A 72,089-nucleotide genomic window follows, 5' to 3' on the forward strand; every position below is an offset into this window, starting at 1 on the left:
CTCAGTGGTACATGGCACCTACACAAAAATTGGCAATGTATTAAGACATAAAAACCTCACAATTAAGTTTTCTTCTGATGTCTATTATATCTAAATTTTCTAAAATTTTACTCACCTTCTTAACTTCTTTCTTACTTATTTTTATTAGAATTTTCTTATTCAAAGAGGGAAAGGTTAACATCCCCCAATAAAATAGTTTTACTGTCTATTCCATGCGCATGGCCTGGCAGCTAGCTTGCTCTGCAATGGCCATAGGGCCCAACTGCTGCCCTGCATTAGGGCTCAGGGCCTCACTGCTGGCTTGCTGTGGTTTAGCCTGCTGCTGGCTTCTCCAGATGCCACCTACACTGGACTGTATTCCCCATTTTAACTTAGATAGAAGTTGACTTTCTAACTTGTCTTAGACTGGAAAATTATTTCATTCTATCCTTCTGTTTATTTTGCTTTTTCAGAATTTATCTTGAAGGCATATTTTATAGTATTGAGGAAGTTGATTTGGGAGAATTCAGGCCAATTTCCTGCCTTAGTCTGCGATTTTAGTCCACCATGAGATATTTACCTCTAGTACTACTTATTTAATAAGAATTCTTAAAAATGAAAAATAATTCATCTAGTAATCATTTTGCATAAGAATAATTTGTAGATATGAATAATAACGAATTAATGTAGATGCATATATTATATATGTTGAGTATATATAATCAACATATGTTACATATATTCTATGTGTGTGTATATTTCTATATCTGTCAACCTATCTACCTATCTTTCTTTCTATCTTTCTATTGGTACTAGAGCTTTTCCTAACATAGAAATTATGGTACATATTCCAGGGAACACTAAGATAGAATTTTACTTCTCTGAGTTCCTGGTAATGATTTTCTCTTTTTTATTTCCTCTAATAGGGCATTGTGATTTGCAATGTGGGCTTGTGCCCAGAGTAATTTTCGTAATAATAAAGAACATTCTCATGGCTGGTTAACCTTGGAGACATCTGATTTCTGGTCTAGGCTTTTTCCATTATGTCTTTTTAAGTAGTTCATTTCAATTTATGTAATAAATTAGTAACAAAGCAGATATAGAGTATTTGTCTATCATATTTAGAATTATAAGGAATTATAGAAGTTACCTTATCAAGAGCCCTGTTTTTACAGATAAGTAAAATTAAGCCAAAATAAATTAAATGATTTACCCAAGCTCATGAAGATACTATAATATCTAAACTAAGACTTAAAATCACATATTCTACCTACAAATTCAGTGTTATCATCACATTATAAATCACAACTATTTTTATGAAAACACAAAGACTTTATTGGACCTTATCAAGAAAATAAACATTTTTTCTCTTTGAAGAAACATACAGATTTCATGGACCACTGTGCCAAAAAAACACTTATATGCTGGCTAAATAGCTGACAACAATGTCTCTGTTCTTAGGTTTCCTTAATTCTTCAAAAAGGGGGAAAACTATGATTTCTAATTGTTATTTCCTTTTTTCAACTTTTTTGAACCTACCAAAATTTGTGTTTGATGCTTATACTCCACTGTCTTACTCTTTGCAAGCCCATGGACACCTCCTTGCAATGCCTCAACACCAAAGAAGGACTTTGTGGAGTAGGGGTATGTAGTTCACATATGCTGATAACTCCCATATCTATAGTACTTAATGTTAACATGGGCACAAACATATTTATTGGCAAATGACCATTTCCAAGTTTATATTAACAGACGCAGGTTTACTGTAGCTATTTCAGATAATTTACTTCAGAATTCTAAAACCAATGGCTTTATCGCAATTTGTGTAATTTAAAATTCTAAATGTGGGATCCAATCTGTCTCCCCAGTTTTGGGGGGAAACTAACTAAAATAACTGATAAACGAGTTTAGGTTTTTTAAGGGTTTATTGAAAGTAAAAGAAAGAGAAAGACTGAGAACAGATTTCTTATAGCCTGAAATCCTCACCTTCCAAAACTCCCCTTTGAAGTTCTCTGCCACCATGCCGATGTCTCATAGCCAAAGAGGTCGAACTCTCTTGCCAGCATCTGCTTCCTCCTTCCTGTTCCCCTCCCATAAATGGGAGGTTCTTCAAGCTGATTGGCTAGTGCCATTCAAATTCATTGGTTCACTGGACCCGAAGGTGCTCAAAGTTCAAAGTTGTTAGCTTCTGAGAACAATTAATTTCTTAAGTACCCTTAAGTACCAGCCAGGGAAGTAAGCCAGTAATCCAGTCAGCAGTCATTCACCTTATCCAATTCAATCAGTTTAAACCAGTCTACAGGTGGACCCCTGAGTATCTGCTAAATCTCATCTATCACATTCCATTATCTTGACACAAATTAAAGAATAATTTGAAAATAATTGAATTTATATTACATTAATAACTGTAGGAATACATCAAAACTTATTTATTTCGATGTAAGTTTAAGGTAAATTTGATTCTTATCCTATTCCTGTTTACTTAATATCTCTTTAATATTATCTTAACAAATTAATCTTCAAATTCTTCCAAATATACAAAGAAACCTATTCTATGTGTGTCCCTAGGCAAGTCATTTAACCACTTCACAATATGACTCATTTTCATCAAGAATAAAATAGTGGTAATAATAGCATTCCCCCGAGGGTTATTGTAGGGATGAAATGAGACTATATTTGTAAAGAGCTTACCACAGTGACTGGAGCATGGTAGTTGCTTAATTATGCTTGACCCCTTCACCTTCCTTGTCCCCATAAGAATATTTTGTTACTTTTGTTATTACTATCACTATATAGGATTATGAACAAATGGGCCAAAATGACTTACATGTTCAATCTTTAATTGAATTTTGTTTCAAATAATAAGATGTTAGTTTCTTAGTCTCTTCCAATTACCTTTCTGCCTCTAAACCCCCTAAAAGACAAGAAGAAAAACAAAATCCTTTAAAAATATTTATCATCAAGCAAAATATATTTCTAACATTGACCATGTGTGGAGATGCATGTCTCAATATTATAAAGAATCCATAAAATTTCTATTCAGGACATGTGCAACATACTTCATCATTTCTTTGGTAATTGCATTGAACAGAGTTTCTAAATCTTTCAAAGTTGTTTGTCTTTGCATTGTTGTTGTTATTGTATAAATTATTGTCCCAGTTCCATTTAGCTCACACTGCCTCAGTATTAAACAATGATAGAATTATAGTATCTTAGATTTGAAAGCTACCTCAGAGATCATCTACTCTATATTCCTAGAAAGCCACTTTGATTTCTTCTATGATATTCTGTAGATCATTGATTTAGAGCTGGAAAGGACCATTGAGATCACCTAGTCCAACACCCTTATTTTATATATAAGGAAACTAAGACCCAAAGATGTCAATTAACTTGCCCAAGGTCACAGATATAGGACATATAGAGAAAGGTGATTCAACCCTTGGATTCCAAATGCTTTGTTCCTTTGCACTATGCTACTTCCCTGCTAGTAGTTATTTGTACTGACTCCCTGATAATTAATATTCATCCAGTCTTTTCTTTAATAAGTTTACTCACAGTGTGAATGTATTTCAAACAAGAAATCTAATTCTACTATTAGTCACTTCTAACACTTATACAGGACTTCATTATATAGAGATGAAATGAGTTACTCTGTAAATTCTATCTTCTGATACTAGTTCTACCACCTGGAGCTACAAAGAATAAGTATATCCCCTCTTTTCCCATCACACATCATCCACTTTATTTTTTGAGGCAATAAGGGTTAAGTGACTTGCCCAGGGTCACACAGCTAGTAAGGGTCAAGTGTCTGAATCCGGGTTTGAACTCAGGTCCTCCTGAGTTCAAATCCAGGGCCAGTGCTTTATCCACTTGAACAACTGGGACTAGCTCAGAAGCTTTGGGAGTGGAAATAATGGTTCCTGGTTAAGTAGTGGAATTGGGGAAAATAAAAGACCTGAAGAATCAGAGATTCAGAAGAATGGAGTCAATTGTGCACCTTACAGAACTGCTTGAATGACTATACAGCCCCCCTTAACCATATCATTATTTGTTCTAAGCTAAATGCTTATTTACTGACTAACCATCAGGAATCAATTACTCAAAGCAAAACATTCATAACTGTATAAGCACAGTCCATTGATTCATTCAAGTAGCATTGTCCTGACAGAGGAGTGACTACAAAAAAAAAAAAAAGTAGGAACATTGAATTGAGCAGTTTTTGGAAACTCCCATTATTTGTTTAACATTGTAAATACATCAAATTTAAAAGAAACAAGCAAAAAGGAGCGCTCACATCATTTTGTATCAACTCTCCATTTATGGAAGAAAATTTACCAGTAGTAAAAAGGAATTATTTGAGATTTAAAATAAGCAAAGAACTATTATCTTGAAATAGAGTGAGCAAATTAGATAATGTATTTTTTCAGAAGAATCAGCAATCATTCATTCTGGATATAATAAACATTTATGGAATACCTACTGTGCCCGAGGCACTATGCCAGGTGTCCACCAGATGTTTACAATATGGAAGGAACTATCTATGAAAACCTGGGCCATTTAATATATTCACACACTGTTTAAAAATAGGTGCCTTATGTAATTTCAACAAAACTCTATGTCAATTTCTACTCAAGAATATATTTATACCAATAAATGACAGGTGCAGCATGCTTGCAAATCTAGCCTGATTAAACTTTATAGTGTGATGGATGAAAGGATCATTTACAACTTGTAGCCTTATAAATAAAGAGTGCCATTATAGAAGGTTCACAAAGTTACTGGCAGAGAAACATAACTACAATTTGGGAGTCAAATCTGTTTTTCTACTGTTCTGTAAGTTACCTTAGAGCTGAGCTGGCAAAAGGAAAATAAAAAAGAAATGCATAAGCTTTAGGTACTGGCATCCTAAGTAAAACAGCAACAACAACAACAGGTCTTCAATAAATACTTCTTTTCTAGAGGAATTTTTAGCAAGAATTATGGAATTTATAAGACCAGGAAACATCCTAACCCATGGTACTGCTTGTCTCATATATTAATTTCAATAGAATGGAAGCTCCCTAAGGACAGGGATTTTAAAATATTTTTGTCTTTTAATCCCCAGTTGCCAGCATAAATGCCTAGCCCATAGGAGGGAGTTACTAAATACTTATTGATTAAATATTTATAAAATTAATATATATTCTGTTTGATACTCTGTTCAACAGAGTGAGGAGTTTATAATGATAAACCCAAATTGATTAAACTCTGTTATATGTAAATAGCAAGTCAACACTCACAACATTCTTCTACCATTTTTGGTTGGCTACAAGAAGCATTTTTATCTCAAAGGAGATTACTATTCACCTACCAATTTTTTTTTTCTTGTAATCAGCCAGATCCAGAAGAATTATCAAACCTTCTCCTCCTAAAGTTTAGCATATGTTAACCTATAAGAGAAGAAAAAGAAGGTAATACAGAAATTCTTCCCATGTTAAAGAATACATATGTCTAGGTATATAAAATATAACCTTTTAAATTAAGATGCATTTTAAAACTTAATAATATATACACATATGCACACACACATATACATACATATGTATTACGCATATGTATGCTATTAACCTGCAACCTGGTCCTCCTCAAAACAGAAGCAGAGTAAATCAGTTATAAAGAAAAACATCCATATGTATTCTTTTCAGCAGTTTAGTTGCAAGAAATTGCATAGGAAGCCTCTCTAAAGAGATTCTAATAAAGTTTGAAAAAGAAGAGTACTTAACCAGTCCAGTTGCAGGGAGGGAGTTGGGAGGGGGGAGCTCTGTGCAGTCCCTGGAACCTCCAGGTCTAGATTGATTAACTGTTTGCTTCCTGGATTTACAGGTTGTTCTTAGTTCAATTAACACAGTACAAATCAGTTTGACTGTTCAAACTTGAAAGCAAAGAAGATGACAAGCAAATATGTATTAGGGGTTTCAGCAGATAATATTATTTTCATGGAGAGTCTATGACAACACATATGTTTGGGGGAGGTGAGACAGGATAGCTCTGGCAGACAAAACATGTTAGTGTCATAACCCACCAATAATCTCAAGGATGGAAGTTGTTGATAGATAAGTGTCTCTTTAGCTGCTCCATTATCCCCAAACATCTGAAGAGAGGGAAATGGCCCATATATCTCAAACCTGGCTTGACTTGCCACCTATTTGTGTATCGTCCAGTTATACTCTCTGCAATTGCAAAGGGTTTCTAATGTTAGGTTGGATTTTCATACAATTACAGGAATTCTGATAAATACCACACATGAATGCATATATACAAACATTCATAAATGTCTGTATAGGTGAGTGTGTGTACATGTATGTAAAAGAGCATATATAACATCATACATTCTTGGGAATTTAGTCATATGTTTTAGCTGTGTGGAATTGCATCCTAAATACATAGTAGGAAAGAACATTAAAGCCTACAAATGAGTTTAAGTTGCAAGTTTATTGGTAAAGGAAATCTTAGGATCTAATATTGAGAATACATTTATATTTTTATGATTTTTAAAAAATTTATAAACCAAATATGAACACACCACACTTACTTGTGGGTTCTGCTGCTCCAGAAATTGTCAATTGTCTTATGGCATTATTTGGAAGTTTTTTGGAGTGATTGTGTGGGAAGATCCGAAAGGTCCTTTCCTCCTCCATCTTGGCTTTGCCCCCATCTTGCATCATTTCTCCCAGAAATTCTGGGAGAAAGATTTTATTTTTTTTCCAACTTGAATCTTTCCTTGTTGATATTTGGAATCATTTTTTTCCTCTTTTTTACACTATGTCTTTGGTATTCCTGTCAAAATAATAGTCCTTTAGGGAGTCTGTTATCATTTACTCTTTCTTCCAGATTTACTTCTTCAGTTGGAATTATATGTTAGACCTAGGATTTTTTCAATCTTCTAGTATATATGCTTTAACTTTACTCTTTTGGGGGGCAACAGGAAGGAGGCATGATATTATCTAAGGTCTTACAGCTGCTGCCTTCTCTTGGGTACTGTATTCTTCAAATATCTCAGGAATGCCTCCAGCTGGGCACATGCAGTCTTTTGATATTCTCATACTGGTCTGATGTAAGGTGATGTTTGATTAGTTCCTCATTTTTGCTCCAGAGCTTTGCAAGCTCCTGACACTGTTTCAGGTCTGAGAAACACAACTACAGGTTTTTCAACTTATTGGAAGACTAGGATAATGCTTCTGGTTCCAACTCCTTGCAGCTGGTTGATATGTTCTAAATGGTTCTATGAAGGAACTACAGGCTTTCTACTAGTCTGAATTCACTATCCTTTCTCAGCTCCTGGTTTCAAACCAGGCTGATGATGGAACCCAAGGCCCTATTCTATGGTATTTTTGTTTTGTTTTTGTTTTGTGTTTTTGTGGGGCAATGAGGGTTAAGTGACTTGCCCAAGGTCACACAGATAGTAAGTGTCAAGTGTCTGAGGCCGTATTTGAACTCAGGTCCTCCTGAATCCAGGGCCAGTGCTTTATCCACTGCACCACCTAGTTGCCCCCCTATTCTCTGTTTAAAGCCACATAGTTCCTGCTCACTTCTGCCCTATACATGCATAGCCTTAAGAAGCCTTGTCCTTGTACCCCCCAAATTTGGGTTCAGAACACCTCTTCAGTCCACATGGATTTGCAAATATGCACTAGAATATGAATGATGGAGTTGCCAGTGGACCAGCATTCCTTCTGGGTCCTGGAATTCATCTTACTCTAGTGCTTAGACAATAGCTTAAAAGCAGTCCTTTGCTAGAAGGCTACATGGGAGGGGGTGTATGGAGCCAAGATGGTGGAGGAAAGGCAGTAACCTCTCAGATCTCCTAACATGATCAAGCCCCAAACCTCCAAATAATACTAGAAGTCTACATGTATGGGGAATGATGTGACCAGATCCCCGATATCTTGAAAACTTCTTTCTGTAGAATTTAGTGGAGAAAAAATGTAAAAGGCTCCACAACCATTAGAGTTATAGAAAAATGTAATGACCTAATTAAGAAGGTGGTAAGATACCTTTCACAAAAAGTCTTCCTGCAGAGTATGAATAAACATTGTCTGAATTTGTAGAAAATATTTCTATACCTGCTGAGGTACAGGCTGGATTCTCTGCTTTCTGAGGTATCTTCCATATCTGAGTTTTTGTAATTGGTTGAACATAATAAACAGACAGCCTTTCTTGACAAAAAAGAATTAGTAAATAAACACTCTCAAAGAAATTTCTGGCTCAGTAGAAAAACATATCAAATTTAAAAAAACCTAAAAAATGAACATTTCTCAAAATTGATTTTAAAATGTGAGGATATAATTTTAACAGTAAATGCAAAGGTATGGATTTGTGAGCCTTCCAGTAAATGTAATTAAGAAGATTATAACTTTTCTAGCACTGTTCAACTTTCCTAAATATTAGACATTAAATCTTTCTTTATATTCCAGCACTCAGCACAGTGCCTTATATGCAGTAGTCATCAAATGATTGCTTGTTGACAACTGATGAAAATAAAGAGAGAAACAGAGACAGAGACTAAGATAAAACAAGAACAGAGAAAGATAAATAGGAATGATTGCTGTATGTTATAACATGAAATGAATCAAAAGACTCCATTGAATAATGAGAGGATTTCTCCATTGTTGTTCAGAAACATATGCCTATCCTTGAAAATAAATGACCAGGAGGGCAGCAAGGTGGCACAGTGGATAGAGCACCAGGCCTGGATTCACGAGGACCTGAGTTCAAATCTGGCCTCGGGCACTTAATACTTACTAGCTCTGTGACCCTGGGCAAGTCACAACTCCAATTGCCTCACCCCCCCCCCAAAAAAAAAAGAAAATAAATGACCAGGGGTGACTGGATGGCGTGGAGTATAGGGCACTGGCCCTGGATTCAAGAGGACCTTATTTCATTTCCAGCCTCAGACATTGACACTTACTGGCTGTGTGGCCCTGGGCATGTCACTTAACCCTCATTGCCCCCACCCCCCCACCCCGCCCCAACCCCCCAGCCCAAAAGACCAAAGAGCCATAGAGGTTATACATCAATTGTCGTTAACTCTGAAAAAGACCAAAGAGATCACAGAGGTAATGTACAACTGTTAACTCTGAAAAATAAAATAAAACAAAAAAACTAAAAGCATTCTTTATTCCATTAGTAATTGCATAAGTGTCCTGGAGCTTCTTCTAGGAGGAGACCCACTGCAGTGAGGCTGAGCCTTGATACATATCTTAGTTACTACAAAGTAAGCTATAGAGGTGGCAAAGATACTATAGCAGCAACAATGAAGAACATTTGATTCATAGCAGGACTTCAAGACCTGAACGTGGTCCAGAAAAGCAGGTGTTTGTCTTAGCTCAGGGACCACCTGGAGCTAGTGTGGAAAAACTTCTGGTATTTTTCTGCAGCAGAGTTCATTGAGAGGGTGAGATCAAAGGATTGTTGCTGTGCCTAGCTCAGCACAAAACTTGCTTGGTGGGCTTTAGCACTAGAAAATAGGGTATCTACTAATTATAAAAGAAATGAAAAGAGAGCGGTGGTCTTGGTATGGGGATCCTGACACTTAGGAGTTGCTAAAGGTTGCTGATTACCTAGGATCAAAGCTGAGAATAAGTTTATGAATGTCTGAAGAATAAGGGGAAGCCAGTATAAATCATGAGGGTGTAGTATATTTGAATGGTAGCAGAGAAGTGAGAACAGAGCACAGACTGGGAGAACCATAGATAGATAAGTGAGAACAACATACTGAATGTCTAAAATTTATTTTGCTGTCTAAATTGTTCTGTTCTCAAATTTTGGTCTTTGTAATTTAATTCTACAGTTTATGTCTTTTTCTATCTTCCTGATTTGTGATTTAAAAAAAAATCATGTTTCTTTTTTCCTATAGTCCTGGGTGAAGAGAAAATTCAACTGAACTAAGATGATTGTTGCTTTGTGATGCTAGTCCTTAATCCAATCATAATAAGTATAAAATACACACTTGCTTGATGTGATCTATTGTGCTTTGCCTTTATGTCACAGAGAGATGAACATTTAATTCATTAAGCTTAGGAGGTATCTTTTTCGTTTATGCTTATGAAATCAGATATGCTTTCTAGGAAGAAAATGAAAGTCTCTAGTATTGATTGTATGTAGTTTGGAGCTGGTTTTTGGCATTGCAGTTTTCTAGATTATAATTGAATTTTGCCATGACTGTATTCTAAATGATTTTATCAGTGTTACAAGCTCTGGTGAACATATCTATAAATTATTTCATTAGTGAACCTTTCTGTGAGGTTTAATGCTATGGAAACATAAGAAGGGATCATCATATGTTTCACACCTATGAAGAAGGAATAAATTCTTAAGCTGAGATTTAGTTGAAACAATAGGGAATAAATCAGGTGAATTGGGTTATATAAAATTAATATTTTTATCAAAAAGAGGAATATATTCAGTACATGAAGAAAAGAAACAAATTGTGGGGGGGGAGGGCAAAATCTCTTCAAATCACACAATCCTGAAAGCCAAAATTCATACACACACACAGTAATTTGTTATTTAGTTGTTCAGTCAATATGCAACTCTTTGTGACCTCATGGATCACAGCATTATGCTGTCAATGGGATTTTCTTGGTAAAGATACTGATGTGCTTTGCCATTTCTTTCTCCAGTAGATTTAGGCAAACATATGTTAAGTGACTTACCCAGAGTCACACATTCAGATTTGAATTCAGGTCTTTCTGATTTTAGGCTCAGCACTCTATCTACTAAGACATCTAGCTTCCATATATATGTGTGTGTGTGTGTGTGTGTGTGTGTGTGTGTTTAGAAATAAATATGTGAGTTATCATTCAAAGAGTGATAAATGCTGTGAGTTATCATTCAAAGAGTGATAAATGCTATCCTCCTAATAATATGTTTATATGGACAGGTACTTTTAGAAAAAAAAAAGCCTATCAATAATCATACAAAATAATATCCAACTCTCCAAGGAATAGATAACTTAAAAAGAAAACAATATTAACATTCTAATTTACCCTTCTTTTACTGGCAAAAAAGTAATGAGAGGATAAAATTCAATGCTTGTACAGATGTGGTAAAAGCAATGACATTATACTGCTGTTGCCACTCAATCTATAATTATTTGAAACTAATACAGAGATATGTAATTACATAAGATATATTTATATTATATATAGAAGAGAGAAATAACTTTTCTGCAGCTGTCTGTCTTTCTGTCTCTCTATATACACATTTGCCAAAGTGATAACACTAATTCAGTTTCTATTCAAGGATTATATTAAGGGGACATGGGATTTGGTGTGGAGATGTCTATCTATGAAAACATGACTAGAATCAACAAAATAGAGTATATGGCTGTCAAAATTTTTATTTTACAGTGACATGAAAAAATCATAGAAATATAGAAATCTATATAAAGTGACCAAATTACTATTTAAAAAAGCCCTTGATTAAAACCTGAAAGCTATAGATGACAACTATAAAAAGAAATCCAATTTTTGCACATAGTAGAGAGGAAGAATGATTTAATGGACAGAGATAAAGGTTCACAGTAATGAAGATGTAGGTTAAAACTGCCTCTGATACATACTACTTTTCTGACCTGTGTAACTAATTTAATCTCTTAGTGATCCAGGCAAATCTTTAAGGCTTTATTTGGCAAAGTGATGGTTGGTTTGAATTAGTCATGAGAATTTCTTTTATAGAACACTCTTAAATCAATGAAATTACAGTCCTGGACCAAATATAAAACCAAAACAATTCTGTCACAATCACAGTAAAGAAAGGGGATCTTAGGGCTTGGCAGCACCTACTCTCCCAAGAGAGCTGAACTATTCTCTACAAGTTCCATAGCCTGGAACTTGTCAAGGCATTAGCACAGCAGGTGAGGTTAGTGCATAGAAGAGAGTCTCTCAAAGTCAGGCTGGTCCAGCCAGACATTGCAAATGCTCATCACAGGATAATTTTAAAGCAACTAGTAAAGTCAGGTGAATGGGGGATAACATGGTGCAACTCTGTCATGTTGATGATCCCATCATGGTTAATGTGAAACTCCTCTAAGATAATTTCTATGAGGTGCTTCATCTCTGAGGTGCTTATGTGAGTATCCTATCCCTCCCCAATATCACATTTGATTAGCTGCTTCAGATCTTCCTTGTTCAAGGCTCCATCATCATCAAATTAATCATGTAGAACACATAGTTAGACTTTATGTCAGGGATATATGCATCACTGAAGACACTGAAGAGGTCCAAAAACTACTCAAAGCTCAAGCTATCTCCTTTTGGTGCTGTGGAGAACACTCAGCAATTTAATCACTGAAGGTGTTAGTCTTGAGTTCAAGAAGTGTTAGGATCTACTCATAAAATACTTGAATACACAGAGATTTTTTCTACATTCTGAGACTTTTGAGAAAGCAGCTCACTTGTGGGTCAAGAGAAGCTGTTGTTTCATAAGGAACTTTGATTCCTGGTATTCTGTGAGGTGCTCCTTAGAGAATTAAGTGGCTAACCAAGCATGGCCTTACTACACATACCTAGTCTAGACCAGGGCTTCTTAAACTTTTTTCTACTTCACCCCTTTTTGCCCAAGAAAATTTTACGTGACCCAGGGTATATAGGTATATAAAATAGGTATACATAACCTTTTATTGTTGCCAAATTTTTCCAATCTCCACATTGTTACATGACCCCAAATGGGGTTATGGCCCACAGTTTAAGAAGCTAGATTCTAGATGCAATGACTCAGTCTATTCCAATGTGGGACAACAATCTACACTCTATATTTCTGGTGTCTTTCCAAAAGTGTAACACTCAAAACTGAATTATAGAAAAGTGACCTCAGAATCCCTGATATTACAGAAAAATAAAACCAACAGCATACCATACGCTAGGATATTTTTTTTTAATTTCCAATCATTCATCAATATATTTATCAACAAAATGCAAATTTAAATATTCTATGTGCATTACAAAGAAAAAAAGGTTTATATATCTATATAAATATTAGTTAAGTTACAAAACAACAATTATAAGGAAAACACATATGTAAACAGTATACAGGTGCTACAAGAAGTGAGATAATGTCTTACTAAGTCTCAATAAGTGGATCCCAGAGAAATTTTTAAGAATTGCAAGGGGGATCACAGAACCTAGAGTGAAACTTTTATTTGTTTTTAATTTTGAAATGTTGGTTATGGATCTACATCAATATACCCAGTAAAATTTGGCCCAATTTTCAAGCCTAGAAAGAGGCCCTTTAAGAAGCAACCAGGGCTTGAAATATTTACACACACACACATATACACACACACACAAATATATATGTATATATATTTAAGGAACACTTCAAACAATATAATTAAAGTCATAGAAAAAGTAACATGAAAAAATAGTCTAAAAACAAAAGAAATTTTAAAATAGCATATTATTCAATTAGGACTAGCAGTAACCATTAGAAGTAAACAGTATAGTACAGTAACTATACTTTCAAAAGCTATCAGAGAGCTTTTTCCTGATTTGGGAGAGGAAGGAAATATTATTAAAATACAATTAGAATTAAAAAAAGATACGGTTGTGTAAATATAAAGACTTCTGCAGAACACTAAAAAACAAATTTCAAATATTAAATTATTGAGAAAATTTTATAGGAAATATTTCAAAATAGGGGTGGAAACCAGAATTTATAAATGATGGTTATGCATTAGATTAATAATATAACCTCACCAATGAAGAAGAAAAGAAAATCATAAGGGAAAAAATATGTACTGTTAAGCTAACAACAAGATGTTTCTAATAATTGGAGAAATGTGCATGTAAACTCCATTAAGATGTTACCTTATGCCTGTTAAATCAGCAAAAACAGCAGTCTAATAATAATCTTACTTTAACAAGATTTGTGAAAAAATATATTTTAATATATAATTGGTAGAATCATAGCTAGTAGGAACATTTTAAAGATGAATACAGAAATATAAAATGCCACACACACACACGCAAAAAAAACCCATCCATACCTGTTTGCCCAGCAGTTCTACCACCAGTACTCTATCTTAAAAACAAAATTAAACAGTAAGGAAGATTACCTTTCTGTATACAATATACATAGCTGATGTAATTCTAATAAAAATGTGGGTAATCTGTATTCCCAATAATGCAGGAAAAGCTAAATAAATTAAGGTATATTTCTTTAGCAAAGGAAATATGTTGGATAGAATCTTGAATTTGGAACTGGGAAAATCTAGGTTTAGTTCCCAACTCTGATTTATATTAGCTATTCACTTGATCTGGATGAAGTCATTTAATCTCTCAGTAGTCTCAGGCAATTATCTAGGATTGTCCATAAATTGTCATCTTTGTGGAAGGAGTTCTTTCACCAGGAGTTCCATATACTATAGATATCATATCCCCTTTCTCTGTTTGAATAGCATAATGGAAATGAATAATTAGGATTTCATAAAGAGAAAAATGCAAAAGATATACATGAAGAAATATGGTAAGGAAATTTAGAGCCAGATAACTAAAAATAAGGCTTACAAAGATTCAGTGCAGTTACATTAAAAAAGAAAGAGAAGGAAAAAATTTATATTAGAATTATTTGAGACAGTCCTTTAAGGAATTTAAACAAAAGGAACAAAAACCAAACATTTTATTCTGGATTGTAATCAAGAAGTTACTACTATGTGCTATATTGGACTTTCTTTGTCGTAGGTGCTAGAGATGTGAGATAAAAATGAAACAGTCCTAGGAGTGGGTCCAAGATCAGGGAAATAGCAGCAAGTCCACTGAGCTCTGCTCCAAACACCTCTGAACACCTTTAAATAATGTCATAAATAATTCCTGGAGTGGCAGAACCCACAGAAGGGTGGGGAAAAATAATGTTCCAGCTAATGACAACTTAGAAGGTGGGCAGGAAAGATCTGCCACACTAGGTAAGAGTACAGCACAGAACAGGCCATAGTGAAACAGACCCAGCCGTAGGAAACCAGCAGTAGGCTTTGGGAGCCATTAAATAAGCTGTGGCAACAGATGCTTCAGGGGTTCACAGCCTACAGAAAGTAAGGGGTTCAAACAACTGGTCAGAAGAATATTACAGGGATCTTTCTTTTGACAGTAGGACTCTGTTGCTTTCCTCATATTCAGATCTGGGTCACATTCCTTGGGGGAGTCCTAGAGTGAGGATGAGCACTGACACACCTGACCTTATAGTTACAGTGCCCTATTCAGAGAACAGAGAAAATACCAGGAAAAAATAAACATACCTCTCCTAGATCTTGTCACCTTGGAAGGACTGAACATTTACAAGCATCTAGCAGTATCACTAAAATAGCTACACAAAATTACTAAAGATTAGGACAGTGCATCCTCTATCTTGATAGGAGAGCCCTACATTAACAAAGGATTAAACATGTAGAAACAGGATGCGTAAATGAAAAAAAAATTGAAAATTCTAATCATAGAAATGACTATGGTGACAAGGAAGATCAAAAACAAACTCAGAAGAAGATAACAAATTCAAACGTCCTCCATCCAAAGCCTTCAGTAAGAAATATTAATTATTCTTAAGTCATGGAAGAGCTCATAAAATTATTTTAAAATTCAAGTAAGAGGGGAAGAGGAAAAATTGGGAAGAGAAATGAGTGTGATGCAAGAAAATCATGAAAATAGAGCCAAAAGCTTGGTAAAGGATACACACACACACACACACACACACACACACACAAATGAAAATAATAAAACCTTAAAAAACAGATTGGGCCAAATAGTAAAAGAGGTACAAAAATCTAATGGGGAAAAGAATGCTTTTAAAAGTGGTACTGGCCAAATGGGAAAAGAGGAACAAAAATTCCTTAATTATAATGGAGAAGGAGGCAAAAAAGCTCAATGAAGTAAATATTTCCTTAAAAATTGGAACTGTGAAAATGGAAAATAATCACTTTATGAGAAATAAAAAAACCAATAAAACAATAAACCAAAAAATATGCAAAAATAGAAGACAATGTTAAATATCTCACTGGAAAAATAACTGACCTGGAAAATAGATCCAGGAAAAGTAATTTGAAAATTATTGGACTACCTGAAAGCCATGATCTAAAAAAGGGACTGTACAGCATCTTTCATGAAATCATCAAGAAAAACTGTCCTGATATTCTAGAACCAGAGGGTAAAATAGAAATCTAATGAATAAAAAAAAAAAAAAAAAGAATCCAGCAATCACCTCTTGAAAGAGTTCACCTCTAGATCTCAGTTTCTGAGGGAGACAGATTAAAGGGACACTGTACTAATTAACAGGATCTCTTCTTATTGTCAGCTTTTTGTTTATCTTTTTGTTTATATTTTTTACCACTCTTATATTTTAAGAAGCCAAGCTAGACTTTCTTTGATGCAGTTATCACTTTGACTTAATGCCCAATTTGTATCATTCATTTACAAGTATTATTTGTAGACCCAATGTTTCCACTTACAATCCCATCATATTTTTCCATAGCTCCCTTAAATCTAGCTTCAAAAACCTGGAATGACTAACAAGAACTAATGCTGAGTGAAGTAGGCAGAACCAGGAGAACATTGTTCACAGTAACAACAACTTTGTGTAATCAACTGTGATAGATTTAACTTTCTTAGCAAAACAATGATCCAAAGCAATTCCAAAAGACATATGATGGAAAATGTTCTTCACATCCAGTAAAAGAACTATGGAGGCTGAATGCAGATCGAAGCATACTATTTTCACTTCTGGGAGTTTTATTGTTCCTTCTTTCTTGTGGTTTTACCCTTTTGTTCTGATTCTTCTATCACAACATGACTAATGTAGAAATATATTTAATATGTTTGTGTGTATATATCTTATATACACACATATATACACACACTATATATATATGTGTATGTATGTATGTATATATATATATATATATATGTATATATTCGTTTAAAAATTTATGGGATCACCTACCTCTGTTCCAAGTATTGAGGATTTTAGCTGTGGTTTCTAATATATTTTTCCTTGGAAAATAGAGGCTATGGCACCAATTTGGGGCATTAAGCATTTATGAAAGGATACTAAATATTAGAGAAAGTGTCAGCACATGTTGAGAAGCCTTACATACCTAGGATACAGAACAAGACCCAGAGGGCAGCATGGGAAGAGAGCAAGAGTCCCCCCTCAAGGGTTTTTTAACCTGTCTCAGGTACAGGTGGGTCACTCCACATTGATCCAAGCTAATTGGTGAGTAACATTCAAATCCATTGATTGACATGACTTGAGGGTGATCTTTAGGTGAGTTAACTTCTTTTTAAATTCTACTGACTCTGGACTGGGCTTCAGAAAGGTCAGGCAAGGCTCTCTGGGTCCTCTAGAACCTCATTACTTTCTCACTGTCTTGGGGATGGGAGAGGGAAGAGAGAAAAATTTGGAACATAAAATCTTACAAAAATGTATGTTGAGAACTAGCTTTCCATGTAATTTGTAAAAAATACTATTAAGTGAAAAAAATCTACCCGTAATACTCGTTTGTTTTTCGCAGGTGTACTTTCAAGGCATACAAAACACCTTCTTGCCAAGGTCAGCCATTTTTTCCTTACTCTTGATCTTATTTGTTTGAAATGATACTGTTTTAAAGTCAATTAACTGTTAGAGAAAAATTCCTGTGACCTGTGAAAATAGAAAAAACCCCAGGTCCAAAAGGCAAGGGCGGGTGGCGGGGGGGGGGGGGGGCAGGACCTACAATGAGCCAGATTATAATCACAGTTTAAAAAGATTATAAAAGTGTTTATTGTCTGAGAAGGGATTGCAAGCTAGAGCAGATAGAAAGCTCTCAGCTGCTCAAAATGGAGTGGAGAAGGGTGAGTCATTTATAGCTATCCGAAGTATTCATTGCTAAGGGATGATTAAGGGAGAAATAGAATAAATTGGGAAGTGAGGCAGGAAATACCATCTCCCCAATCTTCCTTCCCTTCTATCAACCCTCTTTATCTACTCTTTCCCCTTTCCTCTTCTATTTCCCTACATGGTGAGATAAATTTATATACCCAACTGAGTATGTATGGTATTCTTTCTTTGAGCCAAATCTGACGAGAGTAAGGTTTAAACAATGGTCATACTTTCTCTTCTTTCCCTCTATTGTAATAGGTCTTTTGCACCTCTTTATATGATACATTTTATCCTATTCTGCCTCTTCCTATCCTCTAGGGAGAAGATATCTGTAAACACAATAACTTAGAAAGCAGGTTGGTTACTGTTCTCTTTGAGCTGGTCAAGTCTGGTTCTGGCAGTTACAGGCACCTCCAAGTTCAACTAAAGTTTACTCTCAAAGGATCACAGGTTTATCAAGCATTCTTAGGATTCAGAAGTTCTCCTGATTGGCTAGTTGCTATGATACTTCATTGTCTGATGCTTCTGTGAAGAAGAGAGGCTCTGACATACTTAACAGATTAATATAGTTATTGCAGAGTTCTTGCTCACAATTTCTAGGGAGTATTAATACACATTTTCTTTTATAGCATTTCTCTACTTGAGAAGAGCTCATATTATTCAAATGTCTTCTTTTGACACAGAGGAAAGAGGAAAATTGTGAATTAATAGCATAAGTCAAAGCAATGAAGATGCACACAAAAGGATTCAATTTGACACCAAAAAGTCACAATTATAATTTGTCTGGACCTGGAAAACCAGCTACTAGAATGGCAAGGCAACTTAGTGGAAAGATTATTGTATGAGAAATTGAAAGAAAATAATTTGAGTTTTGGGTTTGCTAATTACCAGTGGCACCTTTGAAGAAATTGATTATCTTGAATAAGACTCAGCTTTCCTGTCTACAAAATGAGGCAAATAAGAACTGTCCTGTATATCCCCAAATACTAGATGTAAGACTCAGGTGAGATGAAGCATATAAAATTAGTTTGTAAATTTTAAATTACATAAAACTGCAAAGTGTATGCTCAGTAAAGGCATTGTCCATTATTTTAAAAATGTCCACATAATAGTCTCTTAGTAAATATTAATTGATTCATTGATACTTGCAACAACCCTGAATGTTATATAAATATTATCATTGCCATTTTGTATGGGAGGAAATAGGATCTGAGAGATAACCTTAGCATTAAACAATGACTAAATGTCAAAGGTAGGATGTGAAGACTTTCTGATACCAAGGCTATGACGCTATGAATTACAGAATATTGCCTCTTGATGGCAAGAGATCGAGAAAAAGGAATGTAGGTTGTAGGCAGAGTTTCTTGTGGAGGATTTAAAGGAGGATAAAAGGACATAGGAAAAAAATGAGAATGCATTACAATATATATATTACATAAGAGAATAATCAATAAAATAGCAGATCTGTTTTAACAATGATAAGAAAATCTTATTCTAGCATTAATAATCTCTGTTTCTTAATGGTGAGATTACAACTTTTGTCTACCTTTATCCATTTTGAGAGATCAAATATGTCTTCATTCTCTTCTGGGTTAGATATATTTCATCCAAAAATATTTAATAAAATATGATTCTATAAAAATGTTATAGTCTATAATTCTTATTATTACATATTGGCATATTTACAATAGATGTTATCATTGAGTGTGTGTTAAATTTAAAGCAATATTTGTTATGAAAATAAGAGTATATTATATCAGTTTTCAAACTCTTTAGGCAAGATTTACCTTACTTGATACTCACAGCAACCCTGAAAGAACATAAAGACAGGCACAATTGCCTCAATTTTGCTGATGTAAAAAGTGAATCTGAGAGCAATTGTTACTTGCCCAAGTTCATATAGCTAGGAAATTGTGGATCTCAGACTCTTTTTCAAGTGATCTTTCCACTGTATCAAATATATAAAATTTGGATTGCTCACATGATATTTTGGTTCACTTATACGTGATACATAGAATCATATTGTTGTTTTTGTTGTTTGTCCTTATTTTCAAAGAAGACTATGACCAGACTGATGTTATATCTTCCACTGAATTGGATTTAAGTGAAGGAGGGCTATGTAAAGTCACCAACCTCACTATCTCCTTCAGAACCATCTGGATCCAGTGGCAAGATATACATCAGGATGACCAGAAATAGCCCCAAATTTCTAAGGCAGTTTTGGTTAAGTGGGCGATAAGTTTGCCTAAGGCCACACACCTAGTAAGTGTCTTAGGTGAGATTTGAATTCGAGTCCTGCTTATTTCAGGACCAGCGCTCTATCCACTGAACAACCTAGCTGCCAAATAGAATCATTAAAGTTGGAAGAGTTATTAGAAGCCACCTTATTTGCCCAGTCTCCACTTTGAATATAAGAATATTGAGGCACAAAAAGCTTAAGTAATTTGTTTAAACTTCCACAGAGATTGTCAAAGGTGTTTTATAAATTCAGTTCTTCCTGGTTTTGAATTGTTTCTCTGTATAATAAAGATATTAGGATAGATAATCTCCAAACTTCCCTCTCTTTCTTCTTAAATTCTTTGAACTGCCTCATAATTCTCCACTTCCTTTTTCTGTATTGATCAGTTAAATCTCTTTGACATCTCTGGGCCTGGGTTACCAATTCTATAAAATTAGATCTTTAGTTTATTGTGAAAAAGAACTGTTTCAGTTGTTATATTTATTACATCACCAGAATCTAGCATAATTCCTGGCACATCATCATTGCTCAATAAATTATCTTGATTAGGAAGGCTCTTCCAGTTCTTAGCATTTTATGATTCTACACTTCAAGAACCTCTTATTCTTTAGCATCTATTATTGAAAGTTATGCTGACTCAGCGACCCATTGTTCCCAGACCTACTTGCTAATCACAGTTGAAAAGACATTAACCTGTCTTTAACTTTTGTATTACCTGATTTTCTTCCCATATGATGTCACCCCTACCTATGGCAGTTCATCTCCTACCTGCTACTCACAACATACCAGCAACTTGAGTGGTGTGGAGATGCAATGACCCCTCCCCATTTACTGACATGAACCTCTCCAAATTCTCCTTTATCTCATAGAAAGTTAGGAATAAAACCTGGATCCATCTTGAATCTTTGCTAATCTCTAGTTATCATCCTGTCACCATGTTGCTACCTTGACATATTTTAATTAATTCTTTGTCCTGAGTTTTGCCTCATTAATCAGAATGAAAGCTCAAACAATTTTTCTTTTAATATTCTGAAACATTAAATTTTGGGGTTCTTTTCTGACTGCTATCAACATTGTCCCATTAAGGAAATGGTCAGCAGTTTCCCTCAACATGGTGATGTGTCAGCACATGGACAGATATATATTTCCATTCTTATATATGTGAACATTTTGTAATACTCTGCATTTCTTTCTTTAATCCATATACTTTTTCTATTATATTCCTTCTGAGGCTTTTTAGTCCTCATAGCATCCTTAATGTATGGACAAATAAATGAGAAAGCATTTATTAACGACTTATATGTAGGAAGTACCAAATCAACTCCCAGATTTATATATGCAGTAATGAATTGCAATCCTATATTTCTAGCTCCCAACAGGATAACTATAGTCTCAATATTCTATTTTTTTTTAATTCAACAAGTCTAAAGGTGAGATCATCATCTTCTTCGAACATTTTGTCTCAAGACAGAGGCAAGATGGTAGAAAGAAGCCAAAAAGTTGCCTGAACTCTCCCCAGTTTCCCTCAGAAATGAAGTTAAATCAAGTTTTCAAACAGATTCTGGAACTATGGAAGTACAAAAAGACAAAGTAAAGTGATTTTCCAGCTAAAGATATGTTAGAAGGAGTTCAGGAAAGTTCCGCTTTACTTGGGTAAAAGGGGAGTGAAACCCAACAAAGAGGTTTTCAGGCAAGTGAGTAGGAGGCTTAGCCACAGCACAAATCACCTACTGAGGCCACTTGGACTTGGCTTAGCAGGTTATTGGCATGGTTGGTCAGCTATGAGGCCTCTAGTCTCAGCATAGAAAGAAAACAGCAAACTGCCAGTCTGAGTAACAATCCCTCCCCCCCCCCCAAAAAAAAAAGATGTAGTAAGCCAGGGTACTCTAGTTGAGTGAGCAAGCAATGAGCCAGTGGAGCCCCTGTGCAGAAAGCCAGTGACCAGGCCCCTGGTTTTGCCTCTTGAGGCTTCACATGTAGGCAACTCATTTGAGTTTGTGTTTGCCTCTTCCCTGTTGATACAGAAGCTCTCAATGGTGAGAGTTCTTGTTTTGTTTCTTACTCATACTGTAGGTTTTTGTTGTTGTTGTTGTTTTTTTAAAGTTGAGGACTGCTCTGGAGGCACCAGGGTCCCTGTTTCAAGCTTCTTGTGCTGGGGTATAGGGGCTATGTCACTGGCTTTCTACAGTGAGGCCTCGATGGCTTGGTGTCAAGAACAAAAAGCCTTCTTGGAAGAACTCAAAAAGGATTTTTTAAATCAGTTGAGAGAAATGGGGAGAGAAATGAAAGCAACACAAGAAAATTATGAAAAAAGTACCAGCAGTTTGGAAAAGGAAGCACAAAGATTGACTGAAGAAAACAATTCCTTAAAAAATAAATTTGGCCAAATGGAAAAAGGTGTATAATCTCAATGAAGAAAACAATGCCTTAAAAATTAAAATCAGACAGTTGGAAGATAAGGAATCTATGAGACACCAGAAATCAGTCAAGCAGAATCAAAAGAATGAAAAAAAGAAGAAGAAAATGTGAAATACCTCATTAGAAAGGCAACTTACCTGCATAACAGATCCAGGAGAGACAATTTGAGAATCATTGAACTACCTGAAAGCCATGATAAGAAAAAGAATCTAGACACCATATTCCAGGAAATTATAAAGGAAAACTTCCCTGAAATTATAGAATCAGAGGATAAAATCATCATTGAAAGAATCCACCGATGACCTCCTGAAAGAGACCCCAAAAGGAAAACTCCAAGGAATATTGTAGCCAAATTCCAGAATTATCATGTGAAGGAGAAAATACTCCAAGCAGCCAGAAAGAAGCAATTTAAGTATCATGGAGCCACAGTCAGTATTGCTCAGGAGCTGGCTGCTTCAACATTAAAGGATCACAAGGCTTGGAATATGATATTCCAGAAGGCAAAGGAGCTTGGACTGCAGCCAAGAATCTATTACCCAGTGAAATTGATCATTCTCTTTCAGGGGAAAAGATGAAAATTCAATGAAATTGGGGGCTTTCAAAGTTTCCTGATGGAAAGACCATATCTGAATAGAAAATTTGATCTTATCATAAAAGACTCAAGAGAAGTTTAAAAAGGTACACATAGGCAAAAATGTTACTCAATAAGGTTAAACTATTTACATCCCCACATGAGAAGATAATACTTATAACTCTTGACAACTGTATATGTATTTGGGCAGACAGAAGGATTATACACAGAGGATATAAATCCAAATTGTCTTTGATGTGAAGATATTGAGAAAATTAAGGGGATAAAAAGGGAGTTTATGGGGAGAAGAGGAAAGGGGAGGTGAAATGGGGTGAATTACATCATATGAAGAGGTGAAAAAAACCTATTACAATGGAGGGAAAGAAGGGAGGGGTGAACATTATTTCAACCCTGCTCTCACTAGATTTGATTCAAAAAGGGAATAACATAAAGTTCATTTGTATAAAGAAACTTAGCTTATTCTTTAGGGAAGTAAATGGGTAAGGGAAAAGGGGGGGACTGACAGAAGGGAGGAGAAAAGCAAGGGAGAAAGGGGAAAAGAAAAGGGAGGGAGTGGTAAAAAGGGAAGGCAGATTGGGGGAGGCAGGGGTAAGAAGCAAGACATTGGTGAGGAGGGATAGAGTGAAAGGGGGGGAGTATAAAGGGGGTAAATAGAATGGACAAGGATAGAAAGCTAGTAATAATAACTGTGAATATGAATGGAATGAATTCTGCCACAAAACAGAAGCAAATTTCAGACTTGATTAAAAACCAGAATCCTACAATATGCTGTTTACAAGAAACATATTTGAAGCAGAGAGATGCACACAGAGTAAAGGTAAAAGGTTGGAGCAGAATATATTATACTTCAGCTAAAGTAAAAAAAAAAAGCAGGGGTAGCAATCCTTATCTCAGACAAAGTGCAGGCAAAAATAAATCTCATTAAAAGAGATAAGGAAGGAAATTACATCTTGCTAAAAGGTACTATAGATAATGAAGTAAAATCAATATTAAATATATATGCGCCAAGTGGTATAGCATCCAAATTCTTACAGGAGAAGTTAAATGAGTTACAAGAGGAATTAGACAGTAATACTATACTAGTGATTGATCTGATAAATCTAGCTGAAAAATAAATAAGAAAGAAGTGAAAGAGGTGAATAGATTACTAGAAAAGTTAGACATGATAGATGTCTGGAGAAAATTGAATGGGGATAGAAAGGAATATACCTTTCTCTCAGGGGTATATGGCTAGAAAAAATAATAACAAAATTTATCTGGAAAAACAAAAAGTCAAGAATATCAAGGAAAATGATGGGAAAAAATGCACAGGAAGGTGGGTTAGCTGTACCAAATCTGAAGCTCTATTATAATGCAGCAGTCATCAAAATTATCTGGTACTGGGTAAAAAATAGAGAGGAGGAGCAATGGAATAGGCTAGGCACAGGAGACACAGAAGTAAATGACATTGGTAATGTATGCTTTGATAAACCCAAAGACTCCAGCTTCTGGGATAGGAATTTAGCATTTGACAAAAAATGCTGGGAAAACTGGAAGATAGTATGGTAGAAATTAAGCATAGACCAACATCTTACACATTATACTAAAATAAGATCAAAATGGCTACATGATTTAGCTGTGGTTATACCATAGGTAAATTAGCAGAAAAAGGAATAGTCTACCTTTCAGATTTTTGGAAAGGAGAACAGTTTATGACCAAAAAAGATATAGAGAATACTATGAAATGCAAAATGGATAATTTTGATTACATTAATTTAAAAAGTTTTTGTACAAACAGAAGCAATACATCCAAAATTAGAAGGGATACAGCAAGCTGGGAAACAATTTTTATGGCCAGTACTTCTTATAAAGGCCTCATTTCTAAAATATATAGGGAATTAAATCAAATTTATAAGATTCCATGTCATTCCCCAATTGAGAAATGGTCAAAGGATATGAACAGGCAGTTTTCTGATGAAGAAATCAAACCTATCTACTTCCATATGAAAAAATGCTCTAAATCACTATTGATTAGAGAGATGCAAATTAAAACAACTCTCAAATACCACCTGACACCTATCAGATTGGCTAATATGACAAAAAAGGAAAATAATAAATGTTGGAGAAGCTGTGGAAAAATTGGAACACTAATGCATTGTTGGTGGAGCTGTGAACTGATCCAACCTTTCTGGAGAGCAATTTGGAATTATGCCCAAAGGGCTATAAAGTTATGTACACCCTTTGACCCAGCAATAACACTTTTGGATCTTTTTCCCAAAGAGATCACAAAAAAGGGAAAAGTACCTACATGTACAAAAATATTTATAGCTGCTCTTTTTGTGGTGGCAAGTAATTGGAAATTGAGGGGCTGCCCATCAGTTGGGGAATGGCTGAACAAGTTATGGTATATGAATGTAATGGAATTCTATTGTGCTGTAAGAAACAATGAGCAGGAGGAGTTCAGAGAAACCTGGAAGGACTTGCATGGACCGATGATGAATGAGATGAGAAGAACCAGAAGTATATTATACACAGTATCACTAACATTATGTGTGGATCAAATGTGATAGACTAGATTCTTTTCACAAATCCAATGGTACAAGAACTTTCCAAAGGACCCATGATGGAAAAGGCTCTCCAAATCTGGGGGAAAAAAAGAATAAAAAAGGAACTGTGGAATACGGATACTGAGTGGAACATACTGCCTTTTTTTTGTTTGTTTTGGAGGCTATTGTTTTTCTTTTTTGAGTTTTTTTTCTTTTTGCTCTGATTCTCCCATTATAATATGACTAATGCAGAAATATGTTTGATGTCATTATATATATCCTATGTCAGTTTACCTGCTGTCTAGGGGAGGGGGGGAGGAAGGTTGAGGGAGGGAGAAAAATTTGACATTGGAAATCTTATCTAAACAAATATTGAAAACTAAAATAAATAAATTTTAAAAATACAATTGGACAAATGAAAAAGAAAAGAAAATTCACTAAGAAACAACTCCTTAAAAAATATAATTGGCCAAAAAAAAAAAAAGTAGAATTTGCCAAATGGAAAAGGAGGTACCAAATCAAACTGAAGAAAATAATTTCTTAAAAATTAGATTTGGGCAGATGAAAGCTAATAACTCCAGAAGACATCAAGAATAAGTCAAATTAAAAAAAAAAAGAATAGATGAAAATGTAAAATACCTCATTGGAAAAACAACTGTCCTGGAAAATAGATCCAGGAGAAATCATTTAAGAATGAATAGACTACCTGAAACCGCAATCATAAAAGAAGTCTGAATGACATATTTAAAGTAATTATCAATGAAAACTGCCTAGATATACTAGAATCAGACAACCAAATGGTCATTGAAAGAATCTACATGTCACCTCCTGAAAAAGACACCAAAATGAAAATTCCAAGGAATTTTGTAGCCAAATTACAGAATTATCACATGAAGGAGAAAATTCTGTAAGCAGCCATAATGAAACAATTTAAATATCATGAAAACAATGGACTTAGGAGCTTCAACTTTAAAGAATAAAAAGACTTGGAATATATTTCAGAAGGCAACGGAGCTTGGATTGCAATGAAGAATCAACTACCCAAGAAAACTCATCAAAATCTTTCAGGGGAAAAGCTGGTCATACAAGATAATAAAGGACTTTCAAACTTTCCCTATCAAAAGACCAGAGCTGAGCAAAATACTTCAGTGAGAATCATACAAAGAGAATCATACAAAGGTTTACAACTGCAAAATTTACTGAGAACTGATTCCCTACCCAGTCACCCTCCCCAGGCAGGTGAATCGGTTCCCTTTTTTTCTGTTACCCCATTAAAAACTCTGTCCTCATTTACTATCTTTGGATATTCATAGCTTTGGCTTTGCAATACCACTAGCTATAGTTCCTTTGCCCTGAATAAAGAACTTATTTCTCCTATATTGTTTCCTTAATTTACAGGTTAACAAGGTAAACAGGAATAAAGTTATTCAATAAGGTTAAACTCTTTATATTCCTACATGGTAAGATACTTGTAACTCTTAAGATATGTATCTCTATTAGGGCAGTTAGTAGAAGTATACATAGATGGGGGGAGGGGTAATTTGACTCTGTAATAATAAAAAAATTAAGGGGTATAAAATTATTCTATTGGGAGAAGAGGTATAGGGAAGACAGAACAGTGCAAATTTACTTCACATGAAGAAATGAAGACCTATTACAGTAGGGGGAATGAAGGGAGGGTGTGAGTATTGTTTGTACCTTATTTTCATCAGATTTGTCTCAAGGAGGGAATAACATATGTTAACTTGGAAAGTAAGGAAACAATCAATATAGGAGAAATAAAGTCTCTCATTAGAGCAAAGCAACTAGAGGTGGCAGTAATGGTATCACAAAGCAAGATGCTAGGAATACCTAAATATTGGGGAGTGAGGATAGGACTTATATGTGGTAACAGAAAAAAAGGAACTTCATGTAAATGAACCTATAACAAAGGGAACTATAAGACTGCCCTTGAATTAAGTAGAAGCTACTTAACTCTCAATAGAAACTCTTGTGGAGAACCCTATGCTGGAAACTGGAAGAGTCAAAGTATATAGTATTTGGTCTCATAGAAAGTTTAAAACTACATAGCTACAAAGCCCAGAAACAAACAAATATATTTGAGAGGTATAAAACAAAATTTTATGTGAGGTACAGAGGGGACCATGACCCCAACAGGAAAGGATCTGATGACAATGGCATAGACAATAAAAGGAGCTTGCTTTGAGAATCGAATCAGGTGGTTTGGGATAATAACTGCAGGCATATAAAAATGGATGCTTTGAAAGGGATTGTTTTTATTTATTTAAACTAACCAACATGAAAAATGTAAAATTTGGCCTGTAGTTTATCTTGATTGTATATATTTCATGATCCTAAATTCCCTCACATTAAAATACACTTTAATCATATGTTTGAACTCTTTAAAAATAAGTTACAGTAGGGGGCAGCTAGGTGGTACAGTGAATAAAAAACTGGCCGTGGATTCAGGAGGACCTGAGTTCAAATCCAACCTCAAATACTTGACTCTTAACTAGCTGTGTGACCCTGGGCAAGTCACTTAACCTGCATTGCCCTGCCCCCCCCCCAAAAAAGAGACAGAAAGAAAATAAATTACAGTAAAGGGGGGGGATAATAGTAGCTCACATTTATTTATCTGAGTTTTTACCATTTGAAAAAGAGTTTCCTCACAAAAATTCATGTTAGGTAATACAAGTAGCCATAGTTAGAGAATGTTAAAGAGGGAACTCATTGACTCTAAATCCAGTGTTCTGTTCACAGAATACACACACACACACACACACACACACACACTAATAGAGAGTTCACCAATCTCCATACAAACCTTGTTTGTCTCAGACATTGCCTCCAGGGTCTCAGAGTCTTTAACCCCAGTGTCTTCTTCTGAGGCCTGGATCACAGGCCAGTGAGGTATGGTCAGGATAACTCTTAAGCTACTACCCTGATTACTAGTTCTTACTCTCCTCCTCTACTAACTTACTATTTGTAAGACTTCCTGTTACTCCCCCTGGATCATTGCCTTGATGTCATGAAGGGGCTTGTGTAGCTCAATGAAACTATGATGTATGATATGCAGGGTTACCGAACACAGACAAATCAGAGTGGAGAGTTGTAACAAAAGTTGAGCCACTGGAGAAGGAAATGGCAAAGCAATCCAATACTTTTGCCATGGAAATCCTATGGATAGGATGAAAATAATAAAAGAGATGATATTGGAAGATAAACCACTCAGGTTCTACTAGGGAAGAGCATAGGACAACTAAAAGTAAAGCCAGTACTTATGAAGTGGCTGTATCAAAGGTGAAATGAACCTCAGCTGCAGATGTGCCTGGTGACAAAATAAAGTCTGATGTTGTAAAGATACATATGCCATAGAAACATAAAAAATGTAAGATCTATGAACTAAGGCAAATGGGATATGGTTAAACTGGGGATGAAACAAATAAACATCAACAACTTGAGGCCATTGAATGTAAATTGATAAAAATAGGCGAATTTAATTCAAATGATTATTACATTTGCTACTATGGGAAAGAATACTTTGGAAGAAATGAAGTAGCACTCATATGCAAGAAAAGGGTAAGAAAAGTAGTATCAGGTATAATCTCAAAATAACCAATTGAGATCAATGGGAGGGCAGAGCCAAAATGTCAGAGGAAAGGCTGTGACCCTCGAAGCTCCTGACAACCTGTCCACATACTTACAAATATAATGCCATAAGACAACTCCCAGAGCAGCCCAACCCACAAAAGAACAGAGTGAGACTATTTTCCAGACAAAGACAGCTTAATTGAAAAACCAGGACCACCTGCTGTTCAGGCTGAGAAAAGAGCTCAGGGCAGTGAAGACTCAGCCTGGAACAGACCTTGCCTCCAGGGCCTCAGAGTCTTCAGCACCAGTGGCTTCTTCTGAGACTTGGCTCACAGACCAGTGAGGGGGTTCAGCGGTTGGCCGGGGTGAAGTACCTGCAGTTTCTGCTGGAGTTGGAGTGAAACACCCAGCTTCTGAAGCAGTGGGCTGACTGAAATGGCAGAGGCCCAGTGGGGGAGGGGCACAGGCATGCCAAGCTTCTGATCATAGAGAATCAGATTTCAATCAGATATTTGCTTCCAAGAGGAGATGAGTAAGCAGAGAAAGCACCTGGCAATAGAAAGCTTCTTTGGGGGAAAGGTACACCAGAATATACCTTCAGAAGAAGATAATAACAAAGTCAAAGTTCCAACATCCAAAGCTTCCAATAAAAATATGAATTGGTCTCAGGCCATGGAAGCTCTCAAAAGGGACTTTGAAGAGAAAGTAGGAGAGATAGAAGGAAGATTTAGAGAGATCGAGGAAAGAGCAAATGAGACTGATGCAGGAAAGTCATGAGCAAAAAGTCAACAATTTGAAAAGCCAAATAGGAAAGGATTTATAAAACCTCTCTGAAGAAAATAATTGCCTAAGAATTAGGATTGAACAAATGGAGGCTAGTGACTTTATGAGAAACCAAGACACAATAAAGCAAATTCAAATGAATAAAAAAAAAAATAGTGGGCAATATGAAATATCTCCTTGGCAAAACAGCTGACCTGGAAAATAGATCCAGGAGAAATAATTTGAAAATCATTGGATTACCTGAAAACCATGACCAAAATAAGAGTTTAGAAAATATCTTCTAAAATAATCATCAGGGAAAATTGCCCTGATATTGTAGAAGCAGAAAGTTCAATAGATATTGAAAGAATCTATCAATCACCCCCTGAAACAGATCCCAAAAGGAAAACTTCCAGGAATATTATAGCCAAATTCCAGAGATACCAGATCAAGAAGAAAATATTGCAATCAGCTAGAAAAAAGGAAATCAAATACTGTGCAGCCACAGTAAGAATAACACAAGATCTAGCAGCATCTACATTAAAGGATGGGAGGGTATGGAATATGATATTCCGGAAGGCAAAGGAAATGGGACTACAGACAAAATTCACCTATCCAGCAAAACAGATTATAATCTTTCAGGAGAAAAAATGGGACTTCAAGGAAAAAGAGGGCTTTCAAGCATTTGTGATTAAAAGACCTTAACTTAATAGAAATTTTTGCTTTCAAATATAAGACCCTAAAGAAGCATAAAGAGGTAAACAGGAAAAATAATTCATGACTGATATTAAAAGGTTATAACCTGTTTACATTCCTACATGGGAAGATAATACTTCTAACTCATAAGAACTTTCTCAGTAATAGGGCAACTGACAGGAATAAACTTAGAGGTCATAGGTGTGAATTGAATATGAAGTAATGATATCTGCAAAGCATTTATTTTTTGTTTATCCTTATTTTTTGTAGGGGAGGCAGGGTGGGGTAGTTTATGTCTAGAGCTGTATTTGGGTTTGGGGCCTCCTGGGTCGAGGGCTGGTGCTTTTTCCACTGTGTCATCTAGTTGACCCATGATGACATCTTTAATATAAAGTTAAGGGGTAAGAGGAAGGCACTGAAAGAAAGGGAAAGGGAGAGGTGGATTGGGGAACACTAGCTCACATAAAAGAAATAAGTAAAAGCTTATGGAGTGGAGGAGAAGATGGGGAAGGAGCAGGAGAGTGAGCAAAACTTATTGTCATCAGAATTGGCACAAAGAGGGAATAACATATACACTCAAGTGGGTATAGTAATATATTTTTCCCTGAGGGAAATTGGAAGGGGAAGGGAATAAGCAGGGTGAAGGGGGGGAGGTGAAGGAAGGGAGGGCAGATTGGCGCAGGGCTCAATAAAAAGCAAAACAATTTCAAGGAGGGATAGGACAAAGGATGATATAAAATAGAGTAAAAATCAAGGGGAAGGAATAGGATTGAGGGTAATACAGTTAGCAACAATAATTGTGAAAGAAATGATGAGCAGGATAATATCAGAAGGACATATGAAAAAATACGAACCATCAACAGAGAAGAACTTATGGCATCTGAAATACAGATTAAAGTATAATTTTATTTGTTAGCTCCTCTTTCTAAAGTTATTTTGACTATTTTCTTTCACAACCTTACTAATGTGAAGATGTTTGCCATAACTGCACATATATAACATATTGAATTGCTTGATTTCATAGGGAGGGTTGAGGAGGGAGGGATGAAGAAAATTTAGAATGCAAAATTTTTAAAAAATCAATCTAAAAATTGTTTTTTAAATTTTTTTTACAACTAACTTGGGGAAAATTCTTTAAAAAAGTAAAAACAAACAAACAAACAAAAATAACCAAATGATATCTTCTCTAATCCAAGGTACACTGTTCAACATTGCAGCAAAGCAAGTCTGTATTCCAATAACTAATACCAAAGAGGTCAAATTTATTCAGCTCTATGAAGAGAAATCCTATGATAACTTTTAGAAATAAAACCAAAAATATCACCTTTATAATGGGAGATTTGTATCCTAAGGTAGAAAATCAAAAGATAATTGGAAGGGGCAACTAGGAGGTGCAGTTGATAAAGTGCTGGCCCTGGATTCAGGAGGACCTGAATTCAAATCGAGCCTCAGACACTTGCCACTTACTGGCTGTTTGACCTTGGATTAGTCACTTAACCCTCACTGCCCCACAAAAAACAGCAAAACAAAACAAAACAAAAATATAATTCGAATAACAGACAAATGAACCAGGGCAGAGATGAATAGAGTTTTGTCAAGATGATTCACTGGTCATAAAACTTTTTTTTTTCCTCAGTAACTCAAAAGTTTTTTCTATATGTGTATATCATCCGATAACAAAAATAGAAATCAGATTAATTGCATATATTTTCAGCCAAAAGTGGAAAAACTTTATGAAATGACTTAAAACAAGAACTGGAGTTGAGTATGGATCAGATAATGAGCTGCTTATTTCAAAATGCAGACTCAAATTCAGGAAAGTAGGGAAAACCATCAGATCATGAGTATTATCTAAATAACATACTTATGAATATGAAGTGGACTTTAGGAATAGATTTAATTGATTAGATATGGTAGATAGATGGTGCGATTAATGATCTACAACTATATAAGAGAATCAAGTCAAGTGAGTTTTATGAAGCTTTGCTAATAATAAGGCTAGCGGAGGTTATGGGATTCCAGATGAAGCTGTTAAAATGTTACATTCAGTATGCCAGAAAATTTGGAAAACATAGCAGTGGTCATTGGATAGGAAAAAATCAATTTATGCCCCAATCCTAAAGAAGAGAAATGCCAAAGAATGTTCCAGTTACCAAACAGTTGCACCCATTTCATACATCAGCAAGATTATGTTTAATATTCTGCAAGCTAGGCTTCAACAGTATATGAAACTGAGAATTACCAGAAGAGCAGGCTGGATCTCAAAGAGGCAGAGGAAATTAAGACCAAATTAACAACATTTCCTGGATTAATGAGACATCATTTCAGAAAAAAATCTACTTCTTTTTCACTAACTATATTAAAGTATTTGCCTTTATAGATCACACCAAAATGTGGCAGGTGATCAAAGAGTTGGAAGCACCAGATCATCTTGTCTCCTGAGGAACTTGTATACGGGCAAAAACCAATGGTTAGAAACAAATATAGAATAACTGATGGGTTTAAAATTTGAAAAGGAGTGCAACAAAGCTGTATACTGCCACATTATTTATAAAATTTATATACAGAGCACATGCAAAAAATACCCACCTAGATGAATCAAAAGCTGGAATTAAGGTTGTCAAGAGAAATATCAACAATGTCAGATATGCAAGTGATACCTCTCTGACAGCAGAAAAGGAAGGGGATTTAAGAATCCTCTTGATAAAGGTGAGGAGACTGTAAAAAAGTGGTTTGAAGCTAAACATTAAAAAATAAAAATAAATATCTTGGAAATTGGTTCCATCACTTCCATGCAAATATAGGGAGTAGAAATGAAAGCAGTGTCAGATTTCATATTCTTAGTCTCAAAGAGCATTGTGGACAATGACTGTAACCATGAAATTAAATGATGTTTGCTTCTTAGAAGGAAAGCTATGGAAAATCTGAAAAGCATATTATAAACAAAAGAAATCACCTTTCTGACAAATTTCTGTATAGTCAAAGTCATGTTTTTGTTTTGTTTGATTTTTCTAGTACCTATGTTTGGCTGTAAGAGTAGGACTATAAAAATGGCTGAGCACTGCAGAATTACTGCTTTAAAATTGTGGTCCTAGAGAAGACTTCTGAAGATTCCTTTGACCTCAAGGAGATCAAAGAAGTCATCTCAAATTAATTCAGGCTATTCACTGGAAAGTGAAATACTGAAGCTGAACCTTAAATACTTCGGTCACATAATGAAAAGACAGGACTCATTGGAAAAGACTCTAATGTTGGGAAAGATTAAAGGAAAAGAATAAAAAAAGGATGGCAGAGGATGAGATGGATAAAGAGTATCCTGCAAACAATGGATACACACTTGGACAGAATTCAAGAGATAGTGGAGGATTTGGACCATGAGGTCATGAAGTGTCAGACACAATTGAACAACTGAATAACTTCCTTTGAAGCTTAAATTTCATGTCCTTGCTATTCTTTCTATGAACACTTCCCTCCTTCTTTGTTAATTTATTCCCGCATAGTTAGCTTTCATTAATTTGTTGATACCTCATAATTCTCATCTCAGCTTCAGTCCTGTACATCCAGTTGCCTACAGATTATATTAACTTGTCTATCCCATGAAAGTTTACATGGATACTCAAAAAGAAATTATTTACCCTTGGTGAAGTGTCAAATTCTGAAATTTGTAGGTTTCATCAAAATTGTGCTTGACTGTTCATAACTGTGATTGGTGTCTCCCTGCTTCAGTCCATTCTCCAATCAGCTGTCAAATAAATCTTCTTAAAGAATAGGTCTAGTCATGGAGCAACTTCTCCAATTCTATATACTTTAGTGGTCCCAATGCTTTCCAGGATCAAATATAACATCATTTGGCATCCAGAAAACTTAATTTACTAACCCCTTCATACATTTCCAGCATTTTTTATACTTTACTCAGCTCCATGTACTTTCCAATTTAGTGATACTGTCCTTGTTGTAGTTCTTTCCTACAAAATAAAAGCATTCTAGCAATTCTCTCTATTCTTATCTCCATCTCCTGGCTTTCTTGACTTCCTCCAAATACCAGTTCAAATCTCATCTTCTAAAAGAAACAATTCCTTCCCATTAATTATAGCATCTTCCCTTTTTATTATCTCCAGTTTACCTTGTATAGTTCACCTCATGTCTGCTTCCATTAGATTGTAAATGCTATAAAAGCAGGAACTGTCTTTTGACTTCCTTTTTTATTATAAAAGTATTTTATTATTTTCCAGTTACATGTAGAGATAGTTTTCAACATTTGTTTTTATAAGATTTCTAATTTCAAATTTTTCTCCTTCCCTCCCCTCCCTCCCCCCACCCAAGACAGCAGGTAATTTGATATAAGTTATATATGTACAATAACATTAAACATTTCTGCATTAGTCATGTTATAAGAGAAAAATCAGAGCCAAAAGGAAAACCCTCAAAAAAGAAAAACAACAGCACCAAAAAAAGAAATAGTATAGTCCAATCTATATCCATATTCCATAGTTCTTTTTTTTCTGGATTTGGAGAGCCTTTTCTATTATGAGTATTTCTTTTTGTCCCAGGATATAGTATAGTGTCTGGCATACAGTAGGTACTTAATAATTGCTGACTAAATGTTTAATATTAAGTATCTTTATAGTTTTCTCCTCTAAGAAAAATAAACAAACTTAGAATGCTTAATTTATAAATTGACACATTTAACTAAATTAAATGATCACTTGATACTTCCCGTTTCACTGGGACAAGATGCTTTTTTACTAAGAGAATGAAAAGAATATTATACACTGGAATAATAAATTTCTTTCTGACAAAATATTCAAATAAACTTCCTTGATGGCATAGCAATTAATCTCAATGACCCAGTTTTGAAGCAGATGTGAAAACAATTAAATTAACAAACTTTAGGAAATAAACCAACATACAAAACTAATTGAAAGAGGCAGATAGTAAAATGTTAATGGTTATCTTGGCATCAGAGAGACTAATCTTATTACAGTGTAGACTAAGGCAATATGCCTGAACATTTTGAATTGTCCAGGTTAGGCTAAAGAGTGTACCTGTTCATCGGAGCTAAGATATTTTCTTAAACTATAGGTATTTGAGAAGGAAAACATTTGAAAAAACATATTTCCCCATTGTTCAGTCCAGTAAGAAAACAACAAAGCAATTGAATTTCTGTTTTATGTCCCCCAGGTTGTTTGGCAATATGTAATCAATACTTGCCTTTCTAGATATACATAGTGATGGAAAATTCTTATATGTGTCATTTCCAACTCTTTTATAACCCATTCAATAGTCATTATCATCATTATCGTTGTTATCATCATTATTACCATTATTGTTGTTGTTATCAATTATTTTATGTCAATAATCACTCCAAATTCTTTTGAGCAGTTACCTATCTCTTTCTCTAGTATAGCAAGACATGATACTCCCAGAACAATGTCATCTACAATAAGCCTTGTCTGTAGGATCTCACCTTGTCTGCAGGATTTCTAGGGAACCACACTTCAACATGTATTGGAGCTCTCCAATTGCAGTGATAAACACTATTGCAAAGCATATATTTCACCTTATATTTTTAGTCAGAAGGTCATGGTATAAAGTTACCTCTTCCATAATATATTTTAAGATGTCTCTGATGAATTTGAATATTTTAATGGTTTATTAGAGTCTCTTTAATAGGATTTTATCTAAAATATTTGAAGCAATATTCTTTAATGATATTAGTCTACAATTTTGTGTTGTAGCCTTCACTAGTTTAGGTATTAGAACTATATTTTATAAAAGGAGTTTGGTAGAGTACTTTATTTGAGAAATAAAGTAGTTTTGATAATTTTCTTTCAAATGTTAATGGAATTATCATGTTTATCTATGATGATGAGAAATATCCTATTAACCTCTTTTAGTAGTCCTTTTACAGTGTGATGAAATAATGAGATTTAGCAGATACTCAAAGACCCACCTAGAGATTAATCTAGACTGATTGAATCAAGTGAGAGTGATTAACCGCTCATTAGCCTACTTCAAGTTAACTGGATTGTAATTACACCTTGAAAACACCTTCAGAACCAATGGATTTGGATGACACCAACCAATCAGCTTGAAGCAGTATATAAGGACTGCCTCTGTTCCAGACCTATAAAAAGCTTCCACAATCAGTTTTCTAGAGAGAGTTCCTGATTAAAGAAAGCTCATGGAGGAGGACTTGAGGAAGAACCCAACCACTCTGGAACTCTATTCGAGAGAGGCCTTTTCTTAACTTTCTGAACTCCTTGTGAATATCTGTATGCTTTAATAAATGTTTAATGCCCAAAGACTTGTGATGAAGCCGCGAATTTAAAGCGATATTACAATATAGAATTTAAATATCACAACAGTTAGTTCTAATAATGCCTTTTCTGAGAATGAATATTTGTTTGGTCTTCTGTTAGTTGAATACTTTATATTATTGAAGGTATTCTGGTATTTCTTTAGTGTTCTCAGTTTTCTTACATATCTAGACATAATAAGTTCTGATTTTTAAAAATCTGTTTTTTTCATGATGCCATCCTGACTTACTATTTTATTGACTTGATTTCTGCCATCTTTATTTTAATCATTTTTTAAAATGCTTACCAATTTTAACCATCTTACCAAGCAATAGTCTTTTAGTTCAGAGTTATTTGTATAATATTTTTGGTTTCTAGTTTAACCATTTAGAGGATGCCATACATCCTTTTGTTCTAGACTCTAGTATTTTTTTTTCTTTTTCCTTATAGATTAGTCAAAAACTGATAAAGGAACATTGAAGTCTTCTGCCATTTTTGCATTAGTCCTTATGCTTTATTGTAATTATTTTTATGTACTTAGATGCTGAGATATTTAGAGCATAGGAATTTATTTTTTTTTTTTTATGATTGCAACTAGCCTAGTTTTGGGTTCAGATCATATAGTACATTATGTTCCTGTCCTTCATTTTAAATCTGGCTATGTTTTTCCCTTTTATTTTATTTTTTAATGCATTTATGAAAGTAAAAGGTTGTGAAATGCTTTTTGCTTACTGGATGCATCACTCTTTGATTCTATTCTATTTTTAATCCATTCACATTTAAAATTATGATTTAAATTTATATTTCCTCCACTTGTCTCCACTATTTTTTCTAAATTAGTATCATTTTTGTGTTCCTCTATCTCTGTTAAGTTAGTAATTTCTTTCTTCAGTGATTTTATCACAATCTATTTTAAGTCAATACTATTCCCACCAGTTCCCTTCCCTCCACTCTGAATTTTTACTCTTTATCATCATTTCCCCTTATTTTGAAGTTTTGTTTACTATACACATATATTTTAATTTCTTTATTTTATCAGTTATCTAATTCTCCCCTTCTTTGTCCCCCTTCAGTCAAGTAGTCTTTTTTCCCCCATGTGGCAATGAGGGTTAAGTGACTTGCCTAGGGTGTTTGAGGCCCGATTTGAATTTAGGTCCTACTGAATCCAGGGCCAGTGCTTTATCCACTGTGCCACCTAGCTGCCCCAAAGTAGTCTTTTAAAATTGTCCCTCCTCTGCTCCCTTTCATCTTAACTTTTTTCTGTTTTTTTTTTCAATTTTTATTCCTTTTTCTAAAAATGATTTCTTTCCCTCATTCTTTTCTTTATGCTTAAGTTTATTCATTCTCTTTTTAGTCTCTGTATTTCTCATGGAATTAAATCTTATAAGAGCTATCTTTTGAGTTCCTTCTCCTAAATTGTTTCTGTTATTGCTTTGTAGATATCCTTCCTTAATTTTTGTTGAGCCTGCCCTTAGAATCAGCATTTTCTAGAGGACATAGAGAAGATAGAAGTATTGACTAATAATAGAAATTTTCCTGTCTTCTTGACGTAGTGGTTCATTAATAATTCTGAAGTTTTGTGGATTTTACTGATCCCAGCTTTTAGGTTCTTTAAGACACTAACAGGACTGCATAGAGGCTTTTTCAGCATTACTGTATTGTCTCCGTGCCAGATGTGGCAAGATAACCATTAGACATGGATATTACATTGGAATGCCATTAGACTTCTAGGTGAAGTGAGAGTCTAGGAAAGAGGTTTATTGTACTGTAGGGCGCATGTGGTGGCATTTTTCCTTTTTATAATTGTTTAAACCGAATTTTATACCAATGTTCAAATTTAATTGGGTGTTTAGTTTGAAGTTACAGGTTGCGTTGGAACGTTTATTGTAATGGTTTTGCTGTAAAAAGTGTTTCCAAACTTTGCTGAAATGGTGCTGGTAACAGCCCAACAATCCATGGCTGCTCATTCTTGCCCACTTTGACCTTCCCTCACAGCAGGTTAGCATTGAAGGTGGTATTGAAAAGCCTGCATGCGTGTTCAATTCTTTGGGTTTTCTCCTTCCCTTTTCCCCTTCTTCCCCTTTACTCCCTGCCCTCCTTCGCTCGCTCAACCTCTTTCATTCTGTATGTGTAACTTGAAGCTAATTTGTACTATTAGATATCTGACTGGAGTCACTGATACAGAATCTGTATTATTCTTACTGAAACACAGCATGGAATTAACATTAAACTTAAATAAAACAAACAAAAAAAAACCAACAAAAAAAAAATTCTGAAGTTCTTGTCCTCCTTTTTTTCCCCCTTATTTGCCACAAATTCCCCTCTCAGGGTCTATGGCACACCATCAATCTGGAAGACATTTTCTCCTAGGAGATCTAAATCTTCTTGTCTTGAAAAACAAGCTGTCCATTGAGGCACAACAGTCTCTCAGACTTGGTGGTGTATCTCAGCATGAAATTATACCCATATTGTACCCATATTAGGTTAAATATCACCTATTATAGGATATATCTCTCACCCATGGATGCATTTTTCAGTAGGAGACCCTTACAAAGAAACATCAAGATTTCCCATTTTTTTTCATTTGCCCTAACCCCTCCTTTTGTCACCTTACCCATTTTCCTACTAACCCCCTTCATCTTGAGAAACAAGAGGACATAGTTTTCTTCATTGTTTACCATGAATTTAGAGTGTCTCCTATATTGCTTTCTACTTCTTTCATTGTTTGTGTGCCCTCTCATTCTACAGTTTAGTCACACAAAATTAATGTGTTCACCTTTAGTTGAGGGGCTTTGAGAGTAATGCCATCTTGATACTGAATGACCAAGATCTTTATAGACAATAAATTCTTACATTTGATGTCTACTTTTAATTTTGTCTCTTTCAAAAGAAAGATCTTAATGGGCCCTCTGTTGGTGTGGCTGTGGTTATTTTTCACTCCAAATGTGTATCTCTAGTTTTTTTTTTCCTGCCTTTCTCACCCCTGCCCCTGCACACAATTTATTTGACTTTCTTGGTATATATATTTATTCACCTTTTTTATATTTTTATTATCTATAGGAGTACAAAGCACCTTATATCCTCACATCTGGGTTTCATTATAGGCATGTTTGAAATGCTTCTCTTTTATTGAACATTTATCTTTTGTTATCATGATTAGGCAATTTTTTCTTTAGATTTCCTTTATTTTTTTTGTTTGAAAGTCTTTCTCCTGTATGGTAATAGAATTTCTTGTTTATCCTTTGAAGTGGTGACTTTAACAATTGTTTGTTTTAGCAGCTGAATGATAGGGTATTTTTTTTATTTGACTTTTTGTCTGGAGGTGATCTGTACATTATTTTAATTGGCATTTTCTTGTTTCTGTTCAGAAACTCTGGGTAGTTTTGTTATATCATTTCTTTCATTATAGTGTTCAGATTCTTTTACTTATCATTTTTAATGGAAATCTATAGACCTTAAGATATCTCTATATATTCTATCTTTAAGATCAATGTTTGTCTTTGGAAAATTCATGCTTTCTTTTAATGTTTCTTTTTTTAAATTTCTAATCCCCCAAGTCATTCCTCCCTGCTAATACTTTTGGATTCCCAATTAGTTGTTGTCTATTGTCTTTCTTTGCTGAAATTTGTCAGTCTGATAATTTTTCCCCTATTCTACCTATTTCTTTCTTTTTTGTTTAGTAAAACTCTTTAAAAAAATTGTTTGTGACATATGATTAAATTTTATACTTATATCAAACATAGATATAATATACATATATGTCATATATAATGTATATTTTCTATATTATTACGTTTAGATATACCTAGATATATTCTAGTATATGTAACTTAGTATTTTAAATCCTTCTTTTTTTAAATAAATAGGCAATTTTCTTTTTTTATATGCAGGTAAATAACTGTTTTATAAATAATGTAAACATATCAATTTATATAAATAATATGTATGCCACATTTATTTAAATATAATTACTTTATAAATAAGACCTAAATAACTCTTATATGCACTATATTTATGTATATTTATGTGTGTGTATATATACATATATATGTGTATATGTATATATCGTTTATACTTTCCAGCATACCCCTTCCCCACCTTCTTTTTTTGTTTTAGGTTAAACATTTTTATTTATATTTTTGTGTTCCAATCTCTATCCCTCTTTCCTTCCCTCCCCTCCCCCCTTCACCAGGAAGCAAACAATCAGATATGGATTATACATATATGATCATGCAAAACATCACTATATTTGTCACTTAAAGAAAGAATGTAAAAAATAGCATGCTGCTTTAATAGTTCTTATTTCTCTCTTGAAACATGAGAAGATTCTTATGTGATCCTTCATTTTCTTGGTAATGTCCTGGGTTTTCTGGCTTGTTAGGAGTTTAATTTTCCTTTTTCTTGCAATGGTTATGAAATCCATTTAGATTCATTTAAATGATTCTGAGGCCATATTGTTTCCCATTATTTTTTATCTTCCTTGATTTATTTTTAATTTTTTGTTTTTTGTTTTTTTAATCTTCTTGTGCTCAAGATCTTTAAGTTTTGTTCTTGAGATCTGTATTAATTTTGGTCTCCCTCCTCCCTTCCCTTCTCCTTGGCCCTATAAGTTATTTTATTTTTGTTCTTTTCCCTTTAATGATAATTTTTCTAAGGCCTGGGCTTTAAAGCTGGCTCAACCTTCTCCCATGTTCTCAAACATTTCCCTATCTTCAATGAAACAAATAAAACAAAACTGACCTCAGTGTGGTACCATTCCCCTTCCTTTCACATCTTAAGGTACCCCCTATCCTTTTTGGTGTGTGGTTGTTCTACCCTAGTTACCTTTCATTTTTTGTCTCAGTATTATCATATCTCAACACTACCATGATGCTTCCTTAGGCAAAGCACAATTGCTAATTTCTTGTCCATCCCTCTCCATTGTGCAGTCAAGTGTGCATAACAAAGTCATGCTGTTTTGCTTGTTTTCTCAGAATGTTAGAGTAAGGACAGCACAAAGGGTTGAGTTATGTTTTGTGATAGAGATTGCCATTCCCTCAAGGGGAATGCTGAATGAATCTCAGAATATGATACTGAGAGCAAGTGTATGAGTACAGATAGATGTGGGTAAGGTGGTTTTTCCCTGACAGCACATAAGGTTTAGTGGGAAAGGAAGTAGTAAGTGCATAGGCATCCCATGTTAGGAAGTATGAATTAGATTTTTCAACTGTCAGGTCATTAAGGCATTACCTTTATGGGGTTCTTAGTGATTTTGACTGTTGAAACATCTGCCCTTGATTCACCACTTTTTAAAAATTCTTATTTTCAAGAGGACTGAGAGACCATGAATATCTGAGAAAATGTACAATATTCATCTCGTTGGTTATTTAAAAAAATCTATTTTACATAAAATTTAATGAAATATGAAATATGAAATAATGAAAAATGAAATACAGGACATCTCTCATAACTTCTTAAAGCATTTTCAAACAATGACTGATTCTTCTACTTGTAAAGAAAGCTCTCATTGGCAAAACCCCTGTTTCCATGACAAGATAATGCAAAACTGTGCTACTGTCATATATTTTCTCTTATTTTTAACGGAAGGGTAGATTTGCATATGCTTAGATTTTCCTAGAATAATTTGTTTCTTATTTAAAAAATTTAACTGGATTATGATCCTTTGTAAATTTTTAGTTAGCTATAAAAATTTAATTTAGAGCAGTCTATGACAAAATATCCTGATTTGCTTTAATAAGCAGTTAACATATGTACAAATTAAAATTAAAAAGTAGCTATTGCCAGTAAAGTTATCACCACCATTTGAATTATAGTCTATTTTTTTAAACATTGTGATTAATTTAGCCATTATGCTTCCTAGGGGACAGACAAATCTATCCATCCACCTATTCTTTCATTCATTCATCTGCTTTATCTGTTTGTTTGCTTACAATTTTTCCCCTGTGATCTCTCTGGTATCCTATTCAAACAAATTAAACAAACATTTATTAACCTCCTACTATATGCCAGGCACTATGATAGCTTCTAGGTATACTGGGAACAATTTGGTATATAAATGAATAATGAAAAAATAATGAATTTAATAATAATGAAAAAAATTAATGAAAAAATAATGAAAAATAATGAATAATGAAATAATGAAATAAATTCTGCTTTTAATGGTTATATCATAATGGGGGAAATAACATGTTCACAAATAAGCAAATATAAAAGATATACTAAGTAAATTCAAAATGTGGTATTCCTCACATTCCTGGGCCCTTACTTTCTACCCTTAGGAACAGGGCCTTTGAAATCCCTGTGGAAAGACAGGCTGAGATTAGATCATTAAGGGCTTTAAATATCAAGCAAAGGACTTCATTCTAACTACAAGGAAGTATTAAGACAATAAAATTTTCAGAACAGAGGTGTATAATGATCAAAACTGTGTTTCAAGAATAGCAATTACAGTTTATAGAACACGGTATGAAACCATTAAACAGTCACACGGTCCACTAAGAGTTCATTTCCAAAGAATTTCTTTATACACTGGAAGGATGGGCTGAATATTTTCAGTAGTGGAAAGTATTTTTTTTTGTGCTCATTGAAGAATAGAATCAAATTCTAATGCCTACCAGGCAGTTGTCTTTCTACAAAATAAATGAGTGATTGTAGAACATTTCATAATTAAGAAGCAACATAGATAGGGGTGTATAATAATGGGTTATCTTATATACCATAGTTTGGCATCTTCTCTTTCAGCTGTGGTGAATGAGTCTACCCAATCATTAGGGCCTGTGGATTTCATTCATCTCATACAAAAAGGAGAAGAGCATTGGCACGTATTATTATCATTATTTTGAAAAGCATATCCTTTCAAAGATCCAAGAAATCTCAATAGATGTTACCTGGAGAAGGGAGTGCCAACCTAGATAGACTTTCTCTAAGCTGTTGGAAGAATATCCAAGGAAAAAAGAAGACTATACTTGCTCTTTATTTATGGTGAGTGTTCTTGCCAAAGTGGACCATAGCACGCAGATGGACTGCTTCAAAAGGAATACATTCATGTTGCATTATATTACAAAGGGAAATAGACACCCTGTTTTATTTTACCTTATTATCTATCAATTGGTATTTGTATTTTAAAAATTCTTAAGTCATGGAATATATGAAGACAAAAAAATTACACAATGAGTCCAAAACAATTATGAAACCAGTATTCATTCAATTTAACCCTTGAAGAAATCCAGCAAGGTTTTATACCAAGTAATTTGCAACTTCTTCTTAGTCTTTTCCAGATTTAATCAGACTGAATTGGCCAGGGGTCCTCCTAAACTTTTTATGAAAGAGACACAGAATAGCACTTTCATAGAACATTTAAACAGTTAAAAGCCACCCTAATCTTTTATGCCCCACTGCCCATACCTTGGAAAATAATCAGAGATAATTTGATTGATTTCTCTTTGACCTCGTTGTCTTTGTTTTGTGTAAAATTCATTTAGGACTTTTCAAATATTGTTGAGTATTTGCTGAGTTTCCAAGCATACTTGAATTTGTTACAAAAAAGAAATGGTTTGGAGGCCCTAAAATCCTTTCTTTTCTACTTTTGCTATTCATTAATTCCTTTTGTTACTCCCCTACCAATTAATAAATTTAGCTAGAATTTGGTAGAATAGCATATAATTTGTGACTGTCTCATCCTCCTCCTACTTCCCCTCCCCCTCCCCCTCCCTCTCCTTCTCCTTCTCCTTCTCCTTCTCCTTCTCCTTCTCCTTCTCCTTCTCCTTCTCCTTCTCCCCCTCCTTCTCCTTCTCCTTCTTCTCTCCCTCTCTCTCTCTACACCTCTTCTACCTCTTCCTCTACCACTCTCCTTTTCTGTCACACACATACACACCATGATCTTACACATTAATGGTGAGTTAATCTACCTAAAATTATGTATGTCATCATAAGTTTCCTTGACAATCAAATTCTTTCAGCAACATATCATTACCCAAGTTTTAAAATTACAACTCCTTTTTACTGTCCTCCAAGGTCCAACAAAATCAATATCTATCTCCCTCTGTAATATCACTATTCATTTTTTTCCATCCAGAAATCTTTCTCTCTAACTGAATTGGTTTCTTTTGTGTTCCTTCCTCTTATTCTCTTGATTATGTCTTACATTTCCTTAGAGACTCACTTTATTTCTGAAACCTTCTAAAATTCTCCACCTTCTTAATGATGCATCATTCTCTTCTCTAAACTCTTGTAATACAAGTTGTCTGTTAAACTCATTGATCAATTAGTATGGGGTCTCTTTTATTCAGCTATTACTGTATATGTTCCTAATTTAAGACCTTAATGTTTTATATAAAAATTTAATTTAATATTATAAATTTCTATGTTCTTGAATCTCCAGTGTTTGTCATCCAAATACCACATTCATGTTGAGCTATACTTCTGGGATGAAATCATATCATACAGTGAAACCTATAAGGGACCTCAGGGGCCACTAAGACTAACGTACTCATTTAAAGAGGCAGCTTAGATCAGCTCATTTCTGTCATATTAATCTATAATACCTTCTTACCTAGTGACCAACCAGATAGCACATGTAAGAATATGGATACGGGTTAGGGGTGTAAAAAAAAGAAAGGAATATGAAAAGGAGGAGAGACCAAAAGGACAGAGGATTGATAATTGAATTTAATGTTAAGTAATGTGCATTTTCTATTGATTCAACAATTTCTTCAGCTTTTCTTGCATATGATATCAGAATACAAATGATTTACTACATTCTATTGATACCTTCATACTAATATTTCTAATATAGTTAATAATGTTGGGAATAACAGTTTTGTTATTTTTATTACCTTTCCCTTTTTCATATATCTTAGTCCCATTGCAATTATTACTATGATATTCATATTTATTATGAGAGGATATTAAGTTGTAATTTTGTTTTTTTTTCAATATACACAATTTTTAATATTCCAAAACCCAATAATGGAAGTCGTGATTTCCCCTGTAACTTAGGAATGTAAAAAGTTCCACTGTAATCAACATTCTCTCTCCTTGAAAGCTCTATTAAGTACAATCTTCATATCACACTTCAAGTATATATCTGTAAACCCAAACTTCACTACTGATGCAGATTAATTGTTAAACCCTTATTTTTACCTCCCTGATCTTTTCTCCATCACATTTTAAAAAATTTAATTTCAGATCTCTATCCTTTGAAAGTGAATACGATGGTATCATTTCTAATCTTCTCCAACCACCCTCAAACAAAAATGAAATAAGCTTGTGTATGAAACATGTAATTCTATTATATTCAATTACCTATTCACATGCCCTTTGTTTTAATTTTTTTTTAATTCTCAAATAAAGTATTTGCAGTATTGATATTATAAATTTTTCTTCTGGTTATTCTCCCTTTAGTCTGCATCAGTTTATAAAACTCTTTCCTTTTCTCTTTGAAACTATTTTTATTAATATCTTACAAGAAAATAAAATTCCATGACACATTTTGTTAAATAACTTCCCAAATTGATGGGCCTACCCTCAATTTCCAAAATTTTGTCACCACAAACTTGTTTCTATAAATATATTTATATTTATAGGACTTTTTATTTTTTCTCTAATTTCTTTTGGGTTCTGGCCTAGAAATATTATATATAAGATAAGGGAATTTTGGCATTAAAAGTATTAACATTTGTTCATAATTCCAATTTGCTTTTAGATTGGTTAACTTCTTTTCTTCCTTCCTTCCAGTACAAAATATGTATTTTCTTGTGACAAAATGATGATTTTGCCTTTTTACCTGTTTTTGTTGAAAAAACTAAAGATATCCTAAATTAAAGATGGAAAGACAGGATAGTATGAGATGAAGCAAGACAGGCAGGCAGATTGGCAGGCAGGCAGGCAGGAAGGCAGGATAACCTCTTCTTTCAACATTTTAAAATTTAAAATTTTTAAATTTGCATATTCAAAGCGAGAAGCAGGTAATATCAATGTTAGATATCAGTGGTTTACCTCATCAAGGTAACAGAAAAAAATGCATCTCTTGCCTTAGAAGATAATATTATGGAGCAAAATTTATCCATTTCCTGAAACAATGTAGCTGGTTTCATTAAAAATTAGAGTAATTAAATGACCACAATGAGAACTATGCAATATTAATTTAGTGATATTAGAATTTAATTTGGGATTTTCAAAATATCCAACCCCATTTCCTTATTAAAATATGATATTCAGCAAAGAACCTGTAACATTTTAAATTACTTATATGCCAGACAATATATTAGGTGGTGGAGGGTACCAATATATAAATGAAATTGTTTTGGTTCTCAAGAAGTTTGCATTTTAATGAGGATATAGAATGTGTAGATATAAATACATTTAAAAATAATATTAAGGTAATTTTTGAGGTTAAGACAAGCATGTTTTTAAATGTTCTTGAAGAACCAAATGCTCAAAATTATAATCATCACCTTATAAAGAAAAAAAGTGCTAGATTATGTATTTCTGAGAAATCAAATTAAAGAAAAATATTCTTAGAACTAAACTATAGATTGGGTTCTTGAGCTCCTTTTATCTTATTTTCTGTCGTGTGTTTAAAAAAAATGAATTCGCCCTTTTTTCAGTAGGCGGCCTGCGCTAGTGTGTTTGCACACTGCGCTCCTTTCCTACCCCCTTCAGTTCCTCCACCGCGGCCTCTTCCCGGTCCCTCCTACCACTACCATGGGCTTTGGAGATCTTAAGACAACCGAGGGCCTGCATCACCTCAATGACTTCTTGGCAGACAAGAGCTACATTGAGGGGTATATGCCATCTTAGGCCGACATCGCGGTGTTCGAAGCTGTCTTGGCCCGCTGCCCGCAGACTTGTACCATGCCCCCGATGGTATAACCACATTAAGTTGTTAAGGGCTAAAATTCTAGCTAAACTGTCTAAAATATCTAATGAGTGGTCGCCAATAAATTATAAGCTTTAGCAAGAGTTAGACTTTTAGGCATTTATTAAGGAGAATAAGAATTTGGTAAAGAGAGAAAAAAGCCTAGATTCCTATCTATTAAAGGGAGAGCGCATTTCTAGCTCCGCTCTCCACCAGAGTCCAAAGGCAAGAGTGTGAGACCGAGCGCCAGTCTCTTCCTTCCTCCTCCCACTCGCCCATGTCACTTCCTGGCACCAAAGAAAAGACTCCTGGTCTTGCCCTCAAAAACCTTCTCTTCATGGGTGAAACTCTTCTACAGTAAGTCTCCAGCAGGTGGTGTCATTCCAATTGTTACAAAGTGCTATGAGAAGCAGAAGGTGAGCTTGCTAGGAATAAAGAAAGCTTTGGGCAAGTATGGGCCTGCTGATGTAGAAGATAACACAGAAAGTGGTGAAGCTGCAGACAGCAAAAATGATGATGACATTGATCCCGTTGGGTCTAATGAGGAGGAGGAAAGTGAAGAAGCAAAGAAGCTGAGCGAAGAATGCATCGCTCAGTATGAATCAAAGAAATAATAATAATAAAAAAACAAACCTGCAATTGTTGCCAAGTATTCCCTCTTACTGGATGTAAAACCTTGGGAGGATGAGACAGACATGGCAAAATTGGAGGAATGTGTCAGAAGCATTCAGGCAGATGGCTTCCTCTGAGGATCTTCTAGACTAGTTACAGTGGGATACACATCAAGAAGCTTCAAATACAATGTGTAGTGGAAAATGATAAAGTTGGGACAGATATGCTAGAGGAACAGATAACTGCCTTTGAAGATTACATGCAATCCATGGATGTTGCTGCCTTCAATAAGATCTAAATTCTACTCAAAAATTAATTTGAATATAAATAGTAGCAAGCAAGAAAAAATGAATTAAAATATCGTAACTGAGGACAAAAGTAAATTATATACCTGTTACATATTCAAATACAGTATACTAGACTTTACCACTGAAACGTTACCCCATTTGCAAATATCACAAAATACTAGTGTATTTTATAGTGGAGAGCTAGGTTCTAGAATATCAAGACAGTTTTTTTCTTAACAATTTCTTGAAAGATGCTATCCAGCCCCATCCCACCCCCCCTTTTTTTTTTTATCATGCCTTTCAGAAAGTCCAATAATTATCTAATTATCTCTCCTAGATCTAATTGTTAGGTTTTTATTTCCAATCAGATATTTCACATTGCCTTCTATTTTTTCATTCTTTTGGTTTTGTTTTATTTTTTCTTGATTTCTCATAAAGTCATTAACTTCCATTTTCTCAATCCTAATTTTTAGGGGGTTATTTTCTTCAGTGAGCTATTATACCTTCTTTTCCATTTGGCTAATTTGGCTTTATAAGGAATTCTTTTCCTCATTGGCTTTTTGCACCTTTTTTGCCATTTGAACAACTTTGGTTTTTAAGGCCTTATTTCCTTCAGTGTTTTTTGTTTTTTGTCTCTCCTTTATCAAGCTGTTGATATTTTTCCCCATAATTTTCTTGCATCACTCTCATTTTTCTCCCCATCTTTCCTCTACCTATCTTAATTTATTTTCAACATCATTTTGAGCCCATACATGACTTTAGATCATTTCCTATTTTTCTCACAGTCTATGGACATAGGAGCTTTGATTTTGTTGTATTCTTCTGAGGGTATGTTTTGATTTTCCTTGTCAACATAGTAAGTTTTATGGTCATAGTTTTTTGTTGTTGTTGTTGTTGTTGATGTTTTTGTTTTTGTTTTTTCTATTGTTAGCTCATATCCCCAGTCTATTTCTTGACTTTTAACTCTTTGTTAAAGTAGGGCTCTTCTTTCAGGGTGTAGGACACACTGTCCCAAGCTTCAGGGGTTTTGTGCAGCTTTTTTCATTTTCAGAGATACTTCTAGAGACCTGTAAGTTTAAAGTTCTTCCAAGGTAGTTTGCTGTAAGGAGAGGTGTGTTTAATCATTTCCTGGCCTGTGTGCTGGTCTTTGAGCAACTACAGGCCTGCTTTTCTGTCCTGGAACTTTGAGGAGAGCTCCTACTCCACTGTGGCCACAAGCTCTAATGTGCTAGTGCTTTTCACAATGGGACTGCCACCCAGGACTGGACCTGGATCTAAGTATGGGAAAAGCAACAGAGTCCTACCTTAGTGTCAGCAAAGAGACCCCTATGATCTCCTTCTGGCCAATTGTTTGACCCCTTTACTATTTGTGGGCCACTGCCCCTGATGAATCAGTGGCTCCCAAGGCCTGCTCCTGGTTTGCTGGGTCTGGGTCTGTGCTGGCTGTGATTGTGTTGGCTCAGCCTTACTCTCACCTGGGTATACTCTCCTCTCACCTGGGTGCAACAGACCTTTCCTGCCAACCTTCTACATTATTTTTGGCTGGAAAATTATTTCACTGTGTCCTTTTGTGGGTTCTGCTGCTCCTGGAATTTTCTTATGACATTATTTGAAGGTATTTGGAGGTGTCTTGGGGAGAGCTCTAGTGAGTCATTGCCTTTCCTCCACCATCTTGGCTCTGTCTCCCTGCAAAAGAATTTTGTAAAATATGACTGAAAAAATTCATAATGTTGGAGCCATATTGTATAGGAATTTGAATGTCAATATTACAAGTTTGAGTGTTATCTTTTAGGCAATGAATAATCATTATTTTTTTAATTAGGAGAATGACATAATCTGATTTATATGTAAGGAAATATAACTTGTCAATGTTGAAAAGGGAAGGATTACAATTTTTAAACATCTTCTATGTTCCAAGTACTATGCTAAACACTACAAATATTATCTCATTTGATTCTCACAAAATCCCTGTAAGAGAAGTATTATTATTAATATCCAAATTTTTACAGGTGAGAAATCTGGGGCAAATAGAAGTTACATGACTTTCCCCAGGTCACACAGCTAGTATGTGTCTGGGGCCAAATTTGAACACTGGTTTCCATATAGAGAACCACCTAGATGCCTCCAGAGAATGGAGGTAGACATACAAGGAAGAAAGGCATTATAAAAGTTTTAGGGAGAGTACTTATAGTATCATAGAAACATGCATGATGCTATAGAGGGGACATTAGATTCTATCTAGTCTGATCTCCTTCATTCACAGATGTGGAAAGTAAAAGGCCAGGAGAGTAAACAACCTGCCAATGGTCACATAACTAGTAAGTGACAGAAGCAGAATTAGAACCTAGGTTGTCAGACTCTACAATGACTCCTTTGAGCCCTTTGCAGTATGTTTCTTTTCTGCATTATCTGTGGAATGAACTAATGGCTCTCCTGAACCCAATAAATGCATTTGTTTTATTTAGTATATGTAGATAACCCATTTCACCTGTTTCTCTGGAAATGTGGGCATGAACTGTATTGAGAAAGTCCCAGGACTTAGGGAATCCCAAACACCTAAGCTTTTCCATTTCAGAAACCATTTGGACATTTCCTAAAATAGTTTGTTTTCTTTTTTGTTCTGTATTATTCCCCTTTTTCACAATAAGTGTGTGTTTGTGTGTATTTGTGTGTGCCTGTGCAGGCTGCATGGGTAGTCTACCAAATGTGTAGCTGCTGAGAGCATTTCCCCCAGAATATTTCTCTTTACTGCTTGAGAGAATTGTGGGAAGTGTGTGAATCAAACTTACTCAATCTTGTAAAAATGACTCCATTTTGAAATCTAAGTTATATTTTCCTACAAATTCTACCAGCTTGCTAATCTATTAAACTTGCTACTTGGGAGGCATCCTATTTCACATTTAGAAAACTCTACCTGCTCACTGCCCCCTTGCCCCACCCCTCAAAACTCACTCATCTTCCTCCCTACTTGGAAAGCTTCTAATCATTCCTCCAATTAGAAATCAGATTATGTAATCTTGTATCCTGGTTTATATCTTGCTAATTGTTTTATTTTAATGCATCTGAATCTGTCTCCCTTTGTATTTAATGTCCAGTGCCAAACTAAAGAAGTCTGTTCCCAATTTGTTATGTAGTTGGCATGCATTGCTTAATAAATCATTATGCCTGATTTTAGCTACTTATCAAAACTTTGTTTCCTGAATTATTTCAGATTTTACACATTACATGATTTTGAAATACCATCGACTACTCAAGGAGCTAGTGGCAACAAAGGTTGCCAACTGCACAAAGGCTATTTTTTCTTCAAGCTAAGCATAGCTATCTCTTCTCTGGCTTGGAGGTAAGATCATCTTGCCTAGAGTGTTACCAAACCCTCAGTACTTCCCAAAATCCTAGTGCATTTAAGTTTCTGATGAGGCCCTATAGCACCACAAGTAGTATACCCTTCCATCAAAAGGAAAATTATACCTCTAAGCTTGGGCTCAATCCACAAAAAAGCCAATGTTATGATTTCTGAGATGAAATCAAATTTAAATAAAATCATTCAATAAGTATGATGTATCATTATGAAGGATGCAATTTTTCTCAAGATTTGATGAGTCTAGACACCTGATGGGAGAACTGAGTGTTCCTTTAAACTTCAAAATGCATATAGTAATTTTGATTAAATATTGATACTAAATTTAGCTGTCTTAAAATGTGTGCCAAACCAAACAAAAAGCAAAGAAGTATTCCAATATTTTTCCCAGTAGATACTTCTACTGGTATCCTTTTGAGGTCATTCAGCAAAAAAATGTTAATAATATGAAGCTTTATATTTATACCACCTAGTAAGGAGGATACAAGGTGACTTTCATAGGAAAGTGACTCTATATAAAGGCAATACACACTCCTCCTGAGTCAGCATAACCCAGAAGTTACTAATAATAAGTAATCTATTGGTAGAAATATACCTTTCTTCTCCCTAACCCTTCAAGCACAGCAGACTTGCCAAAATTTTTATTTGTAGACTTACGAATTATCATAGAAATTCATACACGCAAATAAACACACATATGGCATCTGAAAAAGTGGTGTGACTATAGTCAACTCAGACTAAACAGGATGCCTTTGACTAAAATATCCAGGTAATTCAGAAAAGTGAAATTTTTTGTTTTGAATAATCTCAGAAATAATTGTTATCTTTATCAATGTTAATCTGACAAAGAATTTGAAAAAAAATCACAAATTCACAAAATCCATTGCATTTCCTTGAATAGGATAACTATTATATTAAGAACCCATTATCTGCAATACAGAGCATTAGGTTCTGGAAAATCAAATTCGTAGTTCCTTTCCTGAAAAATATAATGCACAACCTGATAAAACATATAGACAAATAAGTATAATGCAGGAAAGAATGCAATAAGTACAAAAGAGTGGTATATGTTTACATTTGTTATGGACTTCCCTACTTTACAGAAATAGCTCAATCAACCATAACTTTCTTTTATACTGTTTGCCTCTTGCTCTACTAATCACTAAATTGGGGTTTGTACCAAGGCTAGTTCTTTCCCCTATGATGCTTTTGGGTGGGATGTTTAGCCCTGCTTGGTCTTACCATGGATCTAATAGATTCTGGTGCTAAAATTCAATTTATTGGATTATGTAGCCAATTATTTATGGTTCAGATCTCTTCAGATCACTCTCTGACATTTAGGATGGAATTCTAGGGACCTAAGAGACTCTGAGGCCTGGGATCTCCAAGACTGAGACTGACTATGCCTCACTTGTGACTGCCATTCCCTAGGGTTCCTAAGGTCATACTGTAGGTTTACAATAACCCTACAGATTTCTCAAAGGAATTTTCCACTTGTTGCTATAGACCTAGATGTCTGAAAACTACATGTCTCAGACTGTCTCTGGCATATCTTTAGTTTCACTGGGAGATTTATTTATACTTGAAGGCTCCCTTTTCTATTGTCTGTGGGCTTCTGGCAGACTTTGTGCAGTTCTGGGATAGTTTCTTGTTGAATTTCTGGATCACTTGCAGTACTATTATGAATTTCAGGATTTTGCTACAATAGGTATATGAGAACTCTGTGGTATTCATCAATTCATAAAATGATCTTATCCACAATTCCTATTCTCCCTCCCCTCCTTTAGATGATCCTGTTAAAATTTGCTGTGAGATGTTATACAATGTTGCATGAAATTTTCCTCTTCTCAGTTGAGCTGAGATAACTAATGCCATGCAATGCAATGGGTATGTCAACTCTCTGTTAGGATGGGTCAAACAGGATCTTCACTTGCAAAGGAGATCCTCATAAGGTTGCTAAAATGTACCAGTCACATTTTGCAAGCCTATCACTTCACCATAACAGGAAAAATCAAGGGGTGTGTGTGTGTGTGTGTGTGTGTGTGTGTGTGTATAAGATAGAATTAGAAAAGAAAGAATATCACATTATTGAACCATTTTAAAGGCACAGATGAGAAAAAAAGGAAAACAGAATGAAATCATAAACAAGGGGAACTATTTTGAAACTTACATGTTGAATTTATTGATTAAAACAAACAAACATGTTGAACATAAAAGACATTTATAGTTTGACAGTGTTAGTCATTAGTTAGTCCTTAAGGGTCTACTCTATGTAAGCCACTGGGCCAAATGTCTAGGGAACAAGGAAAGGAACAAGTAAGGTCCTTGACTTTGAGTAGCTCACATTCTTATGGGGGAAACAACACTCAGATAAATAGGTGCTTATAAAATATATATTGGGTGAATGGGAGATAACATCAGATGGAAGGTTATAGCAGAGATGGTGACAGGGAAAGGCCTCTTTCAGAAGATAGGATTTTATGTGAGTTTAGAAGAAATCTAAATCCAGAAGGCAACTGTTAGGAGGGAGTACATTCCAGGTTAGAGGATATTCACTAAAGAGGTATAGATTGAAGATGCTGAGTATCCTTTGAGAGGAACAGCTAAAACAACACTGTTGTTAAATAAAATACTCTTTCACCCCATTCTTTTATGTATACTGAAATGCTTGCTTTATTCTGTTTTCATTGTATTTTTTCAGTTGTGTCTGACTCTTTATGACCCCTTTTGGGGGTTTTCTTGGTAAAGATAATTACAGTGGTTTGTCATTTCTTTTTCTATCTCATTTTACAAATGAAACTGTGGTAACAGGGTTAAGACACTTAACAGAGTCTCACAGCTAATAAGAGGCTGAGGCTATATTTGAGCTCATGAAGATGAGTCTTCCTGATTCCCAGTGCTCTGTCCACTTCACATTCTAGATGTACAACCTGCTTTATTAGATATGTGATAAAAATGAAATAAAATCTTAAAAACAAATTTTAAAATCTTTTTTAAAATATTGACTACAATATCCTATTTCAAAAATACCAGAAAGTCACAAATTTCTGCATGTAAGTAAGTTTATCTAATAGTTTGCTTGTTTTGGAAACAAGAAACTAAGTTAAAAACAATTATATTGATTTTTATGGGAAATATAAGATATCATCTTATTTAATATATTGATCTAAGGATACAATACATTGTTAATTGAATCTGTGTATGGTATTGATTTGACCTGTTAAAGCCAAAAAGTTAAATAATATGAACTGTGAAGTTAAAGATCATACATATATTCAATATATAAGAAGAAGAAATTCAGCATAGACAAATATAAGCTAATACACCTGGAAAATAGTAATATTCAAGATGCTTATTTGTGTACTCCCTCCCCCTTCTTTGCATGAAATGAAGATAGTTAGAAAGCGGCCATGCTTATCAAAACCTTGTAGTGATACTAGATGGCAAATTATATGTGAACTTGCAATGTGCTTTCAGCCAAAGAAAAATGAATACAATTTTTGGAATGCAAATGTAGGACATTATGTCATGGAAGAGGAAATTGATCATCCTCTTTAAAGCATCTCTGATGATCTGCACCTGGAATTCTGTGTTCAGTGCTGATACCTCAAATGCCAGAAAGATGGAATGAACTGGATGGAATTCAGAAAACACCATAAGTGAAAAATGAATTGATAGTCTTGATTAAAGAAAGGTCGGGGGCAGCTAGGTGGCACAATGGATAGAGCACCGGCCCTGGATTTAGGAGTGCCTGAGTTCAAATCCAGCCTCACACACTTGACACTTACTAGCTGTGTGACCCTGGGCAAGTCACTTAACCCCCATTGCCCCGTTAAAAAAAAAAAAAAAAGAAAGGTCACATAGAACTCATTGTCTGCCAAACTTCCAAAAGAGTACACTGGGTAAGAAAATGTCACAAAGGTTATTACTTTAATTATTGTTAGTTCCAAGATGTACCTTCATTGTTTGTGGTCCAAGTGTTAAAACACATCAATAAACATTTTCCCCAGTTACCTCAAACATTCTTACATAATATATTATAAAATGGAATGCAGATATTTATATTAATATATTCAAAATTATTTCAATTATATATGTATAGATGTGTGTGAGTAGTTACTGTTCTATTGATTAAGTTAAGGAAAACAAAGGGTTCAACACTGTAAGAAAAAGAAAGCAGCCTCACTTTATGGAATATTTATGAAATACATATGGACAGCTTCTTGGTCACATGAGCAGCAAAATGGCAGTCTAAATATTTTCTCCAATCCCTAGAACTTCTCAAACCTCCTCAAAAATGAAATTATTCACCAATGAAGAATCCATTTCAGGTGTTTCCTTAGAATGCTTTTGTTCACTTTTTCAGTTATATCTGATGTTTCACGAACCCATTTGAGATTTTGTTGGCAAAGATACTGGAGTGCTTTGCTCTTTCCTTTTCTAGCTCATTTTGCTGATGAGGAGCTAAGGCAAACACAATTAAGTGACTTTTTCAAGGCCACACAACTAGTAAACTTCTGAGGCTGGATTTAAACTCAGGTCATCTTTTTAAGGATAGGACTATCTACTGCATCCCCTAGCTGTGCATTCCATGTTCTAGGACATCAAGAAATAAAAACAAGGTTAAAAAAAAACAACACTTCTAAATCCCAGGAAATGGTGCTCTCTAACAAGAAACTCACTCAGCATCCCTTTCTTATCATCCTTTCCACCAGAAAGAAAGCTATACTAGAAGACCCAAGGACACAATATAAGTTTACACAAAACTGTCGTTACACCTTAGTTCCCATGTCCTTTTTTGCAGTTCTGTAAAGGTACTGGCTCCAGTTTGTGGAATTTTTCTTGGGCCTTGAAAACCAACTTGGCTGCACCCCTTCAGGAACAAAAAGCTCTGAAATAATGCTGCCAGGGAAGGCAGACTCTGAACTGCCAGTGCCAAACCAAAGAACTAAAGAATAGAAAGACTGAGACAGGTCCCCAGGGAAATAGACTTTGCCTGTGGGGAACTGTGTAACATTGTAGAAATTCTGAGGAAAAAAGCACAGCATTCAGATAAAACCAATTCGGAACATGTAAAAATTAGTTGGGGGCAGAGAAGATTTGGGATCCAACCCCAAAGGAAATGATAATAAAAGGGGAAGGAGTGAAAAGTAAGCAATAAGGAAAATAAGGCTGAGGTGGGGAAAACTGAAAATATCAAAGATTACAGGAAGAAGAAATCACACAGACTTTTAACAAACATAAATAAATAGGGGGAAAAAACATCAAAAGAAGAAATGTGACCTCCTGATATAGTAAGTAGTTTATACATGCAGAAACAAATATTTTAAAATAAAGGAAAATATTTTAACACTAAACAAGACAGAGGACACTATGTATGTTGAAGAGAATATGGGACTGCAACATGCTGTTTTTGAGTGGTTTAAAAGAGAAGTGCAAATTATGAGAACAGAATATAAATTTTGTATACCAAAAATGATGAGCAAAATTAAAAAAAACCCAACACAACAACCTTGAATCTGGATTGGCAAGCCTTATCAAAGAAAGAGAGAACAACGGATTAGAAATTCAAATATATAGAACGCAAAGACAACCCACAAGAAAACAAGAACATTAAAAGAAAATAAACTCACTATGCAAGCAAAACATATGGATCTCAAAGACAGGATGTTTAGGGACAAATTAAGGATCGTAGATCTCTGAGAAGAACTTGGAAGAACAGAAACAAAACAAATCAACAACAACAACAAAAAAAAAAGAACAAAATAATCACACCTTAATACCAAAAGAAAGGAAAAGATAGAAGAGAGCTGCCCAGAAATTCTGAACACAGGAAATCAAATTCCAGGCAAAATAATCTACATATTGCTTCTGGAAACAACATCAAAATGGCTCCAAATTCCAAGACACAGAATGATTAAATTTAACAATTCAATTCTGAAACAATTATTTCTCGCAATAATTGTAAGTCATCAGGAGAAAGACCTCCAAAAACAAAAGAAAGTACATTTGAATAAAGGAAGACTATAGAACAACTACTAGAAAGAGGAGGAGCACATGGAATATTCCATAACAAAGAGCAATAGAGGTCAAGATGAAACCCAGGGTAAATCATACTGCACATCTGAGACTAACCATACAGGACAAAAGGCAAACACTCAACAATAAATAAGCTTGAAACATTTTTTTAGAAATAAAACAAAAATGAAGGGATTATTTGCATTTTTAACACTTTAAAAAAAAGAAGTGCAAAAGGAGTGAAAAAATACAGACAGCAACAGAGAGCAACAAAAGAGAGACCAGTAAGTTACTTCTTTCTAAATGTATACAAGACAGGTCAAGAAAGAAATCTGTGAGAGACATCAGTGAAGAGGACAAGGGATATTATGGACAAAACCAACTGACACCTTGTTTACAGGTTAATGCTTCTTTTGTGACACTACATTACAATATGGGAGAGCACATAAAAAGGGGAACAGATAGGATAGAGGAATGAGTGATGTGATGGGGGTCAAATCAAGGACTAGCACTGATGGGAATATGACCTATGAAGTCTCAAAAGGAGAAGAGCCTATAGAGGATTGGACAAGGAGAGGGGAAATACTGAAAAGTTGAAGAAAGGAAGACAGCCTTATTTTACAGGTGTGATTAGATTCCACTGACACATGTTCCTATGGGTGAAGGGAGATGGGGGACTTTAAACTGGTTGAAGTTTGTCAGTTTTGGTGATTGAACAGTTTATATGTCCTGGGAGTGGGATATCTGAGACCACAGGAGATAGCTGACACCTTAAGGAATAGAACATAGACCCAAAGTTGAGATCCCAAGTAAATGTAGGGGGGGAAATCAATATAATAAGGCATAAATCAGTGTGGGGGTTGAGTGGGGGGGGGTGTCCTTTCTTGTGTCAGTGTTCTCTCTGACACCTTCAATAACTCACATAGGTATGATGATAGTAGAGAAGGGATAAGCCCTACAAAGTCATAGAAGAAAGCAGCTAAATGGCAGAGTCCAGAATAGATGTTTTGGAAGCTTTAATTGTATAAAAAATACAGAGAGAAGACAGAGAACTGATTATAGGGGCCATACATCAGAGAATGATAGTCTAGAATGAACAGAAAGAGATGTATAATGACGATAATAAAAATATTTTAATGGGGGAAATTAAATTAAAACATAATGAAGGGCCAGCTAGGTGGCACAGTCGATAGAGCACTGGCCCTGGATGCAGGAGGACCTGAGTTCAAAACCGGCCTCAGACCCCTGACACTTACTAGCTGTGTGACCCTGGGCAAGTCACTTAACCCCAATTGCCTCACAAAAAACAAAACAAAACAAAACAAAAAAAATGAACAGGACTAGTTGAAAAGGAGGAGATACATATCTAATGTATCTCTCCTCCCTGGCTTTGAAAGAGCATTCCCATATGAAAAATAAAGGGGGAAGGTTAGAAAGGAGGCCCTGCAAAGGGGTATCTTCTCTTTTCCTAGTAAAAAAGGAGGTAAGAGAGAAAAATGTTTTATTATTTAAAATTTCTATATTTTAATTAACCTTCATTTTCTCTTTTATATATATGTATATATATATGTGTGTGTATGCATATGTGTATATACTATGTAAATATGTATATTTACAGGTGTTTATATAATTATATATATGCATATGTGTATGTATATAAATGTACGTATCCACATATATGCATATTTGTATGTATCTTTAAGTATGTGTGGATATTATTATATACACATATGTGTATGTGTATATAGAAAAAAATCAGTTAGTGAAATTCTAAGTAATGCAATGATGAGCATGGGATACATTTAGGAGAACAAGGATTAATGGGAAAATTGGGGCTCAGAATTAAGAAAGATTTTAAAAATAATACATGCCCAAAATGAAACATTCAATGTTTTCATGGTATTAATTCCATATACATAAATGTCTATGTTATATACACATTATCATACACTATATTTGGTGCTAAAGGTAGCAATATATCTTTGGGAATCAAAGTAAGCTCTTAGGAAGGGGGTGAATATTTTCCCCTTCTCTCCCCTTCCAAAGCTCCTAATACAGAATGCCAGGGCAGTATGGTATAGTAAGGAAGTATATTGGATTTGGAGTCATGAGAGAGATAAGTCTAAAATCATGCCTTTGGTACCTAATGCCTGATTGGCCATAGAATCACTGATTTGCCTCTCTATGACTCAATTTCTTCATCTGTGAAAGAAGAGAATAACACCTGTAGCATCTATATCATAGGGTTTCTGAAAAAAATAGATTATATAGATATATAGCAAATATATTTTGTATATTTTGCAAATTTTATAATTTATCTAAGTGCCAGATATTGTATCCTTAATGATATTCTTCAAAAACACTTGAAGGAATGGGTGAATTTTAAACACCCTCCTATCATGATAGTAAACAGGGAAATGAACTATATATAAGAGAAAAAGTAAAATAAAATGTCTTCATGTTTCTCAAATGTGGATAATCAGTTGCCATATAATCTATATTTAACAAATATTAAAATATAATTATTTTATTTCAAAGCAAAGATGAACCTATATTTTTGAAAAAATGGAAACTTTGAAGATTTTTAAAGAAATAGGATTATTATTTTCAAGTTAATAGGGTATTATTAATGTGAACCAACTATTATCAAGTGGAACTCCCATAAGTTTGCATTTAATTGTAGATAAGTATTATTTGCAATGATTGTAGGTAAAAACATATTTGAGGGGGCAGATAGGTGGCATAGTAGATAGAGCACTGGCCCTGGAGTCAGGAGGACCTGAGTTCAAATATGGCCTCAGACACTTGACACGTACTAGCTGTGTGACCCTGGGCAAGTCACTTAACCCCAACTGCCTCACCAAAAAAAAAAAAAAATGTATTTGAAAGGTGTTTCAAAATCATGCTCTTCACATGGTATTAACATTTATACTGAAATCCTATCTAGATTATGAATTTATTTATTTTCTCCATAACTAATAGAGTAGTAAATGGTACCAGAGCAGATTAATTCCCAATTATAGTGGTCTAAAATGTGGTGATGCTAGTATAGGAGAATGATTAATCCTATACTACACAAATATGGAAAGAAATTTTTTCCCCTCTTTCTGTCCTAAAGTTAGTCTTTAGAAATTTGGGGAGTGTGATATGATCAGCATTTCTTTAATGCAACTTCTTTCCTCTCACCCCCCAAAAGAGCAGATTTTGATTAAAACCAGAAAGACATGCTCCTGGGAGCTAAAAGGCTCTGGCTTCTCTGACACAGTTTTCAGGTCATTGAATACTCTCAAAAATTTGAATTATGTGCAGTCTAGGCCACTGAGACTTGATGCCTGAGTACCTAATGCCCAGATGTATTTACATGAGGAGCAAGCAAGACTAACTCTACCAAAGCTGAAAATAAATCCCACCGTACCCTTATTACATGTATATACTGAACTAGAGGGAATTGTTTCCTTTTTGTGTACAGTTCAGTTACTTACCAATGCCTCATTTTGTTTCAACATTGAATATAAACTAATATAGGGTACCAGTACCAGAGCCATACTTCCAAAAGATAGTAAGCTTATAAAAGAATTGTTGATATGCTAGAAAAGAATTTCTTGACAGTATTTGTCCATACAAGCAAAAGGCTATAGCAACTCAACATATATAATGACAAAATTGAGTGACTGATATAGAACTATCTTCATAATCCTGAATGGGATTAACAAACTTTACCTTTTACAACTATGTATATGTACATTTTCATGTATATGTATATGTGTGTGTGTGTATATATATATATATATATATGTATATATATATATATAAATGTTATTATGATCTGTTTAAAAATAATATGGTAAAGTACATATTGAGTTTATATATTTCATTGTGTGTTATAAATATGACATTACCCAAAAGAACTTTGGTTTTATTTAAAGAATACAACATATAATCAGGAAAAATAAAGACAACTAGATTTTTGTCCTAACTTGGTCATTTACTGTTTCTGTAGACTTGGGAAAAACATTTAATTTGTTTGAACTTCTGTTTGTTCATCAGCACAATAGAGATGATGTTTTCTTATCCAGTTTAGAGGATAGTTGTGGGAACCAAATGAAATAATAATGTGTGTGAGAACATTTTCTTTCTTTCTTTTTTTTTTTTTTGCCATGCAGTTAGGGTTAAGTGACTTGCCTAGGGTCACACAGCTAGTAAGTATTTAATATCTGAGGCCGGATTTGAACTGACTCCAGGTCCTCCTGACTCCAGGGCCAGTGCTCTATCCACTGCACCACCTAGCTGCCCCATCATTTTCTAACTATAACATGCTTTTCACATGTGAAAGCATTTGAGTCCAGGCTATAACAACAATAACAACCAAAATCTCATTCTTTAGCCAAAGCAGGAGTAGTCATTGAAGTGAAGCTATAGCTGTCCAGTGGAGTCGGTAAAAATAGAATTTTTGAAAGTCAGGAAGAAAAAGGAGGGCAATAATTTAGACATTTTTCACAAATACATTGAACTACTAATAATGCTGACTAATCATTACACTTTCCTTTATAACTAGTTGATCTTCAGGGAAGGAGAACTAAATTGTTTTCTTAGATAGGTGGCTCATTGGATAGAATACTGGTTCTGAAGTCAGGGAGACCCGAGTTCATGTGTGACCCTGGGAAAGCCATTTAATCTGTTTGCCTTAATCCATGGGAGGACAAAATGGCAAACCACTCCAGTATCTTTACCAAAGAAATGCCATTGGCAATATTGACATGCTATGGCACACAAAGTCACAAAGACTTAGATATGACTGAATGACTGAACAACAACCTTTGATCTAGGGGCATGTTGGATCCAGCTTTCTCACTGTGAAATCAGATAATTAAATTTTCCATGTGAGCATTTATAGCTCAGAATCAGAAAACAAACCAGGGCATAATTTATCATGTTAACATTTTAATCATGAGAAAGTATCAGTAATTCATTTTAAATTTTAAAATGTGTCATGTATGCTTTCTTTTTTTTTTTCTTGTAAAGACAATTGTTAAATATTTACCAGCACACTTGAGTGGATGACATTTGGGGATTTCACATGTTGCTGAGAAGAGCTAAGTCTATAACAGTTGATGAAGGAAGAACTATTTTAAATCTGATCTCAGACATTTACTATCTGTGTGACCCTGTTGAAGTCAATATTATTCCATCTGCCTCAGTTTCCTCAACTGAAAATCGGCTCATTAATTAGCATTTGCCTCACAGGTTGCTGTGAGGATTAAATCCCGGGCTCAAAACAAGCAATTAACAATTCTTTGGCTCTTCCCTTTCCTCTTTCAAGGTAAGGGCTAAGTATGTCATAGAAAAACATTTTCATTCAGCTATCAGTTAGGTTATGTTGTCTTGAAAATTATTTTCATATGGGAAATTATATAATTTTTATTACCTATTTCAGATAATTCAGAGCACCCTAAATAGATTTCTTTCCTTCATTAATAATGTGTCTTTCATACAGTATAGGAGTGTCAGAATAATGAACAATACCCTTGACTTCATTTTGCCACCTCTCAAAAATTATCTTTGGTAAACTTTTGGACAATGTCTCTTGATATATTATATGTGTATGTGTTTGTTTCATCAACATATCAATAAGAAAAGAAAACAGTAACTGATGTCACTTAGTTATCTCAGGCCCATTACATTAATCACAGAGCAGTTTGGATTATTCTCAGCACAATCTGATTATAAAAAAAGGTATTCGAGTATAGCATTTTATACCTAGTTAGCTCGAGTTTGCTCTTGAGTCACTGTGTATTGTTGAATTGTTTTACCTGTACTAGCCTAGTTATTATTCTCAATAACTTTTATTTGAAAAATAAATCAGTTCTCACTATTTTCCCTATGAAAAGCATTTTAAGACATAAAATCAGAAAGCCAATAGAGATTCAAAAATAAGGCAATTATAAAAGGGATGGTAAATTTATCCTCAGTGGTACTGAAAAATAATCTGCATATTCTAGTGATTATATATATATATATATATATATTTATAATTTAAATGATAATTGTTAAAATTATAAAATAAATATCTAACTTTTCTGCCTCATTTTTTAAATGAGGTGGATGTACTTGATTGACTCTAAGTTAACTTTTGTTTTTATAGTTCAGTATTTTATTTTATTTTATTTTTTTGATGGGGCAATGAGGACTAAGTAACTTGCCCAGGGTCACACAGCTAGTAAGTGTCAAGTGTCTGAGGCCAGATTTGAACTCAGGCCCTCCGGAATCCAGGGCTCATACTTTATCCACTAGTTGCCCCCTCAGTATTTTATTATTTTCCAGTTACATATAGGCATAGTTTTCGACATTTTTTTCCATAGAATTTTTAGTTCCAAATTATTCTTCTACCCTCCCTTTCCTCCCTTTTCCCCAAGACAGAAACCAATCTAATAGAGGTCATATATATATATATATATATATATATATATATATATATATATATATATATATGCAATCAAATTAAACATATTTATTCATTAGTTATATTGTGAAAGAAAAGGCAGAACACAAAGTAAAAACCTCAAAAAAGAAGGAAAAAGAAAATAGCCCCAAAATAGAAACAGTATGTTTCAATCTACATTCATAAACCACAGTTTTGTTTTGTTTTGTTTTGTTTTGTTTTGTTTTGTTTTGTTTTGTTTTGTTTTGTTTTGTTTTGTTTTGTTTTGTTTTGTTTTGTATTGTTTTGTTTTGGGGGACAGTTTGGATGTTGAGAACATTTTCTATCATGAAGTTCTTGGAAATTGTTTTGGACCATTGCATTGCTAAAAAGAGCCAAGTCTTTCACCTTTGTTCATCACACAAAGTTGCTGTTACTGTGTACAATGTTCTCCTGGTTCTGTGCCTCTCGGTCAGCGTCAGTTCATGCACGTCCTTCCAGGTTTCTCTGAACTTCTCTTGCTCATCATGACTTTTCACATTGATTTTTTAAAACGTTGTGTTCTAAATTTTCTTCCTCCCTTCCTCCTTGACCCTCTCTATGAAATCCAGCAATTCAATGTCATACATGTGCAGTTATGTAAAACATCTTCTCATTAGTCAGGTTGTGAATGAAAATAGACAAAATATCTTTAGAAAGAGGACCTAATAAATAAAATTATACTTCAATCTATATTGAGATAACATCAGTTCTTTCTCTGTTGATGGTTTGCATTTTTCATACATCCTTCTGATATCATCCTGCTCATCATTTCTTTCACAAGCTAACTGTATTACCTTCCATCTTATTCTCTCCCCTTGATATATACTCTATTTTCTATCTTCTTAGGTAACTTTCAGTTGATAGGTAACCTTAATAGCTACCTGTTCCTGATAGATTGTGAGATGAATCACAAATCCAAATTAAGTTGCAATTTGATACTATTTTACTCTCCCAAATGGAGAAATGGACTTGCAGTCTTTTTGCTTTAAGAATTCTTCTTGGGGGAAGCTAGGTGGTACAGAGGATAAAGTACTGGCCCTGGATTCAGGAGGACCTGAGTTCAAATCTGACCTCAGACACTTGACACTTCCTAGCTGTGTGACCCTGGGCAAGTCACTTAACCCTCATTGCCTTGAAAAAAAAAATTCTTCCCAGTGATCCAAATTACAAACACCCATGCTTGTCTGTCCTCTATAATTATTTTCATGTTCTTACTTAAATTCATCATAAGGAGTCCACTCGAATATGAAAGGTCTTCATTGTTTTCTCTGCACATCATGAAAGTGTAAGTAAGGCACTTCTGTTGTCTTAACTATAATCCCTCACATTAATCATTTGACCAGGATATATTCCTTTCCTATCATATATCTTGCTGGTGTGTGTATACACATATATACACAAATGTACACACATACACACACACACACACACACACACACATATATAAAATTTCTACCTGCTTTTGTTGAGTATCATACACATGACAATAGACAGGCTCATATTGAGTGTGCATTGGATGAGACATATAGTCAATGAAGATTTTTAATTTAATATTTTATTTCTCCAATTCTATGTAAAAACAATTTTAACATTCATTTTTAAAACTTTGAGTTCCAATTTCTCTCCCTTCCTCCCTCCCCACTCCCATTGAGAAGGTAAACAATTTGATATAGGCCATACATGTGTAGTCATTAAAATGTTTCCATATTAGTCACGTTGTAAAAGAAAACATAGGCAAAAAGAAAAAAAACTCAAAAACTAAAGTAAAAAACATACTTCAAACTGTATTCAGAAACCATTCATTCTTTTTCTTGAAATGGATAGCATTTTTCATCCTAAGGCCTTCAGAGTTGTCTTGGATCACTATTTTGCTGAGAATAGCAAAGCCACTCACAGCTAATTATCTCACAATTTTGCTGTTACTTTATACGCAGTACATATCACGTTGTATCAGAGCATGTTAGTCTTTCCAGGTTTTCATAAGAGCATCCTACTCATCATTTCTTATAGCAAAATATTATATTTGATCACAATCATATATCACAATTTGTTCAATCATTCCACAATTGATAGACATCTTCTAAATTCCCAATTCTTTGCCACCAGAAAAAGCTGTTTAAGTATTTTTGTATGATTAAGGCCTTTGCCTTTTTTATTGTTTTAATCTTTTTTGGATACAGACCTAGTAGTAGTATTTCTTGGTCAAAGGCTATGCATGGATTTATAGCCCTTTGGGCATAGTTCCATTGCAAACTGAAGATTTTCTAAGGGAAATGACAGAATAAACAATTTGTTCTTTATCCATTTGCTACATGAATAAAGTGTACGTCTTCTATAAACTAACATTGAATGTCCCAAAATCCAATGACATTTTTATCATTTCTAATCTAGAAACAAAAGGAAACTTTTGAATTTGGAACTGATAAACTTAGTTACTGACTGATCAACCACAAGAGACATTTTGTCAGCCAGCAGAATCTTGGTCATAATTTAGCTGTTATGTTTGCATTTAACTATTGGTTGGAGGGCAAGTCATTTGCTGTATTAAAATTATTGCCTACGTCACTGACCCCTTCCAAAATGCTAAGCACTGATTAAGACCACAATTCAGTATTTTGCTCTTCTCCTATTTTGTCCATATTTCAAATTTCAAATGTGAAATAAAGGAAAATCTTATATACGTATAAAATATCTTCATATGTGTTCCAGAAATACAAGCATTTCGATTTCCATGTTCCCTTCACATGCACACACACACACACACACACACACACACACACCTAATTTTATTAAAAATAATTAAGTTCATCTAAGTACTAATGCTAACTAACACACCTCTGGTTTACTATATAGTCTTTTATTATATTTACTTATTTATCTAAATGAAAGGAGAAAGGATGGAATAAGAAACAATAAAGCAACGTATATATTTCCTTCCTTTGTGGTACCTTACCTTAAGGCCATGCTGAATTGAAAATAAGGGAGGTGCCTTTGACATATAGTTCAGTGCCAACTGAATTATATTAAACTTCTTTATAAATTTGGACCCTTTGGCATTCAGCCTTTCAAAGCTAAGCTCAGCTGTCTGAATTCTGGAACAATGACTAAAAGTTATCTTCCTTTTTTCTTTTCTTTTTTGAAGGATAAGTAAAGGGACCAAAACAGCTCACTATGTAAATTTAAAACACACACACACACACACACACACACACACACAATTTCTACTGCTAGATGAAAAATGAGGGCAGAAGAATTAATACCTTTTGGGTAGAAGATCTTTGTCCAAACATCTAAATCTATCAGCAAGACATTCTCAGTAATCTTAATGGAGGTTATAGATTTGTCCTTGTAATGGGGGAAATGGGGTACAGGTTTGGGGTCGGGGTAGGGGTAGGGGGTTCTTAGGAATACCTCTTTAAAGAATTACACCCTCTTGCACACAAAAGTAGTTAGAATAAGGTGGTAGTTTATTTAGGGGCAAGGGAAGAGAAGGGACGGGGAAGGGAAAACATGAAAGAAATCCTTGGACTTCTCATGGGGAGATAGGCACAAAGCACATGGCTCAGAGGTACCAATCTACTTCAGTAGGAGAATGGCAGGTACTTTTATAGAGGACTGATGGGGGGAGGGGTGACCATTTGACCGTGGAAAGTTCCTTTAGTGAGAGAGGACCATCCCCCATTGGTGGTAGCTGGGGGAATTGGGTGAGGAGTGGAGGACCGTACCCCACTGGTAGTGACTAGAGGAATTGGGTGAGGGGTGATTAGGAATCCCTCTTCAGGACACAAAGGCCGCAGCCACACCCAAATTTATCTCCCCAGGGTAAGGGAGACCAGAATGAAGGGTAGGAATCCCAAGCTAGCTCAGTCTGATTTGGTTCCACTTAGCTCTCTAGGCATTATCTGTCCTCTGGTTTAGTTTCTCAAGGAGAAGATTCCTTGATGTGCCCCAGAGAACTTCTGGGGTGCTCTGCACCCCATGATAGTCCTTTTGAGGGTGTTTTTTTAATGTATTCACAATGTCTGACATTTCAAAATCTTGGCAATAACTTTTGACTCTTCAGTGCTCATGTGCTTGGGTGATATATTATCAAATATATTTTAAAAATAGAAAGCTTAAAAATTAAATAGTGACTTATCAGGAGATTGAGCCAGTGCAGGACCTCAGTGAAAAGAGTTTGGCAATACAAAACCAGTAAAAAAGTAATCATCACAGAAATCTATAATGGAAATTTTAAATAAGCAAAACTTCCCTATATATATTTTTTTTCCTTCTTGTTTGAACCATTTGGGATCTTTGCAGTGTAAGCCACTCAGAACAATTCAACCTGTAAGAGATTTTTTTTTTTTTTGCTGGAATCAAATGCTACACATATAATAAACCACAACCACAACAAAAATAGGGATGAGAAGTCAGTTTGCTTTTGATTAATCATCAATGAGGCACTTTAAAAAAAAAAAAAAGTAAGTTCTTGTACCATGTGGTAATCAGGAGGTTATTGTTGGTATTTGAGAATTCAGTCAGTAAAATTATAGGGATAGGTCAATATAAAAGGAATTGAGGAGAAATGGAGTGGTATGAAAGATATGTGGCCATGAAAAAGATAGTGAAGGAACAGCCTCTGCATGGAGTAAAACGGTCAAAAGAGGATTATTTTGCTTTTAGGGGATAGACCTAAATCTATTTTTAGGAGATTAGTCCATGGATGATTAGAGATAAAGAAAGTTAATTTTGCTTCAGTAAAAAAATCTCTAGACAGCAATAAATAATGCTAAAGCATCCATATGTATAGGGTTTCATGCTGAAAAATGGTAGGGATATTTCTTCATTTTTTTTTTCTTCAAGATATTCCTGCAAAATCAAAATACTTCTAAGATATGAGGAGTGGGGCATAGAATAAAAATATAGATAAGTATACTGAGAATTATTAAAGAAAAATGCAGGGAGGTATTGAAGAAGGTCCCTTTAGAAAATCTACCTTTTCTTTTCGCAAAAAAAATTTACCTTTTCATGTGGCACACAATTGGTCACACAACTGGTAAGTATAAGATGGGATTTAAACCTAAGTTCCCATGTAAGTTTAATACTCTATTCAATATACTTCATTGATTTTCATAATCAATGTTTATAAATATAAAAACTTTTTATTCAAATAACTCATCATAATCATCTTTAATATTCCCAACATCATTCCTCTCCTTATAAAATTAGAGATCACCATGCCATCCCCCAGCTGTATAGTGATTAACTGCCAGAATAGCTTTTTTTTAAAGTCTTGGAATCATCCTAGAACTGAATTGGATGATATCCCTGCCCGCAGATTGTCCATTGATTTCTTGGGACACATAAATCCAGGGTTTTAAGGTAGCTGAACTGAAGTTACCTTTTAAGATCCTGATGTTGGTGAAATAAGTGATTCAGTGAAAAAGAAAGCTACATTTGTGAGCAGTTTTGTTTTGTTTGTTTTTTTCTTACTGTGTTAGGTTATTTATTTAAAAGGCTATGTAGGGGGCAGCTAGGTGGCGCAGTGGTTAGAGCACCGGCCCTGGAGTCAGGAGTACCTGAGTTCAAATCCGGCCTCAGACACTTAACACTTACTAGCTGTGTGACCCTGGGTAAGTCACTTAACCCCAATTGCCTCACTAAAAAAAAAAAAAAAAACTTAAAAAAAAGGCTATGTAAATAATATATGACATTAGGGAAAATAAATTTGAAGGCAATATTAGAGTGCTTGTTCCTTATGTAGTTTATATAGATGTATCACTCTCATATAACTACACAAATTAGTTATTAATTACTGAGTTAATTATCCTGTCCCTTTTTATATGTTTGAATTTGGGAAAGTTTACCTTTCTGGGCCCCATTTTTCTCATCTGTTAAATAAAAGGTCTGAACTAGATAAACTTTTTTTTTTTTTTAGTGAGGCAGTTGGGGTTAAATAACTTGCCCAGGGTCACACAGCTAGTAAGTGTTAAGTGTCTGAGGCCGGATTTGAACTCAGGTACTCCTGAGTCCAGGGCCGGTGCTCTATCCACTGCGCCATCTAGCTGCCCCTAGATAAACTTTTTAATGTGCAACCACCTCTACATTTCATATTCCATAATCTTTAGTTCTTTCAAGGAAAATGTAAATTCTGAAAGTCATTTGCTTTGTGTCTTCTTTCCTAAACATTAACTGTGTAAGTAACATAAAATATTTACTGTATATCTAACAAGGTAGAAATAACAGGTGAGCTCCATATAATAAAACCATTCAAGTACCATTTTTAGCTTTTGTCTGCGAAGAGAATTGCTTTGTTTTTAGTTCTACAAACATCAATGCATATTTTAAATATGCACAATAATTTACCTTTTCAAACCTGTACTTGCTAGTAATGTAACAGAAAACTAAACAAATTCTCAGATCCCATATCCTTAAATAAATCTGCTGGCTGGCTCTAAGCCCCCTGCATAGAAGACATAGTTTCTTCCTATGGCTAGTTCAAATCAATTAAACTATTGAATAAATAATTAATGCTGCTGGTAAATAATGCATAGTTTGTTTGGCAAGAATTGCATTCTCTCAGCGTGTGTCTATACATAGATGAGTATTTCTTATTTTGTTGTCTTGAAGAAAGAAATGCTGATAAACTAGAAGAGTCACACATTGACTAGTCTTGTCCATTAACAGATAATTCAGTATTTATATGGATGAAAAACAGTATCTTTGAGCTATTGTTAGAGAACAATCCTATGAATAGAGGACTATGTGCCAATCATGTATTGTATTTTCTAGATGCAACAACTCATTAACACATGCCTATTTCCTCAGTGTTTGTGCAGATATGAATGTGTAGATGTACAGGCCCAAATGTACTTTAATTCAACTCCAAATTGGGGAGGTCACTGAGGTTCTGTATAAAACCAATCCACATAACCATTTGCAGGATGATTTGCTTTCAGGAACCATGAGTTCATCTCATTAAAATAAAAGGAAAAACAAATGTAAAATATAAACTGAAAGCACACATCCAGGAAATAAATGCCTATTTTAGAGCAAAGACACTCAGCAAATTATAACATTCAGAGTGCATTGTGGAATATTCATAGAAATGAATTTATAGCTTAGATTAAATAATTTTTAAATAATCTTTAAAAAAAAAAAGTAGGATATACTGAGTGTTGCTGTGGAAGTGATAAAGCCTAGCATAGAGAATAGCAAACATGAGAAGATGGTGTTATTGTCATTTAAATTAATGTAAATCTCCTAAGAATTTAAGTCTGCTGTTTTAGCCAGAGTACTTTGAAGAAATGGAGATGAGACTTTGCCTCTTACAAAAAGACACTCCTAAGGAAAGTGTCCTCTTACAAGTACAACACATAATGGTAAACATGACTGGATACATGCAATTAGAAGTATATAGCCTAGGAATTTTTTTCATTTATTTAGAATTTTATTTTCCCCAAGTTACATGTAAAAACATTTTAACACCGACTTTTAAAACTTTGTGTTCAAAATTCTCTTTCTCCCCAA

The 72,089-nt window shown here is 34.6% G+C and overlaps 2 pseudogenes; one reads left to right on the forward strand and one right to left on the reverse strand.

Annotated features, from left to right (window-relative positions):
- Nucleotides 1-11,943: 11,943 nt before the first annotated feature.
- LOC122753698 lies at nucleotides 11,944-38,941 on the reverse strand (annotated as a pseudogene).
- Nucleotides 38,942-47,688: 8,747 nt separating this feature from the next.
- LOC122736614 lies at nucleotides 47,689-48,752 on the forward strand (annotated as a pseudogene).
- The last annotated feature ends 23,337 nt before the right edge of the window (nucleotides 48,753-72,089 follow it).

Source organism: Dromiciops gliroides, chromosome 1, assembly GCF_019393635.1.
Source record: "Dromiciops gliroides isolate mDroGli1 chromosome 1, mDroGli1.pri, whole genome shotgun sequence".
NCBI lineage: Eukaryota > Metazoa > Chordata > Mammalia > Microbiotheria > Microbiotheriidae > Dromiciops > Dromiciops gliroides.